The 67078-nt window shown below is 40.3% G+C and overlaps 2 protein-coding genes, 1 long non-coding RNA gene and 2 other non-coding genes across 5 annotated transcripts in view; 3 read left to right on the top strand and 2 right to left on the bottom strand.

Moving 5' to 3' along the window:
• iscua (iron-sulfur cluster assembly enzyme a) overlaps positions 1-6750 on the top strand; it is an 11233-nt gene extending 4483 nt beyond the window's left edge. Inside the window, exons 3-5 of the mRNA XM_080208362.1 lie at positions 1110-1220; positions 2853-2931; positions 4649-6750. Of these exons, the coding sequence (XP_080064488.1) occupies positions 1110-1220; positions 2853-2931; positions 4649-4713 (255 nt within the window). The 3' untranslated portion in view covers positions 4714-6750. The remainder of the gene's footprint in view (positions 1-1109; positions 1221-2852; positions 2932-4648) is intronic.
• LOC145355900 (uncharacterized) lies at positions 3802-13104 on the bottom strand. The gene is made up of 2 exons (XR_013889054.1): positions 12742-13104; positions 3802-3981 (listed from the first exon to the last, which is right to left on the bottom strand). It is a non-coding gene; the product is annotated as an uncharacterized LOC145355900 (long non-coding RNA).
• A 4089-nt stretch (positions 13105-17193) lies between these two features.
• trnad-guc (transfer RNA aspartic acid (anticodon GUC)) lies at positions 17194-17265 on the top strand. Its single transcript has one exon. It is a non-coding gene; the product is annotated as a tRNA-Asp (tRNA).
• Positions 17266-17649: 384 nt separating this feature from the next.
• On the top strand, positions 17650-17721 carry trnaa-ugc (transfer RNA alanine (anticodon UGC)). The gene has a single exon. It is a non-coding gene; the product is annotated as a tRNA-Ala (tRNA).
• Positions 17722-22397: 4676 nt separating this feature from the next.
• On the bottom strand, positions 22398-64412 carry dhx37 (DEAH (Asp-Glu-Ala-His) box polypeptide 37). The gene is made up of 28 exons (XM_080208361.1): positions 64352-64412; positions 63227-63352; positions 58719-58888; positions 55702-55814; positions 54244-54595; positions 53294-53442; positions 51742-51834; positions 50958-51054; positions 49513-49626; positions 47097-47198; positions 46807-46921; positions 46061-46159; positions 44811-44890; positions 42849-42996; positions 42521-42597; positions 41478-41710; positions 40281-40392; positions 39991-40097; positions 39673-39861; positions 32666-32790; positions 30894-31010; positions 28925-29097; positions 27974-28088; positions 26095-26232; positions 25556-25650; positions 24921-24994; positions 24436-24533; positions 22398-22990 (listed from the first exon to the last, which is right to left on the bottom strand). The coding sequence occupies exons 2-28, from the start codon at positions 63336-63338 to the stop codon at positions 22908-22910; spliced, it is 3480 nt and encodes a 1159-aa protein (XP_080064487.1). The 5' UTR covers positions 63339-63352; positions 64352-64412; the 3' UTR covers positions 22398-22907.
• Between the last annotated feature and the right edge of the window lie 2666 nt (positions 64413-67078).

Raw genomic sequence — 67078 nt, 5'->3', positions numbered from 1 at the left:
CAAGTTTCAACAAGGATGCAATAATTGGCCCAAGTGAGTTAAAAATTAGGGTTCCTATTCTTGATATGCAATCAAATGATCCCTGTTGAAAGCATGCAGTTTAAGGAAAGGGATACATATAACTATATAGGTTTGTAAATTTTAAGAAAAAAAGCCACATCAAATGGCAAAGGATAGCATGCTTGTTGAGCCATTCTTTGAGTTGGTGTCTTTGAATGAGAGATACAATTGGAGAGGAAACCAAATTAGTAATATCACACCAGAAATCATCAAGTCTTTTAAATATCTTTGAAGTTGGTATGATATTTCTAGAAATAACTTTTTTGGGGGGAATGATGCTATATCAAATGTAATGCTATTGTCACAATGATTTTTTTATCCTGTATTAAATTTAAGCAGTTTAAATTGAAAGGAATTGTTGGATTACATGTATTCTTGCTGCTTGGATCCAGTGGTATCTCTCAACAAAGCAGTAATGTTCAACGACCAAATGAGGTGGAGTATTTGTGGATTTTGCAGATTGACACAATGTTGTTTCAGCTGGCATTTACAGGAGTGAAACACCTACATATGTCTGATTCTTTCAATGATGGAAACTACTATGAAGTCCAAACATCTTTTCTCAGTTTAGTGGTGCTGTGACTTCAAAGAAGATTTGCTTTTCTGTATTCAGGGTTGCTTCATTGCATCAGTTAATGTTTGAACAGTCACTGTGATAAATTTTCTGGAGGATCCTTTCATTTTGTAACTATCAATCCTGTTTCGTCTTATTTGATCTGGAATCCTCCAATATTTTTAATAGATGCACTATTTCCTAATTACGTTGCCTGTCCCACAGGATATTGCAAGCCAACTTATCCCCGAAAGGTCAGGATGACATTGAGGGCAAATGGCTGCTCCCCTCTTTGAGAGTGTTTCCAGCTGGTGTGGGGACATTGCTGATAAGGCTGTTCTTTCTCCCCTTTCAAGTTGCAGTTTGGAATGTTTGATATAATTCTGCCTGATTAATGCTCTGATAGTGATTTTTCATTTCAAGTGTTGTGACAGAGTTAATAACTTGGGGGGCAAAAATTATAGCTTGTTTACATTTAACTATTTCTCTTGTGTAGATTGAAGTGGATGAAAATGGGAAAATTGTTGAAGCAAGATTTAAAACATTTGGCTGTGGATCTGCAATTGCTTCTAGTTCACTTGCTACAGAATGGGTGAAAGGGAAAACGGTAAAGATAATTACCTTCAAACTATCTTGATCGTCCACGAAGTTTCTCAGTGAAAATATTACAAAAGGAACCAAAATGCTCTTTTTTTAAGAACATAAGAAATAGGAGCAGGAGTAGGCCAAGTAGCCCCTCGAGCCTGCCCCGCCATTCATCAAGATCATGGCTGATCTGAAGTGGCTCAGTTCCACTTTCCTGCTTTCTCCCCATAACCCTTAATCCCCTTGCCTACCAAAAACCTATCTACCCGCGTCTTAAATATATTTAGCGAGGTAGCCTCCACCACTTCAACAGGCAGAGAATTCCAGAGATTCACCACCCTGAGTGAAGAAGTTCCTCCTCAACTCTGTTCTAAACTGTCCCCCCCACCTTATCTTGAGGCTGTGCCCTCTAGTCCTGCTGTCCTTTCTGAGTGGGAAGAACCTCTCCACCTCTACCCTATCCATCCCTTTCATCATCTTATCCGTCTCAATAAGATCCCCCCTCATCCTTCTAAACTCTAACGAGTACAAGCCCAGTCTATTCAGCCTCTCCTCATAGCTCAACCCCCTCAACTCCAGTATCATCCTAGTGAACCTCCTCTGCACTCCCTCCAAGGCCAAAATATCCTTGCGCAAGTGCGGCGACCAAAACTGCACACAGTACTCCAGCTGTGGCCTCACCAGTGCCCTGTACAGTTGCAGCAAGACCTCCCTACTTTTATATTCAATCCCCCTCGCTATGAAGGCCAGCATCCCATTTGCCTTCCTGACTATCTGCTGCACATGTAGGCTGGGTTTTTGCGACTCATGCACAAGGACCCCCAGGTCCCTCTGCACCGTAGCATGCTGCAGCTTTTCGCCCTGTAAGTAGTAGTCCTTTCTACTATTATTCCTACCAAAGTGGATAACCTCACACTTGCCAACATTGTATTATTGGACTAACCTACTGATAAAATTAACTACTGATCTGTCATAAGTTTCTATTGACCTAAGGCATTAGTCTGTCATCAGTAGATGATTTACGTTGACAAATAATCTTTCCCCAATTCCAGTTTATCTAACATCCCATGACTAGTCTGTTGTATGTTTGAGATTTTGTAAAATACATTGTGAATACATGGTATTTCCTTCTTTCACCTCAGCAACAGACTATGTAGCTAGGGACAATGAGGTAAAAGTACAGCTTTCTCATTGATGGAAATTTAATAATCAGATTGCTGCTGCCAAGATCTCCAAAACTAACACTTAAAAATAGGACAGGAAATGACTTGTTAATTTGGTAATGAATGGTAGGGATGCAAAGTTCACTTGCTCTTATTTGCTTCCTTGTGAAAAATGCATTGTACTTTGATTGGAGTGAGAACCTTGTGTATGCTGATGTATTATTGCACTATACAATGGAACAACGTAATAAAATATCATTAAAATATTATAGAATCTATGGCATGGAGACAGGCCCTTCACCCCAAACTGGATCATGCCCATCTAAGCTAACCACATTTGCCTACACTTGGCCCATATCCTTCTAAACCTTTCCTAACCATATTAGACATGTTTCTGCTGCATTTTGTAAAATAATTGTCCGTTTTACTATCTTTTTGTGCCTCATTCCATGCTCAGGTTGAAGAAATCATTGGCTTTTGTTCAATTGCAGGTTGATGAAGCCTTGAAAATTAAGAACACAGATATTGCGAAGGAGTTATGTCTTCCTCCAGTCAAACTGCACTGCTCAAGTAAGTTTGGATTCATTTTACAGTGACACAGATCAGATGTGACAGTTGTTTGGCAGAAACAGCTGAATTTGTATGATACATTTGTTATTTAAACATGTCTCAAAGCTTCAGGATTGAAGGAAACCAAACCTGAACAGCAGTAACTGAGAAATTAGGGAGGGGTGAAGGCCAGGTACAATAGGTAAGTTTTTTTTAAGACTTCTGATGGTGGTAGGATGAATGGATTGGGGGAGAAAATACCAGATTTGGGCAATGTGATTGAAGGCTGTCACCAGTGGCAGAAAAGAGGAAACTTGATAGAAAGCAGAGGGTGCCATGTTGAGATCCTAAATGTCTCCCTTCCTAATACTTTCTGCTTTGGATCAACATTCAGTTTCATTTATTTAATGCCCAAAGCTTCCTTTTTGAAACATCTTTTATGCTAAGGTTACGACACAGATTGACAATGGAAGTAAGTCTTGGTGATGGATAACAATGTGGTTTGCAGATTTTTTTTTAGATTTGAGGACTTGAGTTAAGAAAAACCAGGAAGAAGTGGTAATGAGGCACTGAGAGTGTTTGGGGAAGGCAGCTTTGGGTTTATTCCTGTTATGGTGCAGAAAATTCTACCTCATCCACAAATTGATGCCATATGGCGAGGCAGATAACACAGTGATAATTGGATCCCAAATCTGAAGTATGACATTAGACACAAATCATTTGATAGGTTTATTTACAGATTGCAGCATCACAAGTCTGCCTCGGAACTACTAACAGAATCCCTTTTATACTCTGCTGGTGGGGGAAAAAGTAGGCTAATGCATTAAAAAAAAAGACAAGTTAAATTAAAAGTGAGCACCCTTAAGGGGCACTTGATCCTTTTTTTAATGAGAGAATCCCTTTATAAGTGCTCTGAGTACTCAATTAAACAATAACATACCATGAAAAGGGAAGAAAAGCTAAATGAACTTGTCATCTGAAAGCTGATTATGTTGTTGATGATGATGTTGGTAGGTTTATCAACAGAAGACGATGAAACGTTCCAGTGGACCAGAGGCAATAGTGCAAACTCTGAAAGAGAAGTTATTAAACAATTAAAGCTTTGTTAGCAGATGAGTGCTTAACTTTTGACCTTACCCTATCTGCTGTTTATTTGAGAGGAGTTAACCCACTTAAAGTTGGCAGAATGTCCCGCAAAAGCATTTGTGGTGAGGCATTTGCTATTACTATTGATTTCTATATGAGAGTGTTGATAATACACTAATGGTGCAAAAATGTGTTGCTAACAGTTTAGGTAACCTGCTTAATGTAATTCCAATTACACCCTCACTATGCTGACTGAGTGATTTAAATTGTAGCACTTGTGTTTCTGTTTCAGAAGCTTTTAGGTTCAAGGTCTAACACAGGACATTATATATTCTTGACTGACCTTTTAGTGCAGTTATTTTCCTTTTCTACTTAAAGGTGAAGGCAGTAGTCATGTTAGCTTTCGTCAGTTGGCACAATTGTCCTTGAAATGAAAGAATTCTGTCTTGATGTTGCAACACCAAAACTTATGACACAAAGCCAATCCATTGGCTTGGGTTTGACATTTCTACAGATTATATAAACTCCATTATGGCCAGTATCATTTGAAGCAGGTTCAAGTTAGCGCAAATATGGGGCTCATTTCCTTTCTTAAACTCACATCTACTTGACTGTATTTAAGCTACACTTTGATTCCTTCTTTTTGTTTCAGTGCTGGCAGAAGATGCAATCAAAGCTGCTCTGGCTGACTACAAGGTGAAACAACAAAAGAAGTAAAAGGATTCTAACTACAAATAGCCAATGTCATCATGGTTCTCCAGCAACCAAGAGTGCAACTACTATAATGACCCAGTTGTGTTGTAGAATTTTAATTAGCTAAGGGGGAAATCTACTTAGATAAATGTTGCAAAGGCAGTAGCAAACTGTCAGTTTATTAAATGGACTCTTATGTGTGATTCAATTTGTTCTTGTCCATTATAGAAATTTGCTTTGGAGGTGGTGTTCAGTTTCTTGAAGTTTTAAGAACATGGATGAAAAGATGTAATTACAAGTTGGTTTAGCTGTATAATGGCCTTGATGGCATATTCATACCTAGAATTATCTATTATAAACATGCAAGTAATTAGTTTATCTGTTGGTTCTTTGTTTGGGTTTCATCAAAAGTTACCAACCGTTGGAGTAATGTTAATATGGTTTACAACCCATTGGACCACAAGCTCAATACAACAACTGTTCAGTTCTGTCGGATGAGTTTCTTTCAAACCTTGGATCTCATTCGGAGTGTGGAGTAAGCTGAAACATAAGCAATCTAATATATTTCATCTTTACCTGCACAGTGCACCTTCTAGAATGACCATCACATATTTAACTTCCAACCTGAACATGAAGATAATTAATCCTGTCATTTTATTTTACACGTTGCCAAAGAATTAATCAAGATAAATGATTCACTGCTGTTCAATTACATTTATTGTATGATCTCACTTTGCTGTAATACAAGTTGTGAATATTTGTTATTTTAGAATTGCAGTAATTTATGGATATTCTAGCAGTCATTGGAACATTATCTGATTTGGAACAAATTTAAAATACATCTGCTTTCATTTTATGGTTTCAAATTGCAATGGTGCCATTTAAGGAAATATTAACTGTTACATTCACCATAAATGTGCCATTACTCTTTATTTTATAAACAATTATTTAAATAAGTCAGTTATGCATTTAAATGTAATATGGACCATAATTTCACATTTTCCTTGTATGATCCACAAGAAAGTTGTCTTGCTACACAACTCTGCCACTGAAAGGCAAGATTTGTTTAAGGATTTATTTGAAACACCCCACCCCACCAAACTCCAAATCCATATACAGGATTCAGAAACCAGCTGCATTTTAAATCAAAGTGGGTTCTTGCAGCCTTCAAACTCTTTACTGCCTTATGCTGCAATAAAGAGTTTGTTAGGGGATAGGCACTGAAGACATGTATCAAAGCTAGACATAACAGTTGCTGAATGCTTGAAAATGAATTGTGGGTCACAAGCAATGATTTTTCTCTTTCCACCACCACACGACTGGATGTCGGCTGGTTCAGCATTTACTTTGTGTAGCAGTAAGTGAGGACTGGAAGCGAAAGAAGCAGTATTGCAGGAAGGGCAGAGTACCTTGAGGTAATGAAGGGATATATGACTGGCTTACTGATTAATGAATGAGGAGCAAAGCTTATATGTAAATCTGTCAGTCCATGTGGGTCTGGGAAGGGATCCTTTGGTCAGATCTGGTCAGCACTCAGAGGCTGGAAAATCAGGTGAGGCAGCTAGTAGAGTATGGTATACATTTGTTTACTGATGAGATCGTTGAACTTGGTTAAAATGTGATACATATCTATAAAGCACCTGACCTCATTGCACTGAAGTGTTTTCAGTTTACCTACTAAGAGGTTCAAAAAGGGCACACGTGGAAGAGAATAGTTCAGATTGCAAAAGGGCTTATTTGTGTGATTAGATATTGAGCAATATGAGCACACACAACACATTCTCTAAAGGTATTCCTCATATCTGTGGCAAATCTAAAATTTGAAATAGTGATCATGAGTAACCCCACTTGTGTTTCTGTTGATTTTTGTACTCTACATAAACAGAACAGAATTCTGTTTTGAATATAAATTTCCATTTAAGTTATAAACAAAATGGATAAGATTTGTGACTATAAGCTGTTACAATGAAATTAAGGTTTAGCTAATTAACATGTCATTTTATTTTTAAAGGTTACATTTGATGCAAATAGCGAGTATAAATAAAATCAACATTTAACTGATTATTGTGTTTAGATTCAAACTTGAAACAATTTTTGGTCAGCAACAACCATCAGCTAGATTCTGAGTAATGTTTTGTCTTTGATTTGAGGTGGGGATGAACATCCTCAAGCGTGATCCTGTTGCTGAAATATCTAAGCCAGCTAACACTCAATGCAATTGCAACTGTTGCAAAAATTATCAGTGCTCCTTTGGTTCAAGGCCACTCGTCAAATTGGGCAGGGGAAATAGAACCATTTAAAACAAGTGAAGGTGAACACCAGAGATTGTATCTTATTTGCTGATAGCAGCCAAGAAAAAAATTGTTATCACTACAACTAGTAGCTGCTAGGTTAATAGTATGTTTAAATACTTAAGGTGATTTCCAACAAAACACTAAACTTGTCCAGCACAAGCAAAATTGGACTCCAACTTTGAAACTAGATGGAAGTTAAGATAGGTAAGGAAAACCATCTGTAAAAAGTGAAAATCTGAAAATTTGTCACCCTGCAATCAAGCTTTAATGTTGAATTAATCTGCTTACTTCAAGAGGCCCTTAGCTATTGAGCTCATATATCATTGTATGCATTTATGATGCAGAAAAGTGCAGGAATACGACTGAAGACGTTTACAAAGTACTTGATTCCCTGAAGCTTTTAACTGCATTAGAAACTAAAGTAGGTGAAATCTGCCTCTAAATTGTTGCTTTGAGAATTAAGGTAAGAGATTTCTAGAAGGGTGGGAGAATGTGATCAATCAGAAGATTTGCTTGTTGATCCATGACACTGTTTTTCCAGCATTTTTGTATCTAATTCTCTTTAGAACCAAGTTATTAACCCAAAGTATTTCATATTTTCGTATTTTGCTTTTAAAGACCAAGTGCTGGAAACACTCAGCAGGTCTGGAGCAGAGAGAAAGTTAACATTTCAAATTGAATAAGACTCATCTTCAGAACTGCTGAATGTTCAATGTGAGAAGTATGAAAATAGTAGTTTACTTGCCTAAGAGTCCTATTTCACTTTGTTGAAACTGTCTTTGCATAAAATGTGGTTGGGATATCAGACGGACAAACAAATGCAAAATAAAATTGGGGTGGGGACCCCAGGATTCAAACCCTGGTCCTCATGCTGCTAAAGCAGATGCTCTACCAGTGAGCTATGTTTCCACCCCATTTCAACCCAAAAATTTAACCCTTTAAAAACTATTTTGCCATCATTGAACAAAAATATAATTAAAATCAATCAAGAAGCCAAAATGTCTCAAAATACCATTTGCTCCATTATGCCTCCTCCTTACAATCAGAATTCCTTTCCCCAACACAATTAACACACTTTCTATCCAACAAGGACATTTGATCACCTGAGAGACAAAATGCACTGAAATGCATTGCCTGTGCGAGTGTTTGGGACAGGGTTAATTCATGCTTTCCAAATCATCATATTCGGCTAAAGAAATATTTTCAGGCAGACCAGAGGGGAAAAAATGGGAGAGTGGCACTAGTTAAGCTTCACCTTCAGCAGACCAGTACAAACAAGGTTACTTGAATGATCTACCATTATATAGGAGGTGGTCTAAGTCTGCTGTGGCTTCAGAGTTTCTGTCTGCCGTGCACACTTCATCCTATGGATCACAAGATAGTTACAAATGAGAAAGTAGTTCAATCCATTCATCTTCATTCTTCAAGCCTAAATCAGCCTGTATCCTGAATCCTTAATGGTAACCGATATTCCTTAAGTTATGCCAAGGTTTTTTGTTCTAACCCCTCTGTCCAGAAATCTGTGCAGTGTTGCAAGATGCTACTGAAAGAATTTCTGGTATTAGTTCTTAAACTAAACTGTTGCTCTTTGCCCTCTTTCCTAATTCTAATATGAATCTTTCCCGCTTGTTTCAATCTCCTGAATCCTGCAACTAGTGTTCCCTTCATTTCTTTCCAGCCATGTGCAGAATATTTTTATCCATATATAGTAAAAGATGGGGAGGTCACATTTGGGAGTGTGGTGGTGTGATGAAGGCAAAGTTGTGCATGCAAGGAACATAAGAACATAAGAAATAGGAGCAGGAGTAGGCCATCTAGCCCTTCGAGCCTGCCCCGCCATTCAATAAGATCATGGCTGATCTGTTGTGGCTCAGTTCCACTTTCCCGCCCTCTCCCCATAACCCTTAATCCCCTCTCTTATCAAGAACCCATCAACCCGCTTCTTAAAAATATTTAGCGAGGCAGCCTCCACCACTTCAACAGGCAGAGAATTCCAGAGATTCACCACCCTTTGAGTGAAGAAGTTCCTCCTCAACTCCGTTCTAAACCGCCTCCCCTTTATCTTGAGGCTGTGCCCCCTAGTCCTCCTGTCTTTTTTGAGCGGGAAGAGTCTCTCCACCTCTATCCTATCCATCCCATTCATCATCTTATACGTCTCAATGAGATCTCCCCTCATTCTTCTAAACTCTAACGAGTACAAGCCTAGTTTATTCAGCCTCTCCTCATAGCTCAATCCCCTCAAGAAAGCATTCATGTCAATTTTGTAAAGGCAGCAAAATATCCTATAGAACATTGCAATATATCAAAAATTACAACTGGAAAATTGAAACTTCATGTTCCAAGTATGAGACTATAACAAAATAAACTGTTACTGCTATGTTATTACCTTATAGTGAACATACATATTTACATATTGGAAGATACTAAATTAATGATTTAATCTAGCAGCATCGTTCAATCCCAGATCAATGGTACTAGGCATCAAATCAGGAAATGACAACTGGATTAAGATACAAGTTAAATAACAGGACCTGGACATTTAGTTGTACTACAGTAGTGTATATATGTTTTCAACTACAGCTTGATGCTGTGTTACCCAACCTTGTTCTGGCCTACAATTATTTCTTTCTGCACAAACAATTTTAGCAAAAATGTAAAAGTCTAGTGTGATCTGTGGTATCTGCCTGTCCAACTTGACAGGAATTCTATGTCAATTCTAGTGCAGTGTAAATGAAACATAGGCTAACTGTGTAACTTACGCAATCCAAAGGATACATATTCAGATTAAGAAGGCACTCCTTACTGCCAGGGAACTTGCTACATGGGAATACAGCTACATGGGAAAAAGACACAAAAGTCTGAGGTCGCATATCAACCGACTCAAGAACAGCTTCTTCCCCGCTGGTGTCAGACTTTTGAAGGGACTTACCTTGCATTAAGTTGATCTTTCTCTACACCTTTGCTATGACTGTAATACTACATTCTGTACTCTCTCGTTTTCTTCTCTAAACGGTATGCTTTGCCTGCATAGCGTGCAGGAAACAATACTTTTCACTGTAAATACATGTGACAATAATAAATCAAACCAAATACATATGTTTGAACAGATAGAAGTATAAATAATACTTCAGTGACATTTTTAAAAGATGGTGGAAAAGAATGGCAAATTCTATGTAACATTCAATAAACTGCCATAAACCTCAGATTTATTCAGCGATCTCATACTGGCCCATGAGAAGGCTGCACAACTGTAGAACTGTTTTAAGATTTTACAGGGCTTTCTCCAATCAAGTCTTCATACCGTGTGAGAAATGTCAAGCTCCAGATGCCCATGCTACAGGAATTTTAAATTGCTCCCTTGGACTCGGATATCCACTATTTGACACAGTTTGTCCATACTTTAAAGTTGTGCTTGCATTTCTGAAAGTTGCAATTAAGCAAGTTACAGGTTCCCATAGGAATCAATGTCAAAGCCAGAATTAAGTTCCTTGGTTCTTCCAGGTGATAAAAGTCCCAACTTAACAAGTTGAAAAACTGTACCATACATGTCCAGGAATGTGCATTTGCTAAATAAATCACCAAATATTAAAATAAAAGAAACATTGCACAAATTAAAAGTAGGCTACACTTAGCAATTTCTCAAGTTTAGAAATTACTTGCTTCCACTTCAGCTCACTGAGTTCTGTGGTGGCAGAGTATGCATTAAGTCTGTCTCCTGTCTTATGTGGACAGGTCTTGCATGAAGGGTAGGTTGGATGAATTGCTTGGGGGTGTTAGCACATTACCTCTTTGACTCAGCCTCTGTTCCCAGTGAAGTTTCTGTTTGGTGTCTTTCCAAATAAACCTTCGCTCATTTCAGTCTAATTGGTGGAGATGTCTGAGCACTACAGGGAGGTGGCTTTGAGCGATTTAACGTTTCTATGCTGGGCAATTTGGCTTCCTGGCAGCAGCAGACTCGCTAGCACCACTTACTGGGTGTTTCTGACTCTTAAGAGTGATTCCACGGTATTGCAGCACTAAATCCCGGAGCCTTTTCTTGCATGTCTCCTCCGAGGTTGTGTCGACTTTTGAATTAAGATCAAGTGTAGTATTGATGTGTAGTATCGATATGCTGTGCTTGCTTGAAGTCATTAGGTTACATTTTAGCTTCATTTGAAGCAATTTTTAAAAGTGGCATCTCGGCCTTTTGGCTAAGATGCAAATGGGATCATGCCTTGGAGGAGATGCAATGCTTACTTCAATCAACTTGGATCATGTAGATCAAGCCCAAGACAGGAGGTGAGAGCCCTGTCTTGTCAGCTTGGATCAGGAATGTCTCACTTGTTGAGACTCTTAATTGGATTTGATTGAATTAGATTAAAAATAAATAAAAATAAAAAAAAAATCCTGGAGCCTTTTCTTCATAGAAAGAGCAGCCCAAACTTCCTGCCGCTTTGAATATATTTTCTCAGAACTTGGCTGCAGCATTTTTAAATACAAGGTAGTTCCCTTGAGCGGAAATAAAGCTCTCACTTTGTTCGCAATGGTGCTAATCAGATCACAGGATCCAATGTTGTAGAATCCATACAGTGCAGAAGACTATTCATCCCATCAAGACTCATCAACAGAGCATCTTACCCAAGCCCATAGCCAACCCTATCCCGTTACACCATGTATTTACCAAGGTTGATCTACCTAACCTACCCATCTTTGGATTGTAGACAGAAACCAGAGAAACCCACACAGACATGGAGAATATGCAACTCAACACTTATAGGCAGCTAAGGCTGGAATTGCATCCTGGTCCATGGTGCTGTGAGGCAGCAGTGCTGAACGCTGTGCCACCTCATGCCTAATCAAAGTTAAAGTGCTGACATGCAATGGCAACAAGGAAACAGATGTCCATAATGATACAGAACATGTCAATGATGACAAACAAAAAACACAGCAACAGGCACAAATTAATAAGTCATTGTAGAATAAAAATATAGTCAGCAAGGTGACTTAAAACAAGAATCCACTGTATTTAGAATTTCAACTTTATAAAGGTAAAGGTTTGTGTTAAGAAACATTCAACCTTTTCAGCAAACTTGACAGGCTACAGAAATATGTTTATCTGGCTAAGTTTATGGTCCTTCACTACTACTACGTCCTTATCCACCCACCCAGCTTGAATGGCCTCCTGTATAATGGTGCCATGGTCACTTTGGTCAAACACCCTGCAGACTTGCTCTCATCCATACAAGAACCTCAAAACTGGTGCACAACTCAAAGATTTATCTTCTCATTCACCAGCTCTGTTTCATTCTTAGTCACATCCTCCCTGACCATGGACCAAATCAGTCGACCACAGACTAAAGGATGTGCCTGCATCCCTAAACAATGTAACTTTCTTCCTTCTTGATATGGTGCAATGCCCAAAACTCAGGTCATCAACTACTGAGTTGAAGTTAATTGACCCACAACATATAAGGCAGACATGTTTGCCTTACATCATGATGGCACCCACCATTACCCACATACAGCAGATGCAACATATCACTTAGCTATTTAAATTTTTCTCAATAAATTTTAATTAACACTGCCAATCTCCCTAGTGTTTATATTCTTATTACCTCAATATATGTTCCACTTCCCACCCAAATTGAAATCCCCTACTTAGGCAAGATATATATGAAATATCCTATTAATCATCTTCAAGTAACTTGAAAATGTGTAGAAAATTGTCACCCAGGAAATTCCAATTAACAAAATGTATCAGGTTCTAAGAATATCTTACCGCAAGAAGATGGCAAACGTTTGGAAGGAGGGGAGAGAGTTTGCGTGCAGGTGTTACAACTCTATGATGTACCATAGAAAGCATCCTTTCCAGATGTATCACAGCTTGGCATGGCTCCTGCTCTGATCCAGACCACAAGAAACTGCAAAGGGTTGTGGAAGCCCAAACCATCACGCAAACCAGCCTCCCATCCACTGACTCTGTCTACACTTCCGGCTGTCTCAGAACAGCAGCCAGCAAAATCAAGAACGCCACAGACAGCCCTCAGGCCTCCCCATTCTGCATCCAACACACAGTGCGACATTTTAAATTCACTGCCCACCACCATATGCAAGGAACAGGCCACTCTCCTCATGGGGCCTTTCTCCCACACACCCCCCCCCCCCCCCCAAATCACACTCTCTCTCACCCCCCCGTCTCTCCCTCCTCCCCCCTCCCCGTCTCTCTCTCTCTCCCCCCCTCCCCGTCTCTCTCTCCCTCCCTCCCCCCACCCCGCGCGCCTCCATCAAGCCAAAACCACATCACCCTGCTTATTCACACACGGTATCCCTGCGAGCGGTGCTGAGGTTCACAAAGTAGTCCTCCCTCTCCCACAGCTGAGGCTGTGCTGGGCTGCAGCAACGCAGAGGGAACTTAGCCAACTTGCCTGCTGGAATTACACATCCCCCCAGCTTCGGGCGAGCAAGAGCGTTTTAATATGATTTCACATCATTAAGGATAAATTTATTTACATCCCCTCTGTTTCCCATGTTCCTGTTTCATCTCTGGCTGTGACGACAGGCTGACAACCTGCTCTTCAGATCTGTTCCAGCAGCAAAACACTGGGACATGGATAGGAGAGAGCAGCTTCTGTGTAACACCTACCCCTGGGGACAAAAACTCACTTGGTGGAAGGTGCATTTTCTCATCCAATTTAAAATTGTGGACTGGAGTTTGTTTAAAATACTGTTAAGAGGAAACGGTGTGTGTGCCAGCATCTCGAATGAGTGGAAATTAGAATAGAATCCCGCAGCAGCAGAATTGAGTGAATCACTGCAGATTTATTATGTTTTAATAAAATTAACCCGAATGACGAAATGGGTGGGAACTGACTTCTAGCAAACTCTGATGGAACAAGTGGGGTCACAGGAAGAAAAGTTCGAGAAATTCAGATTGTGCCCGGACAAAATATTGTGGAACTCGGTTCAATCTATTCCCTGCTACAGAAAGAATTTTCCTTATTTAATAGCAGATAACTTTGCATTGTATGCAGTTTTACATATGAGATATAGATTGTTTTAGGGTGGTTTAAAACTCTAGACAGTAATTCCTCGTAATTCCTGATGCAGAAAGAATAATGGGGATTGCAGGCACAGCCAGTTTCTGTTGCAAAAGAGCAGCACTTAAAGCTACTGATTCCTTCATTAATTGCTCACAAAAAGCCAGAAAAGAATAATGCGAAATTGTGACAAGTAATACATAATTATGAGATTATTCACCATCAAATATAAATATTCGTAGGTAATTTGACCGTGTTCCAGAAAGACATGTGCTGGAATGCTGATAGATTAGGTGCTTGGAAACGTTTGCGTCTTGATCTATCGAAAATTGTTTTTCAATACAGTGAAATATATCGTGCTAAATAATACTATGGGTTGATACATGATTAGAATTAGTGTCAGAAAATATCCCTGGATGTAATACAGTGAAATTTGGAGCTAAGAGATAAATAAAAGACAGTGGCTCTTGAGATAATGGATGCACATGAAGCTATGTTTAGCATAAGATGTGATTCGGTTATTGGGTGACGAAATGTAAAATAAAATTGAAGTGGAGATGTTGGGATACGAACCCGGGTATCATGTAGTTAAAGCACCATTCCATCACCACCCATCTTCACTCCTAATTTAACCCATTAAAAACTCTTTGCCCAGCATTGAATCAAAACAATATCAGAATGAATGAAGATATTGCAAAGACAGAAAACAGCACTTGCTCCATCAAGGCTCATCTTTATAGTCGAGATGTCTTGGTCCATCACAATTAACACTCCTTCCCTGTCCAACAAGACACATTTGATTGTCTGGGAGAAATAAATGTATTTTTTCTTTCATTATTTCTTTTCCATGAATCAATGTCAACCCTGCCCAATTTCACCGTCATTTTCTAAGTGCCCAGTTTTTACATCCTTTATAAATAGACTTTTTAAAGCAATTTCCCTACTCCTGTTGTCAAGCTAACAGGCCTATAGCTCACTGTATTTTCTATTCCTCCTTTCTTAAAGAATAGGATTACATTTGCTGCCTTCCAATCCATAGGTACCTTTCCAGAATCTATTGAATTTTGAAAGATGATCACCAATGCTCCACAGCCACCTCTTTCAACACTCCGGGCTGTAGGTCATCAGGTCCAAGGGAATATCAAACTTCCCATTGATTTCTCCTTTTTACTAATAGTTTATTTCCTTATTTCCTTATTACTAATTAGCCATTTCCTTATTACCCATTATAAATTCTCTATTCCCTACCTATATTGGGCCTACATTTGCCTTTACACATCTTTTCCTTTTTACACATCTATAGAAGCTTTTCTAGATCGTTTTTATGTTCCTCGTGAGTTTACTTTCATATTCTATTTCCTCTTTCTTTATCAATTTCTTGGTTCTCATTGCTGGATTTTAAAACACATCGATTCTCCGGGCTTGGACACTTTTGACAATTTTCTATACCTCTTCCTTTGATCGAATAGAATTTTTAACTTCTCTTGTTAGCTCAAGTTAGATGACTTTTCTTGCTAGCTTTTTGTGCCTTGGAAATTTGTTACAAACCATGTAATAAAGGGTCATGGGTAGAGAGGGGACTCACAATGTTGAAATAGCGACGCGGGCTCGTTGGGCTGAAGGGCCTGTTTCCCGTGCTGTGTTGTTCTTTGTTCTTTATAATTCTTTAAATTACACTACTGTCTGTCTATCACCATACCTTTTAACTAGATCTCTAATCTAACTTGGCCAACTTACCCAAGGCCAGAATTAAACCCAGGTTCTTGCGCTGTGAGGCAGCAATGCTAAGCACTCCTGCTGTGTCACTGTATTATTCTTCAGGGCAAAATTCAGTTGGGGATACCAGGAATTGGACCCAGGGCCATATTTATATGTGCCTAGCTCCCGCTCTGACACCAACCTACATCCCCACCTCATCAAGCATCGTAAAACTTCTGATTAAGCTGTAAACCTGTGGGCCACAAACCGTGAGCAGAATAGCCTTCCACTTTTCTTCAGTTGTTATTGCATTTGCTACAAGGAAGTAGTGTAGCCTTTAAATATACTGTCCCCAGTTTTCTAATTCAGGGTCAAATTATTTTAATTTTCCCACCTAGACACTCAGCTTTCTATCTAGACACTCCATAGGGTTTAGCCCGAACACGTGGCCCTTAGGGAACATACCCTTAAATGGGTCTTGATACCACAGCAGAATTTCTGTTATTTATTTTAAAAATACCTATAGCTCCTTTTCCAATTTCCGTCATTACTAATAGGATACATACCTTTCCCTGCAACCCAGGACTCTCCAAGGGTCCCTCCAAGAATGCAATCTCCGACTGGGGCTGCCAACTGTGATTAAAAATATTCCTGGAAATTTAATCCAATGATTTGCCCTCACATTCCAGCCATTATCAACATCCACCTTCAAGACACACTGCCTTGCTATGCCAAGCAAAAAGACCTGTATCTGCTAGACAGTCCGCCAAAGAATCCTCACCCCCACAATTTCAATATGAGAGATCACACAACACCAGATTATAGTCAAACGGGTTTATTTGAAATCATAAACTTTCGGAGTGCTACTCCTTTGTCAGGTGAACTGGAGTGAGGTGTGCAGTTAACTGTTTGCATTTGTCCATTAGCACTCGTGATTACTTATAAAAACTTATGTTCAGCCGACCTGCACTGTCTATATTTACCCTTTGACACTATTGATTACCCGTTAGTGCCGGGTTATCATCACTCCGCCTATATCTTCTGTGCCTGCACACCTCTCTCTACTTCACCTGACAAAGTGCTCCGAAAGCTTGCGATTTCAAATAAACCGGCTGGACCATAACATGGTGTGGCGTGACCCCTCAACTTGTCCTCCCCAGTTCAACACCAGCATCTCCGCACAATTTCAATATTTCCCTCGCCACAGATGCTGTTTGAGATTTTCCACTGGAGATTTCCAATGCTGGAAAGTGGAATTTTCTATTTTTGGTTCAATGTTTTAACATCTGGAAAAGATGTTAAAAAATAAATTGGAAAAATCCAATCTGCTTTTCTTTGCAATGTCCCTCCCTGTAATCTTCCTTCAGAACTGCAGCCTGAATTTTAATGCCTGGAGACCTTAGCTCAATTCTGAAAGAATTAATTGAAATGACACCGCACCAGTTCACCACGTCAAACTATAGGGCGACAACAGCGAAAAGACTGATCGTGTGCAGTCCTCGTTAGTATAGTGGTTAGTATCCCCGCCTGTCACGCGGGAGACCGGGGTTCAATTCCCCGACGGGGAGAGCGATTACTTTTTGTACATTTTATTCTTTTAATTTAATAACAATTGCTGTTTGGGAATCCTCCCTCACTTCGGTGAGCAGGGGCATAAATTAAATCGAAATATTTCCTGGTTGGGCGTTGAGTGGAATTGACCCACACACATTGACCAGCTGACTGCGATTGATGAGAAACATTTCCCCAGTCACAGGGGAAAGAGTTTACAGCTAATGGCCTCAACAGAAATTGGGCATAAGGGTACGGGAAAATGCAGCAACACCCATGTCGGTCTGCACGAAAGTCGAGTCGTAGCATTGCCTAATAGGAAACGAGAAAAAAAATTCTAATGTTAATGCATTTATTTTTAAAGGATTTGAAGCAATATTTCCGCCCTGTGTTTCAGTGTAGGGGATGTAGCTCAGTGGTAGAGCGCATGCTTTGCATGTATGAGGCCCCGGGTTCAATCCCCGGCATCTCCACAAGGTTTTTTTTGCCTTCTTAAACAAAATATTCTCATTTGAAAATTCGACATTTTTGTGCCTCCCTCGGTCAGCATAAAATAATAATTTTATTTATTAGTGTCACAAGTAGACTTACATTAACACTGCACTTAAGGTACTGTGAAAATCCACTAGTTGCCACACTCCAGCGCCTGTTTGGGTACACTGAGGGAGGATTTGGCACGGCTAATGCACCTAACCAACACAGATACACCCATAGTCCTGTCATAACTGGTGAATGTCTTCGTTTTGGTGGAATAAATGGCAGGAAGCTGACAAAAGTTCCAAGGTGTAGGGAGTGAGTGCAAAACCAATCCATCAGTCTACAATAATGTAAAGGCAAAATACCACTGAAACAAAAATAGAAAATGCTGGAAAATTTCAACAGGTCTGACAGCATCTGTGGAGATGCACCAGCTTAGAAGATGAGAAGTTGGAGTAGGCTATTAAGCCCCTTGCGCCTGCTCCACCATTCAATATGACCATGGTTGATTTCACCTCCTTCCCGCTCCCCACGACAAATGGCTCCCTTAGTTTCAGCCATTAACTAGCACAGGATGAGGCCATCTGACTGGTACCTGGTGACATGATAATTTCAGCATTTCCTGGTTTTAACTTCAGTCTTGAAGAACAGTTGGTGTTAATGGTGCATAGAACGTAGAACATAGAACATTACAGCACAAACAGGCCCTTTGGTCCGCAAGTTGCGCCGATCATATCCATACCTACCAGGCCTATCTATAACTCCCACTCCCATTACATCCCATGTACTCATCCAGAAGTCTTTTAAAAGACCCCGAGTTCACCTCTACCACCACCGTTGGCAGCCGATTTCACCCACCCACCTACTACCCCCTGAGCGAAAAACTACATTCCTGACTTATAGATGGTGGACAGGCTTTGGGGAGTCAGGTGAGTTACTCACTGCAGTACTTAATTGGCCCGGTTTAGTCTCTGGCCAATGGTAACCCTAGGAGGTTGATAGTGGGGGAATTCTGCAATGCAAATCCCAATCAAAGCAAGTTGAGAATACACTGCCTGTAATTCCCCCACTCTTCCTGTGCTGTATTTTTGTTTCGGAGATGAACCAAGGTTAGATCAAAGGCACGTAACAGATAAGAGCAGGAATAGCCCAGCTGCCGCACTGAACCTATCTCAATACAATCACAGCTAATATTCCTAACATCAAGGGCTTTATTCCCCCATTTTCTCTCCATTATATCTAATTAGCTATGAAGCTCATACTCTATAGTAGAAAATTCCTCATGAGCTGAGGCGGTTTTTCCTGACACTTATCATTAGATATTGATTGATGAGAGCCAACGTAATATCTATATTTAAAAAGTGATCTCAGTTAACCCAGGTAACCGTGGCACCGTTAATCTTGCATCATAAGATTTGTTCAACAGGGAGGCACGGTAGCACAGTGGTTAGCACTGCTGCTTCATAGCTCCAGGGACCTGGGTTTGATTCCCAGCCTGGGTCAGTGCCTGTGTGGAGTTTGCACATCCTCCTCCTGTCTCTGTGGGTTTCCTCCAGGTGCTCCGGTTTCCTCCAAAGATGTGTGGGTTAGGTTGATTGGCTGTGCTTGATTACCTGTTAGTGTCCTGAGATGCGTAGAGGGAAAATGGTAAAATATGTAGGGCTGTGGGGGTACAGCCTGGGTGGGAGTGTGGTCAGGGCAGACTTGATGAGCTGAATGGCCTCTTTCTGCGCTGTAGGGATTCTATGATAATAATACAGCAGAAATGATAGCACTTTATAGTAACTGCTCTATGTTTTCAAATAACTTGACTGCCGTAAAGTCAAACTTGATGAATAAAACAGATAATATTTTAATGTTCTCAAGTTATATAAAGTCGAGGGGATAGGTAGTAGAAAATACAGCATTAATTTGCATTCCAGGATGACAAAAACATTTTTCTGTCACATTCTTTCAAGTCCGCATCACTTGGATTGAGGGAGTAAACATGTTTTCCATACCAGATATAACATCCAAGTGAAGTTGAAGATTCAGTTGAGCAAATCAGCAAGTGCAAAAATGTTGTGGCAAACAGAAGACCAAAAACAAAACTGTCTAGCTTTTGAAGTGAATTCGTAGAATCGCTACAATGCATAAGGAGGCTATATAGCCCATCAAGCCTGCACCAAAAACAATTCCACTTGGGTCCTAACCCTGTAACCCCAAATATTAACCTTGACAATCTCCCTGATGCTAAAGGACAATTTAGCATGGCCAATCAACCTAACCTGCAAATCATGGGACTGTGGGAGCAAACCAAAGCACCCAGAGAAAACTAGGGGAGAATGTGGAAACTCTACCAAAGGCCAGAATTGAGCCAGGGTCACTGACACTGAGGCAGCATTTTTCCAGTAATGAATACCAGGGTTAGGAGCAGGTATGTGGTGTGTGCAAAGTGAAGAAGTGATTATAGATAGCGTTATCTGTAATTGAAATGATAGGACTAGCAAAAGCATAGGAGATTGCTTGGTCAAGTAGATGGTCATGAGAATAGGTAGAGGAGTTAAAAGCTTGAGAGAGATTAAGATGGCAGTGAACTTAAAGGACAGAGAACATAATAGTAAATCAAAATCCATTGAAGTATAGAGTAAAACGTGGGACCATGAAGAAATTATATAAAAATTACAATTTGTGTATTCATGACAGCTAGTGATGTGGGGGTTAGGACAGAGGGACTTTCTAAGGGGAATGTCACAACATTTGTATTCTATCCACATATCGCTTTCGGTGTATCTGATGCTAACAGCCAGATTTTAAATGCTCCAATGACCAACAAAGCTAAAGCCAGCTAGAGTCTTAATTTGCCAAAACATCAACACAGTGCACCACTTAGGCATTAAGATTGCCACAGAGGATTGATAACTCCAATCCTTTCTTGAAAGAAATGTCTTCTGGAGCCACTGCAAGAACCAGCTTAAATCCTCCAACCTCTTGCTAAAATTGCATTTATTTCATGAGAAATTCTCTCCACGTGGCAAAATGCTTGCTAAATACTATGTTTTCAGATGTAGTTATCACAGAAAATTATTCCAAACTATCAGATATGCAATTGAAATGCTAGTAAGTAAACTTACAACATTTGGATGGATCATTAGTCTGAAAAGTAAAAATGATTAAAAACACCTTGTTTGACAAAATTCCATTGACTTGGATGGAGATCTCCGTGAAGTAAGTTTCCATGTTTTAAATATAAAATGGTTAGCTTTATTCCTTATGTAGCTCTCCATTCAGGTGTCTCAGCTGTTTATTTTTCATACCATGGTAATGAGGTGGGATTCCACGCAATGAAAAAAGCACCCAATTCTCACTTTAAAAACTTGTGAAATGTACACATTTTGGATACTTATTGGTCTGGAAACAGTTGTCAGTTGCAAACTGATTAACATAAGCAATGTCTTCTCTTCATGCAATTAGAAATCTTGTAAATAAATTGGACAGCTAGGTTAGGTAGAACTATAGGATTTGACAGATTTTCAGCCTTTGGTAAAGTAAGAAACCCACATTAAAATCCAGTGTGAAACCCAATGGTATTCACACCACTTATAAGCTTATCAGTTTAAATTTTAAAGGGCAGACAGCTGTCTATGGAGAGTGTTACAAGAAAGTGCAAATCACAATAGTGCCTTTTCTCAAGAGGACACCATGCAGTTCACAATGACCCAGATTCTGTGTGATAACAATGGTAAGATTGCTGGTGTTTGCCATCATTACTCCACTGAAAAGGACAGTAACTTCTCGGGTGCACAGTTGCACATAATAACATGTAACGCCAGAAGGTGCCATCAGGGATTGTACAATTCCCTTGAGGATGTGCTTTCAGATAACACCCCTCCCCAAACCATGGAAATCAATTGAATTGACAAGAGCTTCCACTCACTCAATCTTGCTGTAAAAACCCTTGAAAAAGTTACAAATTATTGAATGAACAATAACTGAGTTTAGAACAGTGAACTAACTTCATAACTACTGCTATACAACACTTCCTCACTATTCTCGAGAAACCAAGTTAATATTTTCAAACTGTCAAATTCCACTTCTTTTCATTTTTTTAAAAACATTTGCCTATCTTTATTTTAGCTTCTATCTTAATCCAGTTGTAATCATTTGTTTTATTACCATAACATTTAAATTAAAAGTGAAGGATAGTTAGTGATTTTATCTTTCTGGCTTGCTGGATGTGAATACTAAGCGATTCGGGTTTCTTTATTTGCTTGGCAACATTATTGTTGGAAATCCCATTGACATGAGATTTAAACTTCCATCAGGAAAAGGAAACCCACCACAGCTTTGTGGGAAGCTTAAGTCAGCACAAGCACCCCTGCACTGCTGCTGACTGCAAACTCCAGGCCCAATAAATTATCCAAACTTGCTTTGTAAATCTATACGGAATTTGGCACGTTTACTTTTGATCCCAAAAGTGGCAAGTTCCAAAATAAACAAATACTCAAACATTCTTGATAAGCATGTTCTAAATTTTGTCAAAAAACTAACAAGGATCAAAATTTTTACATTAACTTGCAAGTAATTTCTATCAGTTTATTAAACACCAGTAGAGCACCACAGTTATCTGCACTCCTGTTGAAATTAACATTCAGTGAGAGAAAAGGAATAAAACTGAAACATCAAGGATAGCTCATATTTGAAAACTATAAAAAAAGTTTAATGAGTTTTTCTAACTGCAACCACTCAAGATAGCTGTAGAAATCTTTATTTATATATTTTTAAACAGTGTTTTATGGATTTTTCCCCTCTTGATACAGTCAAGCGTTCTCCTCCAGGTCTTATAAAGACCACAAGAATTACTTCACAAGGCTACCAAAAAAATCTAAATTGGTTTTCTTCTCAACCAAATACATCATTTTATACCTTTACAGATACGACAAAACTTTAGTCTGTTTCTCTCTCCACAGATACTGCCAGGCCCACTGAGTGGTTCCAGCATTTTCTGTTTTTATACAGTTTTCAGTCTTTAACTTGAGCAGAATATTATCTCATCTCCAAACTTGCGTCAAAACTTCTAACCACTGGGTTGGTTGTTGATCAGATATGTAAACATCAGTTCCACTGGTGGCCAGTATTCCAGAGATCATAGGTGCAGATGAAAACAATTTTCCTCAACTCGGAATTATTATTAAATTGCATATTATACTTCCGTTGGAGGCCAGTGTTGTGAAACATCAGCATGCATTGCCTCAGGTAGCCACTGGCAATATACCAGTAACAGATCTGTTTAAAACAAAGAATGGAAGCAACAGGTTAACAACCATAGAATGGAAGAAATCATTTAACCAAGATTCTTAGCAGCAAAAAATTATCACTGTAAAGCTAGCTCAAGGTGCCTCAATTTATCCCTTAACATAATGCACAATATTTGATTTTCCACAGTAACCTTGCGGTCTTCTAAAGATACTGGCCATTTGTACCAAATTGTTAGTAGTGGCCTAAAGGCTGGCCAGATCTCATTAGGGATTGGGTGAGATTTATCAAACTCAATTTGCCACAGCACTCTTAAAACACAGATAGTTGTTCCATTTCTCTTGCTGGAGTCAAACCAGAGCCCAAGTCTTAAAACGTTTGAAGTCACACACATACCAAGTCTCCCGCTGCACAAATAGGTTTTCATAATACCAACAGTATAAATGATATAGAGAATAATGTCATACATATGACAACATAATGCACACTCCCACTCTCGACTAGCTGATTATGTTCAATTAAGTGACATTTATTAGATCCATCAACCTTTAAATCAGTAATGACAGAACTATCCAACTACTCTAAATTAAGTTGACGTACGTAGAAGACCTATCTACAATACCTTGACCCCATCATTCTTCTTTTCCTTCTCTTTGGGTGACTTAACAGTTTAATTTCTAGGTCACATCCGTTACCACATATCTTCATAATCTGTTGTCTGTAAAATGTTTTGGGTCACTCTGACACTGTAAAAGGAACTACGTAAATGCAAGTTCTTTCTTGTTATCCACTAAGAGAACTGTGGGCTGCCTAAATTTTCACTTTGCAGTGTAACAGCTTCACAAGTGCAAAGACAGTGTACTAAACCAGCAAACAGTCCAATTTCCCTCCTCAATGCACATTGTTGAAGATAGTACCCAAAAAGAAAATGATGAAACCTTGAATTTTCAGGAAGCATCTAGTCCAACATTTTATACCGACAGAAGATGTTTAAAAAGTGCATTTGGCACAAATTGCAAAGAACTTAAATTAAAGTTTAAAGTTCATTTATTAGTCACAAGTAAGGTTTACATTAATACTGCAATGAAGTTACTATGAAATTCCCCTAGTTGCCACACTCCGGTGCCTGTTCAGGTCAATGCATCTAACCAGCAGGTCTTTCAGACTGTGGGAGGAAGCCAGAGCACCCCGGAGGAAACCCACACAGACACGAGATGAGCGTGCAAACTCCACACAGACAGTGACCCAAGCTGGGAATTGAACCTGGCCCCTGGTGCTGTGATGCAACAGTGTTACCAATGTGCCACCATGTTAATAAGTTTATCCACTGGAATAACTTTAGTTCATTACAAATCAAACTAAAAGCAAAAGCATCACAATTTCGCATTCCCATTTTCACATATGAACTTTTCAACTGTGGAAGGTGACTTCTCGACACTGGTAAATACAACACACCAACATAATAGCATACTCACATTTACTATTTTTCCTCCAGGCAGCAAGTAATGCATCCCGATTATCCACATTTTCAGAAACCAGAGCTCTCAACAATGCATCTGTCCTTGGCTGAAGCCTGTGAAAGAGTAGATTTGCAATTACTGATCAACAAGTAACTTTGCAAAGAAAATCACATTATCATTCTGACCAAAATAAATACCTAAGTGGATTGCAAAATAAATTTATATAGCATAGAAAAATGTTTTACATCTAATTTAACTACTGTTACTTAAAGACCAAAAGCTTTCAAAAACAAGCACCTATTGAGAGAGGAATAATACGGCACAAACATGATTTTGACAAATCCACCGAACAATTTTTTTTCCCTCAAACAATGGAAAAGAATGCCAATTCAACAGACATTTGCTTTTAACCAAGCTGTGTGCGGTTTGCGGTACAAATATGGTACTATGCTTAACACTGAATTCAAGTCTGACTGATGATGAAAAAAGTACAAACTTACTTGGCCCATGTCTTCAACATAGTCGACGGACTGGAAAGTAGGCAACTGACGTAAGAACGAAATTTTTTAATGACCTTCAGTGTAGGATAGAAAAATGAATGAGTCATTATTTCCAAAACAGATTTTGTATTATTAACTTCTAACTAATTTCACTTGCATGTTAATTTAATCTACAGTTTAAGGGAGTAGCAACTCTCCTTTCACACTCCAACGAAACAAACGGAAACTACAAGAATCCTATGAGTTACATCATCAGGGGTGGCACAGTGGTTAGCATTGCTGCCTCAGAGCACCAGGAACCTGGGTTCGATTCCCAGCTTGGGTCACTATCCGTGCTGATTCTGCACATTCTGTTTACGTGGGTTTCCTCACAGTAAGTTCTCCCTCACTGTACCCGAACAGGCACCGTCATGTGGTGACAAAGGGATTTTGCAGTAACTTCATTGCAGTGTTAATGTAAGCCTACAATAATAAAAATAAACTTTTGTACTTACTAAAACATTTTGCCAATTTTTAGGGATAGAATTCAGCTCATTAATAATTTAAGTGAAAAGGTTGCAATAACAAAATGGGAATCCTTTGGGTGCAAAATCAGCAGCAAAAAATTTCACTCCTTTAGCGTTGGTAGTACTCACCGCTCCTTCCAACAAAAACTTAGCAAAATATTTGTATCGATCCAGTCCTTCTGGGTACTCCACTTCCACTGCAGGAAGTTGCCAACCAATTCGGACTAGAACCAGAGAGAAACAAACTAATGAACACAAAGTGCATGTCAGATCTACTCCAAAGTAACATCTCAGAATATTTTTGCTGCACTCTAAATTGTGTACATTTAACATCCTTCTCCCTACATTTTCTAATCCTTGTGTGTTACTGCTTACTCTTAGTAAGAAACCTGCCCTTTGGAGTCCAATTAATAGATAGGAAAATTAGTTAACAAGGTTAAAAAATAAGTCTGAATTTCATTGTGTGGAATTCATTGGACCTACCTTATATTAACTTGATCTTTCTCTACACCCTAGCTATGACTGTCACACTACATTCTACACCCTCTCTCCTTCTCTACGAACGGTATGCCATGTCTGTATAGCGCACCAGAAACAATACTTTTCACTGTATACCAATATATGTGGCAATAACAAATCATTCTTTAATTATTAACGCATTAACTTACAGAAAGTACTTGCTCTGTGACATTTAACCTGGCCTGTCTCGGGGCAATAACGTGGAGGTGGCGTGTCCAGAGGTTTTCCAAAGTGACTGTACTGGGGGAGAAGAAGAGGAATCCACTCGGATTCAATTGCAGTCAGTCCTGGTAATAGAATTTGATTTCACAATATTTAAACTTGGATTAAATGAGAATAGAAAAATCTGGCATGTAATGAATAAAATGTTTATAACAAAGCCTCTGAAAAATTTATAATGTGACATTTCATTCAGCCTGCTGAGCAGTTCCTCATTCAAAAGAGTGCTGTAACCTAATTTGATCTTTAGTTATTAATATATAATTTCATGATTCATATATTTTAGGAATACAATTTTTGGTTTGGGAATTGATTTTTTTAAAAATGTAAGCACCTGGCTTGACAAACTGGTAAACACACCCAAGGTAATTACAATTCAAAGGATGGCCCACGTAGAGTTACAGATGTGAAAGCAATGGACAACAGCTGGTTGTCGCTTGGATTCATAATGGAACCAATGAGTCTGGTAAGATTGCAGTTGACCACATTAGAGATAAAATTATTCATGTGGATTGCAGAAAGTAAAATTTTATTAAAATTCTCATCTGGCAAATTCCAGATTTGTCAAATTGTCATGGCAATAGATTTTAAGAAGGTATTGTGCTTGGTTTAGTTTTATCTGCGTTATTTCTCACAGAAAGGCAGCTGAAATCAACTTGGAAGCAGCTTTGACACAAGCAGAGAAAAACTGCAGGAGCTGCAGACCAAGTAGCAGAGACCAAAGAAGTTTTCTGATTTGGAATCAATAAGCAATAATGCAGTGATGCAGCTGATCCACTCTATTGCCAATATTAGCACCAATTGAAGAAAACCAGATAAAGTTACTTCTTTCAAATAATTTCACCCATGGCAGATGAGAGAGACGCACATACAAATACAATGATAGAGAAATAAATCCTTACTGCTTCATTGCAATCTTCTAGAAGTATGACATTAATATCGATATCAGCTGCTGTGTATGAAATTCACACTTTTATATCATGTAATGATGTTCATATTTAGAAATGTGATAAAGATAGCCATAACAGAATTTTCTCAAGTGTTGGATTTAATATAGTATTCCACCTGATTTTCTTTAAATGCATAAGAACATAATAGGAGCAGGAGTATGCCATCTAGCCCTTCGAGCCTGCCCCACCATTCAATAAGATCATGGCTGATCTGAAGTGGATCAGTTCCACTTTCCTGCTTTCTCCCCATAACCCTTAATTCCCTTGTCTATCAGAAATCTATTTATCCGTGACTTAAATATATTCAACGAGGTAGCCTCCACCACTTCAATGGGCAGAGAATTCCAGAGATTCACCACCCTTTGAGTGAAGAAGTTCCTCCTTAACTGATCTAAACTGCCCCCCACTTATCTTGAGGCTGTGCCCTCTAGTCCTGCTATCCTTTCTAAGCAGGAAGAATTTCTCTACCTCTACCCTATCTAGCCCTTTCATTATCTTGTAAGTCTCTAGATCACCCCTCAACCTTCTAAACGCCAACAAGTACAGGCCCAGTCTATTCAATCTCTCCTCATAAGCTAACCCCCTCATCTCCGGTAACAGCCTGATGAACCTTCTCTGTACTCCCTCCGAGGCCAATATATCCTTTTGCAAATAAGGGGCTCCTTTCTGGCTCAATTTCCTATTTGCAAATTGACAAATTCTGCAAACTAAGAGGAAATGTGATAGGATATAAAACATGCTTCAACAACTCAATGTTACTGGCTGTGCATTTCACTTATAAGTCAGAAAAATGCTTGTAATATTAACCATTAAAACATTTTTAAAAATTGTAATTTGGAGAGAGTTGGGTCCTTCCCACCTTTCATGTACATCTTGGAAGTCTCCACTATTTCTTGATAAACCACAAACTCAGGAAGATGTTTGAACAACACTGAACTTGGATGGATAAACACAGGCTCATCAATGAGTGGGGTCTGTGGAAAACAGACAAGGGTTGATATTTTTAAAATTACACAGCACATCAGGTTTTAACATTGTTACATTGATACCCATGTGTAGGGTCTCACTTGTTGCTAACCCAATACGATGACATCAATTACAGCTAATATCTGCCAATTCTTGAACGCCACCACTGCAAATACAGCAAGATGTGGTTCCAAATTGACAGACATCTCCTGATATACCAAGCTCCTCCATTGGCAGAATAATTTGTTTTTCGATCCTGCAGTACTGTTTCCACGGGCTGGGAATTTCTCTGCTGGTTTGAAGTTATACCAAAATCTGCGATGCAACCAATATCAACAGAATACATAAATGTACACAAGGCTACATAAAAGTTATTTCTGATACATAAAGGAAAAGCTACTTTGGAATCCAGGTAGCAACAAGAAAGCCGATCTTTTAAGACAAAGAGTTGAAAACATTTGAAGTGTCAGTTTCATTTTCATCCATGAAGAATGAGTGTTTTGAAAAAATACTTTCCTTTAAGGCAACTAAACAAAAATGGAAGTGCTTGCTGAACTAATCTCTAACCTAATGCGAAGACCTGAGGTCCCAGCACAGTAAAAATATCTCCCAAATTATTCAATGTGAAGAATATTATGGCCAAGGAGCTTTTCTATTTAAAATTTTTCATTCAATGATAATCCTCTATCACTGAAATGTGTAACACTCAAACATGCCCAATTGTGACACCCCCACTGCTAATCCTTCATGCCCAATCAATTATTCATTTACATTTCAGAACATTGACTGGAAAGCCACACTAATCAAATATCAAATCTAAATATCCAATTTCAATTCACCTCACCTTATACGCATTTCTCCATTTTTCATCCAGCACCTCTTCTGACTGGATTTTTCTGGCAATGTGATCTCCAAACCCTGCCATTACAATCTGTCTCAAGTACATAACCTGAGTTTCTGTTGGTGGTTTCATTTTGGGATCAACAAACAAGCCCACTTCTGGGAAGACTGCATTCACTGTGGAAAGAACAGAAAGAGGCAATAATCACTCAGAAAACAACCTTATTAAAATGCGTTCCAGGAGTTTTCCAATAAACAGATATCTGATAATGAGACCATGCATTTTACATAAGGTAAGAACAAAGAACAAAGAACAACACAGCACGGGAAACAGGCCCTTCGGCCCAACGAGCCCGCGCCGCCGTCCCATTGTCTCAGTGACCTATTCATGATTTTAGTCTACGCCTAATGTACGAGGATCAGGGAGATCCAATATAGGGACAATTTGTTACCCAATCAATCAGCCTAAAAGCACATCTTTGGGATGTGGGAGGAAACCGGAGCACCCGGAGGAAACCCACGCAACCACGGGGAGAATGTGCAAACTCCCACAGACACAGGCCCAAATCCATGTGTCCGCACAGCAACAGAGATAGTCTCTGAGCTGTCATGTTGCCCTCGAGATGGTCCAGTTTAAGCACACTAATGACATGAAGCAATAGGCAACTCCCGAAGCAACGTCCAAGAGCAGCCCACTACAACCTGCCGCATGCATGCCCCTTGCTGGTCAACAAGGTGGACTTAAATGCCTGTGGAGACAAAAAATTTCATTATTAAACAGGCAAAGACTGTAACATCCCTGAGGCAAAAACGTAATCCCAAGCCTACAATGTTTAGTAAGGCCTGCTATATCCCCCTATATGTAGACCGCTCATGTGGCTGTCTAAGTGACTCTTAAACAACCCTAGCGTGCCCGCTTCCACCACCTTACTCGGCAGTGCATTCCACACCCCCACTACCCTTTGCGTGAAAAACTGCCCTCTAATATTTGTCTTATACCTAGCCCCCCTCACCCTAAGCCCGTGACCCCTCGTTCTATCCATTTCTAATAGCGGAAAAAGCTTACCACCATTTACTCTATCTATCCCCTTCATAATCTTATAAACCTCTATTAGATCCCCCCTCAGCCGACGTCTCTCAAGGGAAAACAGCCCAAGTTCGTTCAATCTTTCCTCGTAAGACAGCCCTTCTATACCAGGCAGCATCCTGCCTAATCCGGTTGTATCTAGCCCTCCCCCAGTTTAGCACCCTCCCCTTAGGACAGGCTTCATCTTTATCCATTAATATCTTAAACCAGACAGAGTTGTGGTCACTGTTAGCCACATGCTCTCCTACTTCAACGTCAACCACCTGCCCAGGCTCATTCCCCAGAACCAAGTCCAGTATAGCCCCCTCTCTGGTCGGGCTATCCACATACTGCTCCAGGGATCCTTCCATTACACACTGTACAAATTCCTCCCCGTCAGCACCCTCTGATCTCGGCACCTTCCAATCTACCCCGGGGAGATTAAAATCTCCCACTACCACCACCCTATTCTTCCTGCACTTATCTAGAATGTCCCTGCTTATCCCTTCTTCCACAGCCCTCGGGCTGTTGGGCGGTCTGTAGTACACACCCAACATAGTAACATCTCCCTTCCTATTCCTCAACTCCACCCATAGCGACTCGATTCCTATATCCTCTATACCTCCCTCCCTCTGCACTGCTATGATGCAAGCCTTTGTTTTAACCAAGGAATAGCATGTTGTTTCTTCAGCAAAGGAACCAATTAATTTATATTGTATAATTAGTGATGCAGAACAGGTATATTGCATTTATATAACTTAAATGTAAGACTTATTACTTCGATACCATTTTAGTTATGGCCAAATTAATTAACCAGCCCATGTCACAAGGCTAATTCAATTTTATATTATAGCTTGTAACATTCTTCATTTTATAGGTTGGCCCATTTGTCTTCATCAATTCTTACCAACATTAGTTAGCTGCCCTCGCAAACGTCTGATTTCAGTCATTGCCTTATATCGAAGTCCATTTTCTGTACAGAAGCGAGTGGTACATCCTGCATACTCACTAGCACCAACGGCACCTGAAATAAATAGCAAGAAAGGTAATTACACAGAAATGCAGAAAGGTAATTACACAGAAATGGATGTGGAAGCTTTTGTCACTTTAAAGGTTATGTTGCAGTGCTATTACCATTTTTGCCACTTCATGAACACTATTTATCCTAGAATTTTTGAAATGAATCACAATTTCTTGATGTTTGGGACCATTCTTAAAGCATTGTGAAATTAAGTCATTTTACATAGTTAAAGATTAATTTAGTTTTCCTAAAGCATAATGCTAACATTTTCCCAATTTATCCCTATACCACTCCTTTCCTGAAAATGCTGGATTGGCTCTCCAGATCTTGGTGCAGATTTCTTTTCCAACAAACTATGACTCATTTTCGGTTGGCTCTGCCTACAATTGCCAAGGCTCCAAGCTGAGGATTTCCCTCCCTAGATCTCTCTGCCTCTCCACCTTACTTTCTTCCTTTAAGACATTTCTTAAAAGCTACCTATCTCTCTGGCTAAACTTTTAATTACTTGATTTTGATTTGATTTATTGCCACATGTATTAACATATAGTGGAAGTATTGTTTCTTGTACGCTGTACAGACAAAACATACCATTCATGGAGAAGGAGACAAGATGGGACTCAGTATCATACTTTATTATATAGTGCTCCTGTGAAATGATATTTCATAAAGGATGTGGAGATGTCGGATGTTGGACTGGAGTGGACAAGATGAGAGGTCACACAACATCAGGTTATAGTCCAACAGGTTTATTTGAGATCATAAGTTTTCAGTGCATTGTTCCTTCTTCAGGTGAAGTGGAGGCACAGAATATATAGTGCGGGCCTGTGCACTTCTCTCAAAATACCTACTGTCGTGTGACCTCTCATCATTTCATAAAGGAGTTATACAAATATGATGTTTGCATTGTTTTGTATACACAAGCTTGCAGAAAGCTTTAGCTGGCTTACTATTCATGTAGTGCCTTTAAAGTACAAAAGTATCTGGATATGCTTCACAGGAACAAAACTGAACACAAGTCAACAGAAGCAAAGAACATTAATGCAGATGACAAAAAAGCTCAATTAGTGTGTTTTCCTGTGGATCTTAAAGGAAGAGGGAAAAGGGATTTAGGGTTAGAATTCCAGAGCTACAATGCCAATGTTGACAAGAAGGGATCCTGGGATGCAAAAGATCAGAGTTGCATGGTAAAAAGAGCAGGGAGTGGGATTGGGGGAAGCAAAAGTGGCAATAAATTTGGAAGGTACATATGGAGGGTAAGATCAAAAGGAGATTAGGAAGGAAGAACAAAAATATGTTTTGTAGCTCAATGCCAAATTATCTGCAGTACGTAATCACTGAAATAGATGGGAGAAAGAAAGGGGTTACGCCAAACAGTATTAAGACCATCATGGTATATTCCGCTAAAAGATTCAGTAGTGACCTGAGCTTGTGCATTTCTCTGAAACTGAACAACTACCCTGCCTGTAGATGTGTCTTTAACCCTCCTTGGTGGAGCATTCTATTCTAGGTTGGTCTTCCTTCTACTGCCCTTTCACAAAATGGGAGCCTGAGCACAAACGTCACTTGGGACAGAGTTGAATTCAAGTTGCACTGCTTGAGAATCCAGCACAAAACTGCAAGTCAGAGATTCTAGTTGCTATTTAAATAATGCTAATTACCAAGCATGACCATGATGTCTCCAAGTTTAAGAGATGGACCCTGCCCAGCCCAGATCCATTGCATTTGAGCGATTCGAGCTCTTATCCCTTTCAGTCTTTCTGACTCTTCATCACTTCTGGCTGGTCTGAAAGAAGTCAAGAATATTAAGACAAAATTATTTTTAAAAAAGCAACATACCACACAACATAATACAACGTATTACAACAATACAACACGATACAACGTATTATTTGACTTTTTTTTTTAGATGACCAATGAGAAAAGGAAGAAATATTAAAACCTCTAAATGAAAATTGTAGACTTTGTTTTTAGAACCACAACGATTCTTAATCAATTCCGGTACCTTGGCCAAGTAACACTCTTCAGAATTTCTGGCACTAACTATACCATTCCTGTTTGACATTATTTACATGTCATTAGCTGAACAAATGTCGAACCAAACAAAAAAAAAATCAGCATTTTTTTCAATTTTATTTATGGTTGTTATAGGATCAGCCAGTGTGCCCTCAAAAAATAGTAGAAATGAATCCTTACAATGCAGAAGGCCGCCATTTGGCCCAGAGTCTGCACTGACTCTCCAACAGAGCATCTGCCAAGGCCCTTTCCTTGTAACCCTACACATTTACCCTGCTAATCTCCTAAACCTACGTGTCTTGAGACGCCAAGGGACAATTTAGCATGATCAATCCACCTCATCTGCTCATCTTTAGACTTGGGAGGAAACTGGAGCACCTGGAGGAAACACGGAGAGATCTTGCAAAATCCAGAGTCACCCGAGGCCGGAATTGAACCTGGGTCCGTGGAGTGGAAAGGCAGCAGTGCTAGCCACTGTGCCACCCTCTACCGCAAAATACTATCAAATGTAGTTTTAAAGAACAATCGCAACATATCAGAGCTGTGGTTACAGGTGAAGCGCATCCCAGAAAAATGTCTGGAGCAAAGTTCACAAAATGGATGGAGCATGGAATGAACTTGCTCAAGGAATTAACAATCAGCATGCTGATTTTTAATTTTTTTTTTAAGGACAATTAAACATGCAGCATGATGGAATATTGATTACTGACCACAATGAAAGTGGCCAGAGGTCAATGCGTGCTCTCACATTACTGCAAAATGCTGTTTCCTCTGCCTTTACACACAGTTTTTTAAAAAAATGGACAGGCAGTATTGCTGATGTTGATACGGGGACAGCACCTTCTGCTCTGAATGAAAAAGTTTCAAGAGTTATGTCCTAACCCTGCTGCACACCGGAAAGTGATCTAGATCACAGTCAACACTGTGGTAGCTGCAAGTGTTGAGAGTGCTGTTCAGAGCCACATCTGGCAGTGATTTGATTTAGCTGGTCCCAATATCCCAATCTGAAAATGTCTCCAGGACACCTTGTGGGCAAGGTTTGCTCTAAAAGGTCTCAGTTAAACAAACTCAAGCAGCAGCATTGCTCAAGCATTCTCTGTCCGTTCTCATTTATCTTGCAAGACACTGTGTACAATATTGCATTGTCAACATATAGAAAGCAAGAGCAGGTTCGGTGCTCCCATCACTACAACGGAATATGTCATTGAAACCAAGGGCAGGATTTTCTGGCCATGCTCACCCAAAGCTTGAACATCCCACCCGAGGTCAACAGACGTTTGCATGGTCCATGTCCTGCTTGCTACAATTCCTGTGGTGGACAGGACAGGAAAATTCCGCCCCAAGTGTTCCACTCTCATTAACTCCAGAGACATTCAAGTGAGAAAAATTTAAATGCACTTGGAGTAATCAAAGTAAAGATTAATAGGCAGTTTGTCATTGGTTACAGCTTTGCCAGCATATCCTACTGCCCTTGATGTAGGGAGTGGTAGGGACACGTAAGAAGGGATCAAAAAGGCAACAGGTCCATCAGCAAAGAAAACAGCTCCATTGAAAACATAGGTGATCAGCAATACCAATAAATAGTTGGAGAGATGGGAAAAAACACTGTGTTGTATGCTTAAGGGAAAGTCATTGAGGAAGCTGTAGATACTGTACAAAGCCTGCCTGCCATGGCAGAGCTTGATATTGAACCATCAGTGGAAGAGCTGAGCAAAGCTTTGATTTACTTGCCATGAGCAAAACACCAGGTGCTATACCACCTGAACCCATCAAGTACAGGAAACCAGCAATCCCCACGCAAACCTCTTGATCTCTGTTGGAATGAGGGGCAATGCCCCAGAAATGCATGATGCAAAGACTGTAACCCTGTACAAAAACAAGGGTGGTCACAGCAACTGAAACAACTATTGCATTTCCCTGCTGAGTATTATTTGTCCATGTTGCCCTTATCAAGACCACAGAGTCTCACTGAATGCATCTATCCCAAATCCCAGTGTGGTTTCGGAACCGTAAGACCTACAATTCCCATGATCTCCTCAGTCCGACAGCTGCAAGAGAAATGCTGCGAACAAAGGAGACCACTATATACTGCCTTTATCAATTTTACTGAGGCATTTGACTATGCGGACAGAGATGGTCGACTTAAACTGCTGGAGAAAATGGCTGCCCACTGAAACTGCTCAGTGCATTCGCTTCTTTCCATGACAATGTAATGGGTAAAGTCAGCTGTGATATGGTAACATTGGAAACCTTTGAGATTTGCAGTGGGTTGAACAGGAATGTCTCCCGACACTAACACTCTATGGTATATCCTTCTCTCAGCTGTCAGGTTATCTACAGGGTACGTGTACTTATATACCAGAACTAAGGAAAACAGTTCAGCCTGACTTCCGAGATAAGGTATGTAATGAGGCGGGTAGAATTAGGGACCTTGCGGTGAAGGATCCTCTTGGGGAGAGTGATCATTGTATGGTGGAGTTTCTGGTGCAGATGGAGGAGGAGAAAGTGGGTTCCCGGACACGCGTCCTTTGTTTGAACAGAGGGGAGTACGGTAGGATGAGAGAAGAATTGGCGAATGTGGACAGGGGGAACGCGTTGGAAGGTAGGTCTGCTGAGGAGCAGTGGAGGATCTTTAAGGAGATCTTTCTTGGTGCTCAGCAGAAATTTATTCCAATGGTCAAAAAGGACCGTAGGAGGAGAGGTAATAAGCCGTGGATAACGAAGGAGGTGAAGGAAAGTGTTAAATTAAAAGCGGAGGCATTTAGAGTAGCTAAGAGTAGTGGGCGAGAAGAGGATTGGGAGAGGTTTAAATGTCAACAAAGATTGACAAAGAATTTGGTAAAGAAGGGTAGGAGAAACTATGAAGCTGGGCTAGCGCTTAATATAAAAAAGGATAGCAAGAGTTTTTATAAATATATAAAAAGGAAGAGGCTGGCTAGGGTGAACGTTGGACCCTTAGAGGATGAGAAGGGGGACTTAGTGGTAGGGGATGGGGAAATGGCTGAGGTCTTGAATAACTTTTTTGTTTCGGTCTTCACGGAGGAGGATGTGAATAGTTTGCCGGGTGTTAGAGATGGAAAGGTGGTAGGACTGGAGGGTCTCAATGACATTATTGTTACTAGAGAGGCGGTGCTCGACAGACTGGAGGGACTGATTGTGGACAAGTCCCCAGGACCGGATGGAATGCATCCGAGGGTTCTGAAAGAAATGGCAGAGGTGATAGTGGATGCCTTGGTGGTTATTTTCCAAACATCGCTGGATTCCGGGGAAGTGCCGGAAGATTGGAAAACAGCTAATGTTACGCGGTTGATTAAGAAGGGTGCCAGGCAAAAGGCAGGGAATTATAGGCCGGTTAGTTTAACGTCTGTTGTAGGTAAAATGTTAGAATCCGTCATCAAGGAGGAAATAGCGAGGCATCTTGAGGGGAATTGCTTGATAGAGCAGACGCAGCACAGTTTCGTTAAGGGGAAGTCGTGTCTGACAAATTTACTGGAGTTCTATGAGGATGTGTCTAGGGCGGTGGATAGAGGAGAGCCGGTGGATGTGGTCTTTCTTGATTTTCAGAAGGCGTTCGACAAGGTACCTCACAAGAGGTTACTGCAGAAGGTCAGGGGGCATGGAGTTGGGGGTAGGGTGTTAGCGTGGATAGAGGATTGGTTGTCAAATAGGAGGCAGAGTGTGGGGGTCAATGGCTGTTATTCGGATTGGCGGATGGTGACTAGTGGAGTGCCCCAGGGGTCGGTGCTGGGGCCTCAGCTATTTACCATTTATATAGATGATCTGGAGGAGGGAACCGAGTGTGTGGTGTTGAAATTTGCTGATGACACCAAGATTGGGGGAACGGCAAATTGCGCAGAGGGTGTGGAGAGTCTGCAGAAGGATCTAGATAGGCTGGGCGAATGGGCCAGGAAATGGCAAATGGAATTTAATGTTGGCAAGTGCGAGGTGGTCCACTTTGGTAGGAATAATATTAGGAAGGATTATTACTTACGTGGCGAAAAACTGCAGCAGGCGACGGTGCAGAGGGACCTCGGGATCCTTGTGCATGAGTCGCAAAAACCCAGCCTGCAGGTGCAGCAGGTGGTCAGGAAGGCTAACGGGATGCTGGCCTTCATAGCGAGGGGGATTGAATATAAAAGTAGGGAGGTCTTGCTGCGGCTGTATAGGGCATTGGTGAGGCCGCAGCTGGAGTACTGTGTGCAGTTTTGGGCGCCGTACTTACGCAAGGATATTTTGGCCTTGGAGGGGGTGCAGAGGAGGTTTACTAGGCTGATTCCGGAGTTGAAGGGGTTGAGCTATGAGGAGAGGCTGAATAAACTAGGCTTGTACTCGTTAGAGTTTAGAAGAATGAGGGGAGATCTCATTGAGACATATATGATGATGAATGGGATGGATAGGATAGAGGTGGAGAGACTCTTCCCGCTCAGAAAGGACAGTAGGACTAAGGGGCACAGCCTCAAGGTAAAGGGGGGGGGGGGGGGGGGGGGGGGCGGTTTAGAACGGAGTTGAGGAGGAACTTCTTCACTCAAAGGGTGGTGAATCTCTGGAATTCTCTGCCCGTTGAAGTGGTGGAGGCTACCTCGCCAAATATTTTTAAGATGCGGGTTGATGGGTTTTTGATAAGAGAGGGGATTAAGGGTTATGGGGAGAGGGCGGGAATGTGGAACTGAGCCACGACAGATCAGCCATGATCTTATTGAATGGCGGGGCAGGCTCGAAGGGCTAGATGGCCTACTCCTGCTCCTATAATGTTCTTACGTATGCCAAATCCTCATTAGAGTGCACTCACATTGCATACTGAGACATATTTAACTGCAAATGGACAAACTCACATACTTGTAAAGAGTTTGGTTTCATCATCAGCACTAGGAAGACAAATCTCAAGACAAGTCCAGGATGTTGCCAAACTGCCATCTGTCAGCATTGACAATGTGTCACTGGAGTTGATGATGGCTTCACATATTTTGGCTCCACAATCACCAGCAATTTGTCATTTGATGCTGAAATCAACTCAATCAAAAACACTGCAGTTGTTATGTCCAAACTAAGGGAGTGTGTGTGGAAGAACAGCAACCTAACTGAGAACATGAGACCCTGAGTTTACCAAGCCTGCATCGTCAGCGCACTGCTCTACATTGATGAGAGGCGGACAACACATGCTCAGCAAGAGAAAAGGCTGAACAGTTTCCATCTTCACTGTCTCTGGCATACCCTCTGCATTTCTTGGCAGGGCAAGATCACCAAGTCGGAGATCCTGGAGTGTGCTAACTCCATCAGCGTACACTCGTTGCTAAGCTAATGATATCTTTGCTGGCTTGGCCATGGATGGTTAATGGCCAAATACCCAAAGACCTTCTATGTGCTGCAGAACTAACAGGGTCATGGCCTCCCAGTCATCCACATTTGAGAAAAAGCGTTTTGGGAATCTGGGATGCACTGCCTCGGAAGATAGTCGAGGCCAGAAACCTTACAGCCTTTAAAAAATATTTGGATGAGCACTTGAAATATCATAATATTCAAGGAGATGGGACAAGTGCAGGGAAATGGGGTTAGCACGCCTTTAAATGATGGATATTGTTGGTGCAGACTCAGTGATCTGAAAGGCCTTTTCTGCTCTGAACGACTCCACATCTCCCCTACAAGAATAGCTGAAAGTGAGATATGAAGATAGTGGGCATCGACACTAACAACTGGCAGATAGTCAATGACGGCTGTCACTGCTGGAAGTTGTTTGAAGGGCATTGGAAGGGGCAAACAGAAACAAAAAGCTCAGTGGTCTGAGAGAGGGCCTAGAGGTTAGTGAACCTTGTAGCTTCTCAGCCTACTGTCTTCCTTTGCAGCAAATGCATCAGAGATTGCCATGCAGAGCCTACCAGGCAATGCTTAACGCGCTGTTGACCGCGCACAAACCGCTATCTTATGAGACGGAAGACTTCCATTATCCCACCTTTCTCTCAGGGCCAGCTTCAACAATTTTAACACTGCAACAGCTTATATCCGGGTATGTAAATCCTCAAAGAATTGCAATCGTCCAGTAGAGCTGGACTGAAGGCCATGCATGGTAACCTCAAGTTACCTCGTTGGCAGCCTCCATTACAATGAACTCAGTAGACCTGTTAACTTTGATATCAATTCAGAGCCTTCTGTTTAAACCAGTCTTTTTGAGAACCAGGAATCACTGCTTGCTTTTTCTGTCTGCATCCTTACTAAGATCAGTGCTCCCAAGTCTGCTAATGGGATTGCTGGAGGTCAGCTCGCACTCTATTTAGTGCCCACTCTATAGGTGGAACTCATGTCCAGAGTTAGGGTATGTATGTGTGTTGATTGTCCCAAATCTGTCTGAGGCCCGGTGGTTAAAACTATTCAAGGGATACGGGGTTAGTGGGGGAATATTGCATAGAGATGGATGATCAACCATGATCTACTTGAATGGCAGAGCAGGCTTGATGGAATGAATAGCCTACACCTGCTGCTGGCTTCCTCTGGATGGGTTGCAGTAACGGGGTTTTGCTGCTGAAATAAATGTTAAGCGTTATAAAAAGATTCCTACTCGTCACTCATTCTCCATGAAAATTCTCAAGGATAGCAAAGTAGGTGGATTATCACAGGGCTTGTAAATAAAGATCTACTTATACATGAATGGAAACGTTACCTATCCAGCTGCTCAAACAGTTCTCGAACAGTCATCGCAGAAACTATGATAATGGCATACGGCATACAGTCATGCTGTTTGCTTAAAGCAAGCATCTTCGCAAATCGAGGTGCCACAGGAAAAGATGCCATAGCTCTACCCAAAGGTGTGATAGGACAAGTCAGCTTCGCCCGTTTTAATTCCTTAAACCTGGAAGGACAAGAAACAACTTCTGCGATAAATCCATAACTGATCTGCACCAGGCTGGAGACAATCTACAAAGAGATCCTTCAGCAACATTGTTTGAAAACTATTAAAGCAAACGAGTCCTTCTCTTACTTTCCATGTTTTAGTGGCTCCTCCAAAGCTCCAAGGGAGATAAGCAGCTCCTCAGCCGCTATTAACGACTCAAGTGATGGAGGTGTTGGAAATGGAAAATTGATCACCTGTTCAAAAAGAATCAGATTAATTGCGCACCTTTCATAAGTATAACTGCCCTTTACTCCAAATTATTTAAACAGCTGAGAGAGCCTCAATCTGAACTAAACTCCCCAATTAGGGATCATGACTGAAGTAGTCAAGCAAAGAAAATGCTTCAACATCAGAAAGTAAATCTCTGTCAAACCAACCTTTTCAATGTTCAAGTCTTTCATCTGCAGAACGAGATCATCCACAGGTCGCCTCGTGATCTCAGCTGCAGAGAATTGCTCAAAGTCAGCAAACACTGCCGAAGAGTACAGCCTGCAGGTAAACAAACATTTATTGCATTTAACATCACACATGTTCAGATATTACAGGTTTAACATCAAATTCAACAGACCACAATAGTACACTCTTATCACTGAATCTGCACAAAACATTCAATATTACACTGAGACACAAATTCATGTTTAATAGGCAATTTATTAAGATATAAACATCCGCCTTGCTGCATCGCTGCAATAACTGTTAAATCTCTCGGGGTGATTCCATGTTCATGACTTTTCAACAAGGGCCAGAATTAGAGCTACAATTTTGTAGCATTATCTCATGGTCGTACTCACTGTGACGTAGCTCCATTCGGGAAACTTGCGGTGAAGAAATTACTATGTAGATTATTAATTATAGATAAAGCTCATTGTCTGGAAGGAATAACCTACCTTTACTATTTTAAAGACTTTTACTCAGGACTAAGAATATATCTGCCAATATATTCAGGCTTTATGACCAAAACATACTAGGATTGTATCTGTTCCTGCCACTGAAGGCTCTATGCAAAACGTGTAAACATACAGCCTCCTCCACTGACTATAATTGTAAAATGACCTGTTCAAAACCTGTTTAGAAAGAAAAAGTTAATTTAAATAAAATACTGTCAACATTTTTTCTACATTTAAAAGAAATTATTTTCTCCATTTTGTAGGCTCACCCAGTGATCCACACCACTCTTGGACTGCCAGCTCTCAAGATCCTGATCAATGTACACCCATTAAGAACAATACTTGTGTCAGGTGAGAGATCTGCCCAACAATTTACCTTCCTGGCAGTGCCAACGGGGAGGTGTTCAATCTCACTTTCTATCAGTCCAATGAGGTGTGGACTCACTGGGTGCAGAATTCAATTTCTAGACTCAAAATTGATCATTCCAGTCCAAGGGACAGAAATCAGAGTGCCTTATTGGTCTGCCTTTCAATTTATTGTTTTAAAGGCTGTTACAAAGCTTCAGGCCTAAGAAAATACCTGCCTTAATATTCAAGCTTTGAGACAAAAACGTATTAGGATTGTAGCTGCTCCTGCCACTGAAGGCTCTATGCAATTTCAATTTACTGTTAAGTGTCATTACTAACCTGTAACAGTGACCTGGTTCTGTACGACCAGCCCGACCTGCTCTTTGATTGGCTGAAGCCTGAGAGATCCAGGTGATTTTGAATGATGAGATTCCAGTAACTTTATCATAAAAGCGTTTCTTCACCTTTCCACATTCCACCACATATTTAATGTTTGGGATAGTAAGGGAGGTTTCAGCTACATTAGTTGCAACCACACACAACCGTGTGCCATTAGGAGGAGGACGAAATACCTAAATAATAGAGTTAGCAATTTCAAAGAACAAAGAAAATTACAGCACAGGAACAGACCTTTTGGCCCTCCAAGCCTGCTGCCCGACTTAACTAAAACTCCCTATCCTTCAGAGAACAAATTTCAGAATATTGATTTCTAATTTCCTTCAGATTTTTGAATAAACCAAGATGACATTTTGCACACAAATATATTAATCCACAGGTATTCTAGTCATGGTTAATGGACCCTGGAAAGCTCATAACTGGATCTTTGGACCAAGATGTTAAATGGTTATCCAGGTCTTTCTCCAACTAGGCGTACATGGCTCGCTATAAGTAAATTGCAAAGCAATGTCTGTTTGTTAACTTTGCAGCATTTTATTCCTGTTGCCATATTAATTTTAAATGCTTTCTGCAATTAAGACCCTGTATGTGTGGAGTTTGCATATTCTCCCCACGTCTGCATGGGTTTCCTCCAGGTGCTCTGGTTTCCTCCCACAGTCCAAAGATGTGCAGGTTAGGTTGACCCTTAGTGTCGGGAGAGTTAGCAAGTTAAATATGAGAGGTCACGGGGATAGGGCCTGGGTGGGATTGTGGTCAGTGCAAATTCAATGGGCTGACTGGCCTCCTTCTGCACAGGAAACTGAGAACTGTTCCATAAACTGCTTGTCACTCTTGTAGACCGATACTTGTAAAGGAAAAATTGTATTCAAATTATGATATGATATCTTTTGGTTAGTTAAAAAAAACTTTCAGAAATGATGATGTGCTATTGTACAGAGTCCCATGTATATAAAAAAAAACCCAAAATCAGGAAGAAATAAGCTCACCTTTGCCTGTTTGTCTGCTGCCAGCAATGAATAAAGTGGAAGAACGTACAGTGGAACAGAAGGATCAGACTTCTCAGCTGTGTATAGAAAAAGCAGATATAAAATGTTGATTTGATGATAATCACATACTTCTTCTACAGGAAAAATGTTAAGGTTTGTGTAAATCCCATTTGATGCTCATGTGACGATGCAAAAATGATGCTTTCATGATGCTCCAGTGCGTTCATTAAAATGGTATTTTAATTAAAATATAAACACGGCAATGTTATCAAAAGTTGCTGTGAAATTTTGAACTGTATGATAGGATGGAGGGCATAAATCCACGTACCTATTTCAGAATCATCACCATCCCCCAAATCCAGATCTAGATCAGAGTCAACCACACCATCATCGTCATCAATCCCTGCCTCGCGATCCTCGTCTCCCTCATCCACTGGCATTGCAGAGTAATTATCAAGGTTAATCCTTGGCATAGTCTGCAGAAAAAAAAAGTTGGCACAGGTTATTATTGTCACAATGATGCGGAACCTATCAACTGACTCATGTCACTGTCAAGTCCCATGAGGGTATAGCTTTCAAAGAGACCCAAATCAACATGTAGCCAACCACAGGGATGGAAACTATTTTAAAACTTGAAATAAACAACGTTATTTTATATAGTAACCAGACAGATGCACAAGACAGCAAAACACAAACTGGAGCCAGCTTTTAGGTAGAAAGCAACCAGTGCTACCTAGAAAAAGCACAGCAGACATATGGGAACATCAATTTCCTTTCCTTTCCACATCACAGACGGAAACACACAGCTGTTCATCACTACTGGGTCCGAATCCTGGAACTCCTCAACCAACAGCACTGTGGGAGTACCAACATCACATGGACTGCAGTGGTACAAGAAGGCAGCTCACCATCATCTTCTCAAGAGAATTAGGGATGGGCAGTAAATACTGGCTTTACCAATGGCACCCACATCCCACAAACAAATTTTAAAAATGCTTGTTGTTGGTGGCAGACTATGGAGCCCATGTGCAAGTCAATTTTTACCAACACTTTTTGCTCGCTGTCATGTTCTATTGGTGTGGCTTGCCTATTCAGAGCGTTATTGGTGGCTAGACGCTAAATGAGTGCATCAACATATGTTAGTCACTGCAGTTCAGGATACATACAAATTATTAGGAACATTAATTTGAACTTTATAATGCGAGGCTCCAAGATACACATCTTGCAATACAAAAGAAAGCTTGACCATTTATGGAACAATATACATTTTTTCACTGCAAACTGCTAAATGGTATAACTGTTACAGTCACGACTGATGGTGCACTGCAAGTTTCAGCCCATTAATAAGATAAAGTAAGACTGAGAACTTGGGGGGGTGGGAGGAATTGCCAACCGATTATTTGACTCGCTGAATTAGTTTCTTTGTCTTCAAACATTCAGTTGAATATTGCAGACAGAAGAAAGGATTGGATCCTTATTTTTGTCTCCCAGCAAAAGACAAAAACCAATTACGACACCAAATAAAATTAAACTGCTTTGATTAGTGATGTGGAGATGCCAGCGTTGGATTGTTGGTTAGCACAGTAAGAAGTCTCACAACACCAAGTTAAAGTTTATTTTGCACCACAAGCTTTAGCAGTCTTGTTCCTAATGAAAGAGCGAGACTCTGAAAGCTTGTGTTGCCAAATAAACCTGTTGGACTTTAACCTGGTGTTGAGGAACTTCTTACTGTGCTTACCAACACTCACAGGTTTGCCAGTGAAAAGAAAAGTTAAACGAAAGGAAAAAAAATTGAATGCCTAAGTGCAGCAACATAACTGAGGTGTTCCTATAAAAAGGAACATGTTCTGTACTACCAAACAAGTAGAATTCAGGTACTTTGCTGCTTTTCGAGGCTCATTCTCCAGACAAAGACAGACTCTACCTGAGGCAATGGAAACAATACTGCGGAAGATAGTATGCACTTTAGAGTAGCTACCAACCTGAATGCTCAAACACTACTTTATTGAGTAGTTAAAACAATCAGAAAGTGATAAGACTCTGAAATCAACAGTGGCATTTTTCCGTTTCAGGTACTGTTGAGTTCACCACACAAAATAAATAAATGAAGGGAAATTCTAGAGCATCAAGATCCTCAGGCGCTTGCTTCTCATGTTAATTCAGCAATAAAGACAGGGCTTCAATAATTCATTTTCTTCTTGTAAACAAGATGTGGAGCAAAATGATACACATTCTGTGGTTCTGAATATCAGTAATAACATTACTGTATTTAATGTGTGAAATACAATACCTCAACTCTTAAAGATTTACGTCTGGCCTTTTTAAACTTCTTGATCGCTTCAACTGAATCTTCTGCAGCAGCATCAGCTTCTATAATTTGAAGGAAAACAAACATAAAATAAACAAACATGAAATAAATACTGGGACTCCACTGTTGAGCTGTGGTAGTCCCAACATCCAATTTCCAGCATAATTGTACTTTGCAGACCACTCATACTTCTTGACAACTCCTTCATACTCCAAATTCCAGCACCACTGTGACCATTCATTTTCTTTTAAGTTTATATGTAATCATTTTGGAATTCAGCCAAGTCAACAATTACAATTACTTCCAAACCCACAACTGCTACCATCTAGAGGGACAATGGCAGCTGATACTTGAGACCACCATCACCTCGAGGCTCCCCTTTAACCACTCACCATCCTGACTTGGAAATATATCACCGTTCCTTTGCTGTCACTGGGTCAAAGCTCTAGAACTCTCTACCATGGGTCTATAGCGGCTCACCACCACCTTCTCAAGGGCAACTGGGAATGGGCAATAAGTGCTAGCCAGTGACACCCATATCCCAAAAATGAATTTTAAAAACTCAACATTGCAAATGCATATGAATAGTCAAATACTTACAGCTGCTCACAACAAGAAGCTCTGACAAAGAGTCTCCCTTTATGGAACCATTTTAGCATTGGAGGTTGGAGTCATTGCATGAGAGTTTAAGCATTTTGATGCAAATGTGGAGTTCCTAAACTGTGGGTCACACCCCCATTTGGGTTCGCTCAACGTGGGCTCCAAGGTACCAATGAGGACTGGTGATTAGAGGCTCTGGTGGGACAGCCCTGGGATTGGCATCAAGGCTCCATTACAAATGTGCGCACGATTCCTCTGAGGTTCCGGAGTCTTCAGAATGCTTGTGGAAAAGATTTGGCTGCTACCCTCCCTACCCACACCCTCACTTTGGGGGTACAACAACTTTCAAACATTAAAACAGAAGTCACTGAGGAAAAGAAGTTTGGGATGCACTGCTGTAGATGGTCAACTTTACTGGTTAGAAATTGGCAAAGCCTACTGAAAGTCAATAGATGAGTCCTCTAAACAAAGTATCGAAATTTAGTGGAAATGATCCAAGTCAAGACACAACTAACATTTATTACAATTTCAATACTCCATGAAATATTTCCTTGCCTTATTTGCAGCAAAACTGTGAACATGCAATGGCATTTAGAAGTAGATGTCTCAGTACTGCAGTGTAAAATATTTACCTTTTACGATGCTGTTAGGTCTGTAAGGAAAGGCATTTCGCAACCTTCGGCACATGGAATTGACCTCAGCTTGTCCTGTTAGAAACACTAAGATACCCCCTGTGGAGAAATAAATAATCACAAATCAAAATAAACCCCCAGAAGAATGCATCTAAATGTTTAAGTAACAACATATGATGATGATGATGATGATGGGGGAGGGGGGGGGGGATTTAGCCCTAATTGGAAAAGTCCAAACCACATCAGATGTTGTAATCGAATACTTGGGGACAAATCCTGTGCAAAGACACTTCTCAGGAGTTGAAAAAAATTTGATTTTTTAAATTCAAAGTCCAATTCAAAGTCCGCTTCATAAGAAGCTTCATAAGAAGCTTCATAAGAAGCTTCATAAGAAGCTTCATAAGAAGCTTCAGTGTAACCTCATTGACTTCTATGGAGTGCAGGACCAAATGCTACTCTTGGTCTTAGCCAAAAGGCCAAAAGACTTCAGTACAATTTTACAACTGACTAAGATTGAAGAGTAAACTTCTGAACGGTCAAATTAACTGTTAGAAGTGTTTTAAATAGCAAACGTATGCATTTATCTGGGTGTTAACAAGCTGAGGAGCTTGCATACAAATAGCCCAAAATATGGAGAATTCCAGCTATCCTCTGCAAAATAAAAATCAAGCACCAAGATGGAATTAAATTACAACAGAAAGCATTTCTGAGAAATGAAAGGAAGGTAATTATGGTAATTTTCTTACCTGGAGGTAACATTCGATGGATTTTGCTCACTTTCCTAAAGGTCTCTCCAGCGTAGTCATCAAACGGAGTACGTTTGTTAAAGTGAACAATGACAGGAAACTGTCTAGCCTCCACCTTAAAAGAATAATCAGATGAACCATTAGGTTGCACTCAGTTTGAATAGATGAAGAAAGGCTCTCGAGTGTGCATGAAAAATTGAGAGTAGATACCTCACTTATCTTACAAGATACTTCATAAAATGGCATTCCAATGCAAACTTTTCCACTGTACATTAACACAATGAGGTTACCTGAACGACAGGGGGAGGAGTTGGAAAGAGTCTCTTGTTTGCTGTGAAGTCCTCCACACGTAGAGTGGCAGACATTATAATCAGTTTCAATGGCTGTCCTTTCTGTTGGAACCAGCAAAATATTTACTGAGTACATTCCATAAGAACACTCGCATGATTACAAGTACAAAGTGCCCACTTGGGAAATTTAACACTACTCTAATAGTATGCTAATAAAAGCAAGTATTAAAAACAAAGTCACATTTAAAGTATATGTTTTATTTAATCAAATTTCTCCGATGGTTCGATCTTTGACTATTTAAATCCACGTTAAGATCCCACAACACTAGCCTCAGAAATAAACATTTCACATAAACCATATACTCAGGCAGAACACCTTCCTGTAATTTTGTATCCAAAATATTACATCCAGTATCTATTATGGTTCATCTCAATGCCCTAGCTCATGGCTGGATTGCTCACAAAGATGGAGAGGGTGAGGGTTGGGTGCATTTTAAATCAAAATAGTATTTTCATTTCCCTTTTGTAGCTTTGCAATATCAAAAATGATTCTGACATCTAACAGAAATAAGGGACTTATTCCCAGGTCTTTGTTCCTGATTGTTTGGGTTTAGGAGGATTCCATTCGCCAATTGTATTGGTTTTCATGTAGGCATTTGTTTGCTACAGCATGTCAGAGTCATAGCAATATACAGCATGGAAACAGTATGGGCAATGTCGATCAGGTTTCCTATACTGAACTAGTTCCATCTACCTGCATTTGGCCCCTATCCCTCTAAACCTTTCCCATCCATGTACCTGTTCAAATGTCTTTTAAATGTTGTAATTGTACCGGCCTCTGGTAGCTCATTCCATATATGCACTACCCTCTGTATGAAAAAGTTGCCCTTCAGGCCTCAGTACATACTATGTGGAACTCAGATAGAATGGTAAATGATAACTATGTAGCAGCTTTGCATTGCGCAGCATGGTGAACTTCTCTCTTGTTCTTTGGCTTGTTTAACAAAGGACCAAGAAAATTACAGCACAGGAACAGGCCCTTCGGCCCTCCAAGCCTGCACCAACCATGCTGCCTGACTTAACTAAAATTCCCCAACCCTTCTGGGGACCATTTCCCTCTATTTCCATCCTATTCATGTATTTGTCAAGACACCCCTTAAGACTCATTCCTGCATCTGCTTCTACTACCTCCCCGGCAATGAGTTCCAGGCACCTACTGTTCCGTGTAAAAGATCTGTCTCGTACATCTCCTTTAAACCTTGTCCTCGCACCTTAAAACTGTGGCCTAGCAATTGATCCTTCCAAGCTGGGAGAAAGCTTCGGACCATCCGCTCTGTCCATGCCTCAATCTTGCAGACTTCTATTAGGTCGTCCCTCAATCTCCGTTGTTCCAGTGAGAACAAACCAAGTTTCTCCAACCTTTCCTCATAACTAATGCTGTCCGTACCAGGCAACATTCCTGGTAAATCTTTTCTGTACCCTCTGCGAAGCCTCCATATCCTTCTGGTAGTGTGGTGACTAGAATTGAACACTATATTCCAAGTGTGGCCCTAACCAAGGTTCTAAAAAGTTGCAACATGACTTGCCAATTTTTAAACTCAGGGCCCCGGCCGACGAAGACAAGCATGCCATGTGCCTTCCTGACTACCTTCTCCACCTGCATTGCCACTTTCAGTGACCTGTGTACCTGTACACCCAGATCCCTTTGCCTATCAATCTCTTGATGATTCTGCCATTTACTGTATATCTCCTATCTTTATTAGGAAATATACGTCCAAAATGCATTACCTCACATTTGTTCAGATTAAACTCCATCTGCCATCTCTCCGCCCAAGTCTCCAACTGATCTAAATCCTGCTGTATCCTTTGATGGTCCTTATCGCTATCCGCAAATCCAACAACCTTCGCGTTATCCACAAACTTACTAATCAAACCAGTTACATTTTCCTCCAAATCATTTATATGTATTACAAACAGCAAAGGACCCAGCACTGATCCCTGAGGAACGCCACTTGTCACAGCCCTCCATTTAGAAATGCACCCTTCCACTGCTACCCCGTTTTCTTTGACGGAGCAATTTTGTATCCACTTTGCCACATCACCTCTGACCCCATGCGACTTCACCTTCAGGACCAGTCTACCATGAGGACCTTGTCAAAGGCCTTACTAAAGTCCATGTAGACAACATTGACTACCCTCAACAGTCATCTTCATCACTCCTCAAAAAACTCAATCTTAAGTTCGTGAGACATGGCCTTCCCTTTAAGTTGTAACTAACTCAGTGACTCCTCATTATTCTTCGTTGAAATATTGCAGTTAGTGTACTGTTTTATTTTGGAAGTCCAGTGAATCAAAAATGTCATTATTGGCATCCTACATTTAACCATATCTAAGTAAAAAGCTAGTAACAGGTTACCTTCTCCCTCAGAGGAACAATACGAGACAGCAGGCCAATCAGGATGTCTGTGTACACACTCCGCTCATGAGCTTCATCTATGATAATCACTTTGTATTTGGTGAGTAAAAAATCCTGGGAGATTGAAAAACATCTTACATCAAACAATTTCCAGTTAACTGCAGCCAACATGGTCACAGGAGGACCAACAAACTTGACGAATAACCAAAGCCTAGCTTTGACTATGTACAATTTCCAGTCATAGGGACAGAGAAATAAGGAGCAAAAATAGGCAAATTCAACCTTTCGAGCCTGCTCCACCATTCAATTAGATCTCTTCCTGGTTTCCAATCCACCTCCCTACCTGTTCGCCATATACCTTTAACTTTTTAAATTAGAAATAAATCTATCTCCTTCTTGAAACTATTTAATGATTCAGATTTCACCGCATGTGGTGAAATCTAGTAGCCCGAAACCTAATGCGGCGAAATCTAGTAACCTGAAATCTACAGTGAAATCTGAATCTTCTGCGAGAAGCAGTTCCTCATCTCAGTTTTAAACCTGCTTCAACCTATACCTGTGGCTTTTTGTTCTAAATTGTCCCATATGAGGAAACGTTTGGTCTGTTTACTTTATCAATCCCTTTTAGAATTTTATATGCCTCGATCAGATCCCCTCTCATCCTTCTAAACTGTAAACATAAGCCTAAACTGTTTAATCTCTCCTCATATCAACTGTATCATCACAGTTTATGTACAGTACATTTTTACAACTTAATTGCCAAATAATGCAATATAATGTGATTGAAAACCAGTGAACCATTAGCAAATTATTAAAATTTGGCAATTCTGATGTCTAGCTTACACCTGTAATTTCACTTAGCTGCTTACCGATTCATATAGTCTTAGCTTGTAGCAGAACATTAGCGTGTGGCACCATCATTGGAGTATCAAACCAATGGTTGTCAACTCCGTAACTCAAACTACCTCCTTAAACGCATTTCTTTGAACAATGGGAACAGGCTCTTTATTGGGCATATCTAAGTACAAGGTACTTTCGCAAACTTTATCAATATATTAAAACCAGCACTGAGTGTAACTTAATTATACTATACATATTTGTGTATGATCCACAAATTCCTGCACATTACAACAATGTGTAAGCAAATAATTTCACACCATTCCACCAATGCAACAACAGCTCTTGACTGCAGTCAAACATGCAAGTAATCAGAGGTTTTGTATTGATAAAGAGTACAGACGACTAGGAATATGCGCCCTGATATTTGTTCGTGTCCTGAGCTCATTCTGTTATGCTAATAGAATCGCAGAATTCCTACAGCGCAGAATTAAATCTAGTAGCAACAGAAAAAGCATAAAGAAAATAGCTTATAAAAATGTAATTGGTCCTCTGTAATTAATTACTTTTCTCACTCAGTATACATTCAATAAAGAAATTCAACTCACCTTCTGCACTTCTTTCAGGAGCACACCATCTGTCATAAATTTTATTTTTGTGTCTTCTGTTGTATTTCCTTCATATCGTATTTGATATGAAACTATCCTACAGACACAAGTTAAATGTTCAGTATTGCTATAGTACCCAACAATATCAGCTAATTGTCAACAGGTGATCCTCACTGAAAAATCTACTTACGTGCATATCAGACAAATTCATAACCCATGGGAAGAAAATGAACAAAATTTGTTTATTTATGCCTACACCACTCTTGTGAATAGCTTAGAAATGAGCATGACACTGAGCCTAGCAAAGGCCTGATGTGTGCCTACACAGAAGAGGTGCATGTGACTGCTGTAGATAACAATTTGGATTTTATAAATGATTTTGATAAGTAATTCTAGCAGCAGAAAAGTTTAAACATTAAAAGATTATAATGGATAAGCAATCCTGGTACTATTTGACAGTCATGGTTACTAATCAATAAGGATTTGAAAGCCTATATATGAGTCTTGTTTAATTGAACTTGGTGGACCAGGGCCTTACTTTGTACTGCTGTTTTAAATGATCCAAATCAGCACAAGATCTGTTCACATCAGCGATATGAGATATATCCAGATTAATGCAAGGATGAACTTAAACTTTATACATATCTGAAAAACTTCTTCATTCACATAATGCACAAATGTGGGCCACTCTTGAACACTGCCAAACTAGATGACACCCCCTTCCACTGCCTATTATGTTTTTAAATACTAGCACATCTCAATTCTCATTAAGAAACATTTTTACCTGTGTGAAAGATTCATCTCCGTTGCAACTCGCTGGGACATGCTTATAGCTGCTACACGCCTGGGCTCTGTAATGCCAATGATTCCATTGCCGCTGTGCACAATGACCAGAGAATGTTTATGGTTTGATGCGAAGAGCAAAATACTTCCACACTTTAGATAACGTTTTTCTGAACAATAATTAAGCATAACTGTAAATTGAATTTGGTAACTAAACATTCTGGCTGCTCAAAATAAAGTGAGATTTCATCTGCAAAAGGAGAGGGAGTTGAGTTGATTTGAACTCGAAGCTAAACCTCATTATTTTAATATTTATCACAGGTAATCACAACAGCAGAATGGTATGGTGGCATAGTGGTTAGCACTGCTATATCACAGTTCCACAGACCTGCGTTAGATTCCAGCATGGGGTATCTGTCTGTGTGGTTTGCATATCTTCCCCGTGTCTGCGTGGTTTTCATTGGTTTCCTCCCAAAGACATACAGGTTAGGGGGATTGGTGTGTAAGTACATGCCCTGAGATTGACTGGAGTCCCATCCTGGGTGTACCCCACCTAAAGCCCAATGTCTGTTGGGATAGACTCCAACTCCCCATGACCCTGAACTTGAGTAAATGATTAAGTGATAGCGAAGTGAAGCAGCCATAGCATGTGGTTTTTTTGAATAATAGCAAAACATCCTGAACAGCCTTGACCATATTCAAAGAAATCAAAACAAGTATGGGGGCTATTCTACTGATGCTGAGTCATAAGCATTAAATTATGACTCGACTTGTCAGTGTTACGTGATGGTAAATTGCACTAGGACTAATGCACTAACAAATCACGTGCCTATAGATTCCCTTTACATATCAAAAAAGCCTGCTGGCCGTTCCTTTCATTTGGAGAAAACTCAGAGCTGATACAAGAGGAATGGCTAACTGAATCTCCTCCACTAACATTTGTAGGTTAAATTCCCACATTGAATGCTGTAATATAGAATGATACAGTAGCATACTGGTTTGCTACTGGACTAGCAAACCCAGAGATGTGGACTAATGATTCACAGACATAAATTCAGGTCTATGGTTGCTGGGAAATTTTAATTTAATTAATCTAGAATTAAAAGCTAGGATGGGAAGAAAATGTGCCATCCTCATCCAATCTGGTCTAGGTGTGACTCCAGATCCTGAGTAATGTTTGCCTCTTAACTGCCCTCTGAAATAGCATAACAAACTCATTCAACGGCACTCAAAAGGCAACTCAAACTTTTTCAAGAGCAGTCAGGGATGGGCAATAAATGTTCACCTTGCCAACGACTTCTGTCCCATGAATAATAAAAACTGTACTGGGGGCACAAGCCCCCTCTAAAACAGTTTCATGTAAATTGCTATTGTATGGGGATTGCAGTGTAAAATTTAATGGTTTATAGAAACAAATTATTTCCAATCAGTATTCAAAATGGGAAAAATACAATTTGCAAATAACTCATGCTAAATATGTTTTCTTAAAAATTAAATACATTTTAGACATGTGCTTAAAAATTGAGTGTTAGATGCTAACAAGTGTATTTTACCTGGCATATCCTGCTTCGTAGAGAAACTGGGGCACTTGTGTAGTTTTACCACTGCCTGTTTCACCACAAATAACAACCACAGGGTTATGTATAATGGCTTCCATGACAATTTGCTCTTCAGCTAGAATTGGTAACTTCAGACGAGCTTCCTGAAAAAACAGAAAACATTTCTTTTCAAGATAGTTGATTGATGCAATTATAAAAACACTAGTAAATTAACATAAACAGAGATAGGAATCAGTCTCCTGAAATATTTTTAATCAATTGACTTTTCCATTGCACCCCTCTCTATTGATGCCCCAACTCAGGTGGCTTTTGTCAAAAGTTGCTAAAGTTCACTGCTAGACAATAACTCCAGGAACAAATTGGGAGCATTCCAATCTGGAGCCAAATGCTTCAAGTCAGATTGCCTGGGTTTATTCAATTCTAGTTACATACATAGCATAGGCAATATTAAAATGTTGACAAGATTGCAAGTTAGCATTGAGGTTAGCACCAACAGCAAACAATATAGTACTCTTTTACAAACAAAAGAACTTCATATAGTTCAATTGGATACTTGCAGCAATGTCAAGGTTAGAAATAAATGTGGAAATACTTAACACTGGAAAAAGGCAGTTAACATTGAAAAAAATTCTGACCAATGTGTTATATTTTCATTGTCATCATTATTGGGAAACCTAAGTCATACCATGTCTCTATACCTAGTAGAATTGGTGCTGCTCCCATATTAGTAGTCATTAACAACCAGTCTGCATTTTGTGTACACAAGATGGCAGCATGACATGATTTCTACCATCCACAGTATAATATTCGTCATAGGGAAATTACAGTGACATGAGAATTGTGTTTTAAGAACACTGACACCATTAATTGACAACTCCAAAAATAGACCAGATTGAAATTTTAAATGAAAATGACAAACTTCAGAGTTTACCACAATTGAGCACCTGAATCTCTGGACTCCTGTCCACTGGAATGAAAATAGCTGGTTCTGCGGAAGGTTGCTTATTAATCGACACCAATGCTGATGGTTTCTCAGTCGTTGCTGCTGCACTGCTTGAGGAGTTTTGAACTTGTTCATTACTGTTGACATTTTTCTCCTCTGCACTTGATCGCGTGCTGTCACTTTTCATATTCTCTGCATCGTCCACTTGTTCTTCCTCATCCGAACTGTCTGAAGACATGCTAGTCTCAGACTCAGGTGCTTCCTCCACAACCTCAGAATTTCTTCTGCGTCTTTTCCTATTGGCCCCGCTAACACTGTTGATTCTGCACTCACTGTTGGCCTCCTGTTCAGGCCTAAAATGTAAAACGGTGGCAAGCATTTCTATCAATTAAAAAAAACACTGAATATGAATTAATACAGCACTTCCCAAGAGTAAGAGAAAACGTCAAACTGATGAACTGTCACCAAGTAATTCAGCCATCCTTCAGGAATGAAACAGTGTTCAGCAACTGAATATGTTGATTACATGCTGTAGGATAGACATTGATTTTATAGCTGCTGGAAGTTACCTTAGCCAAAACGGGTTCAAGGGAAAATAAAAAAAGAAAATACTTTTCCTCAAGTAAAATAGCCACCTCCCACGTAGGCTGATGAAAAAATGCTGCAGATGCTGGAATCTGAAACAAAAGCAGAAAATGCTGGAAAATCTCAGCAGGTCTGACAGCCTCGATGGAGTGGGAATATATCCAATATTTCGAGCTCTGACAAAAGAGTAACCCAGACTCGAAATGTCGGCTCTATTCCCTCTCCACAGATGCTGTCAGACCTGCTGAGATTTTCCAGCATTTTGTGCTTCTGTCCCATGTAGGTTGAATGTGCTTGGGTCTCCATTCTTCCTATTTTCATCCTCAAAATAAAAATGCTTCAATCACAACAGACACTGAAGCTGACCTATGGTAACACCAAAGTACAAATAGTGTGTCAAATGTAAAGGGCATTCAGTGCAGTGAGACAAACTAGACTAACTCTTGTCATCTCGGTACCTACAGCATATAACAAGTGCTGCTTTTGCCACTTAGGGTCATAGAGGTTTACAGCTTGGAAACAGGTCCTTCCACCCAAATTGTCCACGCTGTCCAGTTTTTACTACTAAGCTAATCCCAGTTGCCTGTGTTTGGCCCATATCCCTCTATACCAATCTTACCCATGTAACTGTCTAAATGCTTTTGAAAAGACAACATTTCTATGTAAAATTCCTCAAATTGGAAGTTTTCACAATTCAAGCATTTCACGAAGCAATGCTAACACAAGGTGACAACTTGCAAATAAAAAAATGCTCTTTTAGAAATTAAATATATTCTAATCTCAAGGTGAACATAAAGCATTCAGTGCACATTCTAACCATGGAACAGTAATCCACCAAGTAATTCTATTAATGAAAGATAAGAAAATGACATACAGTTTAGGCTGGTACAAGCGTTTTCCGATGCCTATTTTTGAAGTGGTGTAGAAAAGCTTCATCTCGGACTCGGAGACCTGGCATTCCGCCAATTTATCTAGAAGAACTTTTCTCTATCATGAAAAATTAAAAAAAAAGTTTGTTTGCAACACAAAATGTCCACACTGTATTAACACAGGTATAAAAATATTATTGTTTGTTATATCTATTAAAGCCGAGGCCAACTCGTTCCAAAACCAAGATCAGCTCATTACAAAGCTGAGACCAGCTCATTACAATCAGGAAGTGGTCTCTCTAATGTTATTTTTACATTGAGTGCTTTATTATAAAGATATTCAACCATTTTAGAGAAACCCTATATTTTTGGACAGTTAGTTGAAGAACTTTTTAAAAACAGAACATTGGGGCTGAACTTCAACAAACTTCAATAAACCTTCAGCCTGTGCCAAGGCAAAACTTGGGTTATTTCCAATAATTTTCAAAGTAATTGCCTGGTAGTACATACGCTGAGTGTTGCTAACAAAAAAAAGACACGGAGGGGGGCGGTTCTCCCGACCCACTGTGCTGCCCAAACAGAGGCCGTTTAGCAGGCCAGAAATCGGCATGGAGCTGTATAATTTATACCAATGAGGAAAAAACCAGCAGGATTTACCCCAGTTATTACACAAATTCGGCACTTCGAATTTTTTTGGAAAAATCCCATCCGTGCTTTCTATCTTGCATTCATCAGGACAGATGCAAGAATGCCAAATTTCAAATGGAACAAGAATTTATACTGCAAGAGAGAAAGGGTACTGATTGGTTACCAAGTCAATTCCAATTGGTTTGGATGTTGCAATAGGAAGCTATTGTACTTTTTATTATTCAAAACAGGGATAATACCTGGACATATTCATTTTTCCTGCAGAGGGCATATGAATATGCGTAACTTCAATAACTGTATAGCAAGCCTGATTGATAATGTTGAAATGGTTGTTATAGTAATACTTAGCACACTTGAGATTGTTCAGCAACTGATGCCCAATCACAGAATGACACCTAACATGAGGCATTATGTTGAGAGTTTTGCAAGCACAATTTGGTTGAGCACGGTCAATACACTGCCTATTGTGAACAGCTGAAAGGATATGCTATTTGATACGATCCGCCAGTCATTGGGACGTACAACCCACAAACACTGGCAACATACTGATAATAAAATGTTGAAAATACACAGCAATACTCATTTGTGTGATAGGCAGAATGTCCTATTGTTGTGATGGCAGCATCTTGTTAGTGGAAAACACTATTCGTGTTACCGCTGCATAGTAGCAGTGTGAAATGGCTAGCTTCATCTGTTGCTCAAAATTTGGAGATACTTTACTCTTTCAAGGTAACCCAAGGTAGAGTAGACATTTTTCAGGTAGGCACATTCATGAGTATATGCGATATGCAGCAAACAATAATCTGATTGGAATAGCCATTACACTGCAGAATAGATGTGACGTGCCCTATTTTGGTGGCAAGGTTGCACAGTGAATAAATGGCTCAGGACTATTCACAAAATTGCTGATAAGGCCAATGTTGTCATACTTGGAGCTGTAGGAATCCCAACGCATTAAGTGGCCAGGGAAGTCAAGCTTGTGGTGGATAATAGTAGAGAACCCATTAGTGGATTTCTCGACTAGCAGTTGTGAGTCAACCACATTGCTGTAGGTCTAGAGTCACTTTTAGGCCAGATCAGGTAAGGATGGAAATTTCCTAAAGAACATTAGTGAACTAGATGGGTTACAATAATCAGTGGTTTCATAGTCATATTTAGATTTTTAATTCCAGATTTTATTCACTGAATTCAAATTTCACTATTTGCCATAATGAGATTCAAACCCTGGTCCCCAGAGCAGAAACTCAAGTGTCTGGATTACTAGTCCAGCGTCACTGACACTACACCACTGCCTCCTCCTGCTGGATAGCAATGTCAAATCAGCATATAGGCACAACATTGTTGTCACTATGTAGGTTGCATATAGTCTTTACAAAGTGAAGGAATCCTACACCATGTAAGTGGAATACTCAGAACTGGTTGCAGCAACTCACTGAACCATTTGGCCAATTCGTGTTGTGCAGAACCAATCATAAATAAGATACGGCATAATGTGCCTTGGGCAGCCTATACATAAGTATAACGAATCATGAAGTCAAGATCCTTTAGTCAGACTTGCAAATATGTGTAATAAAAGCAAAATAGTGCAAATGCTGGAGATCTGAAATCGAAGCAGAAAGTACTGGAACAACTCAAAGCAGTTCCAAAGAATTGGACTCAAAATGCTAACTCTGTTTCTTTCTCCACAAATGCTGACAGACCTGCTGGGTTTTACCAGCACGTTTTGTTTGTATTACAAATATGCATGTCTTGGTTGCCCTGGAGGCCTCACAAAGCTACCAGATATTGGCATTGCCTGTGAAAATTGGACAAAGTCATGGGGTATCTATAATAAGCAGGTATTTGATCAGCTATGCATGGTTTGAAAGGCTCAGTGTTTTCATTGAACACCTGTTTCACAAGGCCATAAAAAATAGGAGCAGGATTCGAGCCCACAACCTATTGAGCTGCTCTGCCATTCAACATGATTATGGCTGATCTTGGATTTCAACTTTCCTGCCTGTTCCCCATATCCCTGGATTCCCAGAGAGATTAAAAATCTATCTCAGCTTTAAATGAATTCAATGATGGTGCATCCACAACCCTCTGGGCTAGAGAATTCCAAAGGTTCGCAACCCATAGAGTGAAGCAATCTCAGACCTAAATGATCAGGCACTTATTCTGTTACTCTGCTCCCACATTTTAGATTTCCCTGACCTCCAGAAACATTCTCTCAGCATCCATTCTATCGATCCACTTCAGAATTCACCAACATTATTTTAAATAATCTACCATAAAAAACATTCACAATTTAAGTGATACCAGCACTAAAACCAGTTATTTAAACTGAGCTGTCTACATTCACCTGTGTTTATAAGTGAGCTTCAAAATTCACCTGAGCTTTCTTTTCTTTCTGTTCCAGTATCTTTTCCAGCTGTTTCCTCTGCTTTTTGGTCAGAGGCCGCTTCAATTTCCTAGGTACTTCACTCGCCGGTTTTCTTTTTCTCCTCTTTCCTGGTAGGACCAGCGCATTACTCTCATCAACACCTTTTAGTGTCGCTCCCTCTGGAACAGAGTAAATGATTTGAAAACTTCATTCAAATTTGTTCAACATCAAGGCAGCAACAGAAATATGAAGAACCAGAGGTTATCTGCAAAATACAACATTTATCTTTTGCAACCCAAACATCAACGTGATTTGAAATGTTAATTAATACCTGAATTGAGGTGTGCCATTTGATTTCCCAGCTAATCTTTCTAGCATACACTTACATACATTAGTCAGCAGCACAGTAGCACGGTGGCTAGCACTGCTGCTTCACAGCTCCAGGGACCTGGATTCGATTCCTGGCTTGAGTCACTGTGTGTGGAGTCTGCATGTTCTCCTCGTGTCTGCGTGGGTTTCCTCCCACAGTTTAAAGATGTGTGGGTTAGGTTGATTGGCCATGCTAAAAATTGCCCCTTAGAGTCATGAGATTCGTAGGTTAGAGGGATATGCGGGTAAATATGCAGGGATATGGGGATAGGGCCTGGGTGGGATTGTAGTCGGTGCAGACTCGATGGGTCGAATGGCCTCCTTCTGCACTGTAGGGTTTCTATAATTTCTATGATAACAATTCTTTGTTCACTACGTTACTTTTAAATTATTGCAGCTGTAGTCAAGCCTTAGAAAGAATATTCAACCACCCATTTGCTTTTCTCCAACTCTCTCACTTATGAAATTAAATGAAATAGCGCACATACAAAATGTAGTAACGCTTCCCAACTGCATCTTGAAAGAATGTAGATGTACTGCACAGGAAACCTATTTGCCTTAACAAACAGGTCAATAACCAGTGGGCCCCAGAGAGTCTGTGGGCCTCGACTACTTGAAAGGATGATGGAGGAAGACACTCATTGGATTTATAAAATGCCTGGATATGCATTTGGAGTCATGGAACCTTGCAGGGGTGAGGACTAAGAGAGTGGGATTAGGATGGATCACGCATTTTCAGCAGGCAGAGACATGATGTGTCAAATGGAACACTGGACTCAAGAGGAATAGGCCATTCAACTCTGATCTGATTCTGGTCTCAGCTTCATCATCTATCTCCATAACTCTTGACTCCTTGCCAATCAAAAATCTAACACTGCCCTCACTGCTTTCTAGGGAAGGAAATTTCACATACTAACAACTCTCAAGAGAAAAGAAATTCTCATCTCCATCTTAAAAGGGTGGCACAGTGGTTAGCACTGGTGCCTCATAGCGCCAGGGGCCCGGGTTTGATTCCCGGCTTGGGTCACTGCCTTCACGTTCTCCCTGTGTCTGCGTGGGTTTCCTCCCGAAGTCCGAAAGACGTGCTGGTTAGTTGCACTGGCCGTGCTAAATTCTCCCTCAGTGCACCCAAACAGGTGCCGGAGTGTGGCGACTAGGAGATTTTCGAATTGTGATTAATAAACTTTAAAAAAATGGAAGACCTCATACTTAAACTGTGTCCCTCGCTCTACATTACCCCACAAGTAGAAACATCCTCCTGGCATCTATCATATCAAGCTCTCTCAGGATCTTATATGCTTTAATAAGAACACCTTTCAGTTCTTAACTCCAATGGATATACACCCAATCTATCAGGGAATGAATCAAGTGAACCATCTCTGAACTGCTTTTAACACAATTATATATTTTTGAAAAAAGGAGACCAAAACTGCACAGTATTCCAGGTGTGACTTGACCAGTGCTCTGTGCAGCTGAAAGTAAAATTTCCTTTACAATAAACGACAACATTATATTTGCCTTCCTAATTACTTGCTATACTTGAATACTAATTTTTTAGGATTCATGTACTAAGACACCCCTATGAACCGCTGAGTCCTGCAATCTCCCTTCGTTTAAATAGTAAACTGCTTTCCCATTCTTCCTGCCAAAGTGGACAAGTTCCCATTTTCCCATATTCCCATACTATACTCCATCTGCCAAGATTTTGCTCACTCACTTAACCTTTGCAGGTTGTCTGTCCCCCACTTATCCTGGTGTTAAAGACAAATTTAGTTACCATACATTCGGTCCTGTCATCCAAATCAACGAAGCTGATTGTAAATAGTTGAGGGTCCAACAGTGATCCCCTTGGTACTCCACCAGTTAAAGCTTGCTAACCCGAAAAAGACCCATTTATCCCTACTGTTTCTGATTAGCTAACCAATCCTTCATTCCTGCGAATATGATACCCCAATACATCATGTAATTTATCATGTGTAGTAAACTTTAACATGGCACTTTATAAAATGCCTTCTGGAAATCCAAGGTTCGCCTGTATCCACCTTGCTTACTACATCTTCGTAAGACTGCAATAAATTAGTTTAATATGATTTCCAACATTATATTACAGTTTATCGTCAATCTTTCCCTCATTTGTTCTCATTCTTTGCTGGTTCTTAAAATTTGACCAATCTTTTGGCCTAACACTAATCTTTCTAAATCTGTACAGCAGTTCTTTCAATTTGATGCTATCCTTAATGTTTTCAGCTATAGATGATGCATCTTTTTCAAAGAGTCTTTTTTCCCCACTTGGATAAATGAGAGTTATTGAATATTTCAAGTCTACTACTGCATTTCTACTGTCCTACCATTTAACCTAGATCGCCAATTCACTTCAGCTAGATCCAAGTTTAAAACACTAGTTTTGGACCCACACTTCACACCTTCAAACTGAACAAGAAATTCTACCACGTTATGATTGCTGTCCTTTAGGCGTTTCTTTACCATGAGGTTATCAAGACCATAAGGTGTAGTAGCAAAAGTAGGTCAGTCAACCCACTGAGTCTGCTCTGCCATTCAACAAAATCATGACTGATCTAATATAACCCTCAGCTCCACTAGCTCGTCTTATCCCCAAGAGCCTTGAATCCCTTACTGATTAAAAATCTGCTTGAGCCTTGAACATAATTAAAGACCCGACCTCTATAGTTCTCTCCGGTGAAGAATTTCAGATTTACTATCCTCAAAAGAAATTCCTCCTTCCTCATCTGTCTTAAATGGGTGACCCCTTCCTTACACTGAGATTATATCCTCTGGCCATAGACACTCCCACAAGGGGAAACAACTTCTCAGCGTCTACCCTATCAAGTCCCCTAAGAATCCTATATGTCTCAATAAGGTCACTTTTTATTCTTAACTCTAATAAGTACAGGCCCAACTTACTAGACTTTGCATAATAAGCGAACATTCCTCCATATCTGAGATCAATTTAACAAACCTTCTCTGGACTCCTCCAATACTAGTATGTCATGCTAGTACGCCTAAGGGGACCGAAACTGTTCACAGTATTCCAGGTATCGTCTAACTAATGTAGCCTTGTGTAGTTTTAGCAAGACTTCCCTATTTTTTACACTCCATTCCCTTTGAAATAAAGCCAGCATTTCATCTGATCTCTCAATTACTTGCTAAACCTGCATGCTAGCTTTTAATCATTTATGCACAAGGACCCCCAAATCCCTCTGTGCTCCATTTAAATAATAGTCAGCTGTTTTATTCTTCCAAAGTGCATAATTTTACATTTTCCTGCATTATATTCCATTTGCTAAGTCTTTGCCACTCATTTAGCCTATATCCCACAGTAGACTATTTGTGACATTGCCTTCCCTATTTTTCTGTCGTCCGCAAACTTGGCAATAGTACATTCGCTTCCCTTATCCAAATCATTATTATACTTTAAATAATTGCAGCTTCACTTGTTTCATCCTGAAAATGATCCTCTCATGCCAACGCTCTCTTCTATCAATTAACCAACCCTCTATCCATACTAATATACTACCCCAACAACATTGGCTCCTAATTTAAGTAACATTTTGTGAAGTACTTTATTGAAAACTTTTTGGAAAATCCAAGCAAATTACATCTACTAATTACACTATATGCCCTGAATCAACGCTCATTACCTGGACCAGAAGAGCCAGTTGCCTGGTTAGGTCTTGGATGTACTGCTCTAAGAAATCAGCCTGAATACACCCTATAATTTTCTCAGCTAATTTTGTTAATCTGATTTGATTAAAGTCACCCATGATTATTGCAGATAGACCTCCATCTGTGCAATCAATTTTATATGTTTCTATAATCAGATTACACTGACCAGATTGGATATACTAGGTTTATCATAGAATAAGTTTTGGAAGCAGTCAATATTGATGACTAGAAGCAGTTACAAATATTGAAATGCACTCATGTACCTTATTCTCAGGATCCAGAATTTAATGTACCTACCACGTTAGGCAACCAACTGAACAGGGTCAACCAACTAAAAATGTTTTTCTAAGGCAGCAGTCTGCAGTGAGATTTAATTGTTACTCATTTTTTTCATGTGGGCTACAGATCATATTGAAAGCATTCATATGAAGGACAAGATTGAGAAAGTCAGTTTTTATGCACACCTTCCAGTTCAATCTCAACTTTAACCTCATTGCTGGATTTGTCTGAAGGCTCTTCCACACTCTTGACCTGAAGTCGTGCTTTCCAGTTGTGCCTTTTCCTCAATTTACCCATCTTGAATTACCAACCTGCAACAGAGAGACGTAAACATCTGATAATTGGAGAAGGGGCAACAGGGCAGTGGAGGATATAATAGAGGAACTCAGGAGCATTTTCAAGTGATAAAGAGGGAGCAACAACATTGGGGAAGTTGGTGGAGTAGGGAGGAGCGAAGCAGAGGCAGTCACATCAGGAAGTAGGGGCAATTGGAGAACAAAGTAGGCATATTCACGGGAACAAAGAAGTGGCATTTGCAGGGGTACTTGAGGGCAAATTAGAGACATCTACAATGGTGAGCAGTGACATTCACAGAGGCAATTCAGTAGCAATGAAGGGGCATTCAGAAGGGTAATAATTGAGGGATGAACAAGAGGCACAGGGTTAACTGAAGGGCTAACAACTGCCATTCACAGGAGTAACTGAGGGGCAGCACAATAGCACAGTGGTTAGCACTGCTGCTTCACAGCGCCAGGGACCTGGGTTCAAATCCTGGCTTGGGTCACTGTCTGTGTGGAGTTTGCATAATCTCCTCATGTCTGCCTGGGTTTCCTCCGGGTACTCCAGTTTCCTCCCACATTCCAAAGATGCGCAGGTTAGGTTGATTGGCCATGCTAAAAATTGCCCCTTAGAATCCTGAGATGCGTAAATTAAAGGGATTAGCCGTTAAAATGTCAGGATATAGGGGTAGGGCCTGGATGGCATTGTGGTCAGTGCAAACTCGACGGGCCGAATGGCCTCTTTCTGCACTGCGGGGTCTGGCATTCAGGGGGTGATTGAGGGGCAAACAAATGGCATTCACGGGGCAATTCAGCAGCAAAGCAGGCGTTCACGGTGGTAGTTGAGGAACGACGATGAATAAGTGACGTTCACAGTGGCAACTGATTTGGGGATTCACAGGAGTAATTGAGAGGTGAAGTAGCAACATTCACAATTGGTGAACAATTGGCATTTTCACAGGGGTGAAGTTCGCAGTCAGTTTAACCCCCAGAAACCGCTCCCCGGTCGGGTTGCGTGTACACTGAACTCACAGCCTCTCCTCGTTCCCCACTCGCTCTCCGGACTTGCTCATTCGGCACACATGTCCCCACCGGAAGTGTCCTGCAGAACGATTCCGACTGGAACCCGGCGCCGCAGGAAGAGTTCCGGCCTCACGGGGCGAACATTAATAACGAATGATTTGCAGCGTTCAGTGCCCGCTTCGCTCTCCGCAGGTCTGTGCGGACGACATCATCACAGCCACCGTTGTCTGGCGCGACAGCACTGTCGATAACGCCCGGCACTCAATCAATCTTGTTCTCTTCATAGAATCATAGAAACCCTACAGTGCAGAAAGAGGCCATTTGGCCCATCATGTCTGGACTGACCGCAATCCCACCCAGATCCTACCCCTATATCCCTACATATTTTACCCACTAATCCCTCTATGCATTTCAGGACACTAAGGGGCAATTTTAGCATAGCCAATCAACCTAACCTGCACATTTTTGGACTGTGGGAGGTAACTGAAGCACCCACAGGAAACCCACACAGACATGGGGAGAACATGCAGACAGTCACCCAAGCCAGGAATTGAACCCAGGTCCCTGGAGCTGTGAAGTAGCAGTGCTAACCACTGTGCTACCATGCTGCCCTCTTGATGTTCTCTTGACAGGTTGCTATTGCTTGACTCTGCAACTGTGGCTGCAGGGGGTAGATTTATTGTATGGGAACTTGGGAAGCAAATGTGGGTGCAATGCTCTGGACATTGGAGAAGCCAGCAACTTTATAAAACTGGATGGCTGTATCTTGCTAGTGCTTTGCTGTGACACAAAGTATAATTAAAAACCAAAAGAGAAAACTCTGGAAAATCTCAGCAGGTCTGGCAGCATCTGTAAAGAGAGAAATGAGCTGACGTTTCAAGTCCGGATGACCCTTTGTCATCAAAGGGTTTGACAAATGGTCATGTGGACTCGAAACGTCAGCTCTTTTCTCTCCTTACAGATGCTGCCAGACCTGCTGAGATTTTCCAGCATTTTCTTTTTTGGTTTCAGATTCCAGCATCCGCAGTAATTTGCTTTTATCCAAAGATAATTAACTTGTCCACTCCCCTGTAAAGCCCATGAGTGACCTGGCAATAAATAAACACCTGTATTCCTGCTTGTTTAATATTGCACAGATTGCCTGTGGCCCTAACCAAAAATGATCCTATAATTTAAAAATATTGATAAATGTCAGTAGTGGTCATAATCATTGGCCCCCAAACAGGCGGAGCAGTCAGTGTGGACAAATAAGCATTGCTACCATGCAGGTGGTTCCACAGTAGACTACAGAGCCCCAATTCCAAAGATCTAAATACATAAATTGGCACTATTGCATTGGTGGTGGTGAGAGGGGAGGGGGGAATTCACTGTTTGTATGCAGGTTGGATCTGCTTTCTTTAAGCAATAGGTACTAAATGAGCTTATTATATACAAGTGGAGTGGGGAGGGGCTATTATGCCTACATTAAATGTTAGTAGTTGGTGAAACGTCTATGTCTTGTTTTATAATTTATCATTGTGGATTGTCTGTAACCCAGACGGTGTAACCCCCGGACAGAGTTACCCCCAGTTAGTTGAGGGGGGAGTGGTGGGGGGCTAACCTGGGATGTGAAAAATCCGGAAGGTAAAGCCCTGGGAGGTTGCAAATAACTCACAATAGTTCATTTTGCTGCAATAGAGATGTTTGTTATTGCATTAAGAAGGGTATATTACATAATACAAAAGTATTGTGTTTATATTAGTTTGTTTATTTATTATTTCATGGCGTAACCCCCGGAAGGTGCAGCCTCGGAAAGTCCAGTCCCAAGAGCGGAACTCTGGGAGGTGAAATCCTCGGAAGGGAGAAACACAGAGGGCAAAGCCCTGGAAAGTTGCAGATGACTTCCAATGAATCCCATTCTTATTGAAGGGAGTTATTTGTTATTGGTTAAAAGACAGCGTGTTAACTGTCGGTGCTGTGTTTATACTATGACTTGCTGCTTTACAGTCATTGTGAATTGTCTGCAACCTTGGAAGGCCGGTTGTGGATAATTCGCAATGCATACTAGCTGTTTGTTATTGTGGTATGTTGGTTTGTGCTGTTGTATTAAAGATGGCATGTTTATTGATGATATTGTGTTATTTTGGATGTTTTTTAATAATTTATTATTGTGAGATTGTATTCTGATTTGTATTTTGTACTTGTGAACAGTTTGAATAAAAAGAAGTGTAACCTCTATGTCACATCTCCAGTCATAGAATCAAGGCAGCTCCTCCACTTGTAATACAGAAAGAAATTAGGAATATAAAAGTAGATAAGTATGCATACTTCTTGAACAACTGGTTTAAAGCATTACCTAGTCTGCCTATTCAAGTTGAATACTTAGTCTGAAAAAGAAAAAAAGACAGCTTTTATAAAGCATATTATGATCCTCTGAGCATGTTACATCCAATTAATATGATATTTTTAAAAAACTGTGGTTACTATTGTTACAGCAGCTTCACCAGCTGGTTCATTTGAAGTGGGCTCTAATTGTATCATTACCGGTAATGCAAGCATTGACTTGTTTAGTGTGTATTCAATCCTCCCTAGTGTTTACTGCTGATGCACTTAATACTAATTGGATCAATGGAGGTGCCTCTTATCCCTCAGAGTACACTTTAATCAGCCTTCCTTTTTTTTGGCAGAGAAGTTAGAATTCATAGTTCTGCAAAATGGGAATGACCAAATCGTTTACACACAGAAGCATAAATATAG

This window comes from Carcharhinus amblyrhynchos, chromosome 20, assembly GCF_965287045.1.
Source record: "Carcharhinus amblyrhynchos chromosome 20, sCarAmb.v2.hapA, whole genome shotgun sequence".
Classification (NCBI taxonomy): Eukaryota; Metazoa; Chordata; class Chondrichthyes; order Carcharhiniformes; family Carcharhinidae; genus Carcharhinus; species Carcharhinus amblyrhynchos.
The sequence above is the reverse complement of the archived record's forward strand: the minus strand, read 5'-3'. Positions and strand labels throughout refer to the sequence as shown.

Coding starts and splice junctions, on each gene's coding strand:
- dhx37 (XM_080208361.1), bottom strand. CDS start 63,338: ATGGGTAAATTGAGGAAAAGGCACAACTGGAAAGCACGACTTCAGGTC. Junction 55,815..58,718: donor AGAAAGAAAAGAAAGCTCAG/GTGAATTTTGAA, acceptor TTTTCATGATAG/AGAAAAGTTCTTCTAGATAA. Junction 53,443..54,243: donor ACAGGAGTCCAGAGATTCAG/GTGCTCAATTGT, acceptor CTGTTTTTTCAG/GAAGCTCGTCTGAAGTTACC.